The sequence below is a fragment of the Martes martes genome, assembly GCF_963455335.1.
Source record: "Martes martes genome assembly, chromosome: 8".
Taxonomy (NCBI): domain Eukaryota; kingdom Metazoa; phylum Chordata; class Mammalia; order Carnivora; family Mustelidae; genus Martes; species Martes martes.
Genome location: NC_137895.1, coordinates 757,575 through 825,326, shown reverse-complemented (window position 1 = coordinate 825,326; position 67,752 = coordinate 757,575). Strand labels below are relative to the sequence as shown.

At 60.5% G+C, this 67,752-nt stretch overlaps 3 protein-coding genes and 1 long non-coding RNA gene across 8 annotated transcripts in view; 3 read left to right on the top strand and 1 right to left on the bottom strand.

The window, feature by feature from the left end:
• Positions 1–24,248, top strand: part of ZBED4 (zinc finger BED-type containing 4) — a gene marked incomplete at its 3' end in the record, with an annotated part of 29,693 nt that extends 5,445 nt beyond the window's left edge. The window contains exons 2-3 of the mRNA XM_080811844.1: positions 19,605–23,443; positions 24,098–24,248. Coding sequence (XP_080667970.1) covers positions 19,944–23,443; positions 24,098–24,248 — 3,651 coding nt within the window. The 5' untranslated portion in view covers positions 19,605–19,943. The remainder of the gene's footprint in view (positions 1–19,604; positions 23,444–24,097) is intronic.
• A 14,053-nt stretch (positions 24,249–38,301) lies between these two features.
• On the bottom strand, positions 38,302–46,043 carry ALG12 (ALG12 alpha-1,6-mannosyltransferase). 2 transcript variants are annotated; one of them, XM_080810999.1, is made up of 10 exons: positions 45,966–46,043; positions 43,568–43,792; positions 43,364–43,496; positions 42,021–42,194; positions 41,119–41,313; positions 40,614–40,720; positions 40,006–40,229; positions 39,294–39,463; positions 39,085–39,160; positions 38,302–38,954 (listed from the first exon to the last, which is right to left on the bottom strand). In XM_080810999.1, exons 2-10 carry the CDS (start codon positions 43,733–43,735, stop codon positions 38,723–38,725), a joined length of 1,479 nt encoding a protein of 492 aa, XP_080667125.1. In that variant the 5' UTR covers positions 43,736–43,792; positions 45,966–46,043; the 3' UTR covers positions 38,302–38,722. The 2 variants fall into 2 exon arrangements, with proteins under 2 accessions (XP_080667125.1, XP_080667126.1); XM_080811000.1 differs by having other exon boundaries at positions 40,614–40,717.
• Positions 46,044–46,141: 98 nt separating this feature from the next.
• Positions 46,142–54,770, top strand: CRELD2 (cysteine rich with EGF like domains 2). 4 transcript variants are annotated; one of them, XM_080811001.1, is made up of 11 exons: positions 46,142–46,619; positions 47,174–47,256; positions 47,419–47,475; positions 47,748–47,858; positions 48,407–48,498; positions 49,317–49,493; positions 50,562–50,657; positions 51,487–51,570; positions 52,812–52,907; positions 53,465–53,611; positions 54,483–54,770. In XM_080811001.1, exons 1-11 carry the CDS (start codon positions 46,284–46,286, stop codon positions 54,530–54,532), a joined length of 1,329 nt encoding a protein of 442 aa, XP_080667127.1. In that variant the 5' UTR covers positions 46,142–46,283; the 3' UTR covers positions 54,533–54,770. The 4 variants fall into 4 exon arrangements, with proteins under 4 accessions (XP_080667127.1, XP_080667129.1, XP_080667130.1 ...); XM_080811003.1 differs by lacking the exon at positions 47,419–47,475; XM_080811004.1 differs by lacking the exon at positions 46,142–46,619 and having other exon boundaries at positions 46,673–47,256.
• A 7,458-nt stretch (positions 54,771–62,228) lies between these two features.
• LOC308348214 lies at positions 62,229–66,736 on the top strand. The gene is made up of 3 exons (XR_013967320.1): positions 62,229–62,341; positions 65,653–65,982; positions 66,439–66,736. It is a non-coding gene; the product is annotated as an uncharacterized lncRNA (long non-coding RNA).
• The last annotated feature ends 1,016 nt before the right edge of the window (positions 66,737–67,752 follow it).

Genomic DNA, 67,752 nt, shown 5'->3' with positions numbered 1-67,752 from the left:
ACTCACGACCCCGAGATCGGGAGTCGCAGCTCCGTTGACTGAGCCCGCCAGGCGACCCGAAGGTGCTTTCGCTTTTAAGTGCCTTTTGTTCTTAACACACGTCACATTGAATACGTGTCGTGTTTAAGAACAAGCCTCTCCATGCGTGTTTTGTCTGTGGTCGTGTCGCCCGTTTGCTCCACCGTTAGGGTGTTTGTTTCAGATTTGCAATTTTTAAATTTTATTTTTATGTTCAAAATCGTTACATGGCTCAGAAGTCAAAATCATAGGAAAGATAAGATCAGAGATTTCACGTCCCTGTATAGGCAGGCAGCCGTTTTGTTTCTGGTTTTCTGGCAGAAATCTGGGTCTCCTCTCTCGTCTGTCATAGAAGGTAGCGAGTACCGTTTGTGCGGTGCGTGGGTCGCTTCTCGATCCCCACACCTGTGACGGCAGCAGCCCCTCCTGACGGTGTGCGTGGTTTCCCAGCTCCGACCGGGGGTGCTCTGGTGGTGATGGGGGCGCATGCTGTTTCACACCGGACGAGCGCGGTCCTGGGGCTCTGGTCGCAGCGGTGGGATTGCAGGGGCCGGGGATGTGATGGTGGGAGGTGTCTCCGGGGCCCGGCCGCTCCCCGCTACGTGTGTCGTCCCCGGCGGGGGTGTTTCCCAGCTCTGCGTCTTCGCCGGTCTGACCCAGTGAGATCTAATTCTTGGGGTAGTGCTCCTTTAATATGCTTCAATTTGGGTGTGGAAAGTGGAAAAATAAACTTTACTGAGTCGTTTACTGATCGTTTACCGTGCTCGGTAGCCGGAGTGTTTGAGGTCATGAAGGCGACGGCTGAGGCAGCAAGTCACCGGGGGTGAGCCGCACCGGCGTCGGCAGAAGGTGGTTTCTTTCGTTCTTCCGATGAAAACACAACAGGAGATTCTCCAAGTCAGAACATTTCCTCGCATTTGACTTTCTCTAGCCTGGGGAAAGGAACCTCTGATTGGCTGCCTTTTACTTTTCGGTATTTTTGTGTTTACAAGGAAAGGTAGAATAAATTCAAGAGACTTTGTTTGGGGTGCCTTCTGTCTGTCTGTCCTCCTCTCCCTCCCATCTCTCGTCATGACCTGGGCTTGACGCGCCCACGGTCAGAATGACGTTATTTCCTTCGTTGCCCCGGTGTCCGGGTAGCCCTCGGGCTGCAGAGAGCTGGGGCCGCCTGCTGTCCTGGGGGACCCAGGCTGTGCGTGGCAGTGACGACATTGATCTGGGAGGATTCTGTGTTTCGCGTTGTCATTGATTACCCTATTTCTGTTTGCTGGAGAAGGGAGTCCGGAGAATCTAGAGTTCCAGATGCCATCCAGATAAATCCCCTCCTGAGTTTTGGGGTAGGCGGCAAAAAACGTGTTCTCCTTTATACATGTAAAATTATCAAAACTGCCACAGGAACGTAATCCTTTTGTGGTTTAAAAACCAAAGATAACGTGCTTCTTTTACCTCTGACTTACGCTGAAATAGTAGGAAAACGTGATTTTCTTTAGCGGTAAACTGCCGGGTCAAATGACGGTCGTTTTTCTGAATCAGCAGTTCCCTGGTGTTTATCGTCATGAAGTAACGGGAGCAGAATCAGCCCAGCAGTAGAGACACACGACGCACGAGAAAGTGAGAGTCTGTCCTGACTTTTGCAGTCGGGTTTTATATGCGCTTCCGGACGTGTGTGTGAGTGGGTGCCCGCCTACACCCAGGGCCTCCCGGGCCGCCGTGAGGGGCACGACCCCCCCTGCTCAGGTGGGACACGTGCCTCGTGGGGGCACTCACGTGGCAGCTGCTGAGGAATGCGTAGATGATTTCCAGCTGTTAACTCTATATTTTTTTAAAAAGATTGTATTTATTTGTTTGTTTATTTTAGAGACAGAGTACGCGCGTGAGCGGGGTGAGGGGTGGAGGGAGAAGCACAAGCAGATCGCACACCCAGCGCGGAGCCCGGCGCGGGGCTCGGCGCGGGGCTCAGTCCCCTGACCCTGAGATCATGACCTGAGCCGGAATCCAGAGTGGGCCAGCTGGGCCACCTGACCTACTGAGCCACCCAGGCGCCCCTCACCTCTTCTGTGAAGCGTTACATGCATGCGGAGAAGTGCACGAGTCCGTGAATCACGTGACCAGTCAAGAGATGGAAAATTGTCCCTGTGTCCCCATCCACCCAACCCTAAAGCTAATAATTTTCACGGCTCGTGCCTCTGTCCTCCGTACCCGGGGTCCTGCAGCCTGTGCTCTTTGGTGCCTCCTGCTCACCCGTGTCTGCTGGGTGTGACAGCAGTGGCTTTATCACGGATCTGTCGCGGCGTGTGTCTGCTGTCGGCAGCCAGCTCTGGGCCGGTACGGATCCTGCCGTGAATGCCTTTGAACTTGTCCTTTGCTGCGTGACCCTGTGAGCGGTGGGGACGATACCAGTTTTACCAGGTGCTAGCAAGCCTTTCCAGTGTGCCGGCCATACTTGCCTGTCGCGAGCGTCCCCAGCACTTGGCATTATCAGAGAGTGTGTGTGTGTGTGTGTGTGTGTGTGTGTGTGGCCGTTGTCCAAGTTGTACATCGTTGTGGCTTTAATTCGTATTTCCTTCATTTCTAAGTTTCTTAATTTTAGTGTGGCCCGATTGCCCGTCTTCCCTCAACAGTTCTGTTTTGCTCTAAGTCGAGGTCAAAAGGATATTTTCCCCTATTATATTCCTCGTTGTTTTGCCTTTAGTGTGCCCACCCATGTGGTGTGATTTGGGGGATGGTGTGGACTCAGGGTCAAGTGTTGTCTTTTCCGCAGAGCAGTCTACCTGTCCTGGCACCGTTTATCTAAACCCTCCCTTCCCCGCTGCTGTGCCACGTTTCCAGCATAAGAAATCGGGTGAGCGCAGACACGGCACACCGGTCAGCTCCCAGCCTTGCCCGTCTGCGTCGGCCTCTTGGCCCCTGGAACCAATGCCGCGATGCCCCCGATGTAGTTTCATAAGGTGGTTTTTGTTTTTTAAGATTTTACTTACTTATTTGACAGAGAGAGAGCACGTGCAGGGGGAGGGGCAGAGGGAGAAGCAGGCTCCCCTCTGAGCAGGGAGCCCGATGCGGGGCTCGACCCCAGGACCACAGGACTGTGCCTGAGCCGAGGGCGGACGCAAGTGACTGACCACCCGGCCGCTCTGTTTTTCGTGGGTTTTTTTTCCATTTTAGTCACTTTTTTATTAATTCTTTTTATTAACATATAATGTGTTATTTGCCCCAGGGGCGCAGTCTGTGAATCGTCAGGCTTACACAGTTCATAGCGCCCACCAGAGCCCATACCCTCCCCAGTGTCCATCACCAGCCGCCCCATCCCTGCCCCCCACCCCCAGCAACCCTCAGTTGTTTTGTCAGATTAAGAGTCTCTTATCATTGGGGCGCCTGGGTGGCTCAGTGGGTTAAGCCGCTGCCTTCGGCTCAGGTCATGATCTCAGGGTCCTGGGATCGAGTCCCATATCGGGCTCTCTGCTCAGCAGGGAGCCTGCTTCCCTCTCTCTCTCTCTTTGCCTGCCTATCTGCCTACTTGTGATCTCTCTCTGTCAAATAAATAAATAAATAAATCTTTAAAAAAAAAAAAAAAAAAAAAGAGTCTCTTATCATTTTGTTTTTTTTTTAAAACGTTTTTGATTTCAAAGTCTAGCACGGACACAGAAACCGGCTGAACTCAGTATACAGCTTGAGCGGCTATTGTAAGGTGGACATTTTTGTGACCGTCGCTTGGGTCAAGAAAGAAACTTTGGCCGGCCGCAGAGTCCTCCCTTGTATGCCGTGTCTGTCCTGTGTCCCTCCCTTCGTCCTCCTGACAGAGGAGCTGCTGATGCCGGTGAGGGCAGCCCCTTCCCTTCATGCTCTGGGCTCACTGGCGCTCGGAGGAGCGGGTAAGTTTCACGCGTCCCTGCGGAGGCCGCCCGGCCCCACGCCCGGGGAGGTGTTCGTGGCTGGACTGGGGTTTCTCCCAGTCTAGACGTTGCCGGCGGCTGTCCTCCAGCAGAGTCCGATCTATCCTTGGTTTCCTGTAAGTCGGGCCCTGGGCGTAGAGGTCTGACGAGATTCAGGTTTTGGACCTCTGGCAAGACTCCCTCACAGGGACGTTGTGCTGCTCCATGAGGAGGCACCTAATGTGTGGTCTCTCTCTCGCTCTGTTTTGAAAGTAAGCTCCATGCCCAGCGCGGAGCCCAGTACGGGACTTGAACTCACCACCCTGAGATCAAGACGTGAGCTGAGATCGAGAGTAGGACAGCTCACCGACGGAGACACCCGGGCGCCCTTGGTGTCTCTCTTTTTTGACGTTGGCCAAGCCAACGGTGCATAGACGTACGTGCATTAATTCATAACAGGTTACAAAGGGGTGATGTTCTGGCTGAGTTACTGGTGCCTGGTTTGTGAGCTGAACTTCCAGTGAGAGGAACCTGTTACTATTCGGTGATCTAGTTCTGTGCTCCATGTAGGACACCCGTCAGTTTTCAGAATAATGAATCCGTTTTCTATCATCCTCCAAAAGTGGACCCATGGAGGGTTTTACTTAGCTATTGTGAACTCAGATTTGAACGTAGCGGACGAAATGCTCATGTTAACACGATATCGTTAGCATTAACCAGGTCAGATGGTATGTGTCGTTCATGGTCCTTACTCATGCGGAGATGGTCTCGCGTTTGGGCATCGGGAGCCTTTATAATCTCCCAGGCAGCGCTCTGACACGATTCTCGCTCGCTCTCACGGGCTCCTTGCACTCTGGTGTGCCCAGACGCTCCAGGCTGGTCATTGCAGTCTTCGCACTGCAGACCTGGGATGAGCCGTTCTGTCCAGAAGCCCTGGTCTGTGCCGATGGGAAATGCTGTTCCAGATCCACAGTCTGTGTGTTGGGGACGCGCACGGCTCTTGGGTCCATTGTTGTTTCTCATCTGTGCGGTGGACAGAGCTGGTCACAGACGGAAGCAGGTTTACTTGACTGTTTCTGTCTTGAGCACCAGCTCCCTTCTCCGCCAGGAACCCGGTTCTCCAGGACAGAGAAGAGGAGAATATCGGACCGTCACCAGGTGCTCGTCTGCTGTACGCGTCGCCGCACGTGTCGCTGTCTCAGACTGACCAGCGGGAGCGCTGTGCCCGTGTGGTCCCTGTTTGTGTGGGCGCTGCTCTCTGCCTCCCGTCCTCCGTCGTGTGTGCAGAGCCCAGCGTCTCTCCCAGGAACCCTCGTCGGTCTTAGCGCTGCAGGTAAACCCACAGAGCGCTCGCACCGGCCCCTGTCAGCGTCTCTGGACCTTTGCTTGAGGTCTCTTCTCTCCTAGGCTTCTCAGGAAGGACTCACGGAGAAATATTACCCGAATATTGGCGTGGTGATGATCGTTTTTATGTGTCCTTTGTACTTGAAAGTCCGCTTGACTGTAGCAAAATCCTCAGGTCACAGTCTTTTTTTTTCAAATGCCTTAAATCTTAACTTTCTTGTCTGCCGGCGTAGCTGTCAAATCAGGCTACTTCTACCTTTTTCCCGTGTAAGTGACTGTTTTTTGCCTGAATGGCGTTCTTTTCAGTGTTGTTAGGTGTGGATGTCTCGTTCACACGGTGTTCTCTATCGACGTGGAGCTCCACGAGTTTTATTTCAGGAAAGGTTTTTGAGTTTTCGGGTTCTGTTCCCTGGCCCGTGTCCCTCCGTTTCTGCGGGCCGGACCGGGCTCTGTGTGTGCGCGTTGGATCTTGTTTCCTTTCCTTTCAGTTCGCTTCTCTAGGGTCTTTTTTGTTCCTGCATTTCTTTTTCATTAAAACAATATTCCTTTCCGCTTCTGTTTCTCTTAAGTAAAATCATTTGTGGACTTTATTTGTTCTTACGGTGCTTTTCGTTTAGTCTTTTCTTGACATGGTATCTTACTTTCATTTCCCAAACTTCCTTAGGACCCATAACCTCATTTCAGTATTCTTCTAGCCTGACTTAGGTTGTCCTTTTGTATTATTTTGAATATCTTTAGCTTCTTTTGAAATAAGTTGCAGTTTTCGTACGGTTTAATTTTTTTTCTAAGATTTTATTTATTTATTTGACAGTGAGACAGAGACACAGCGAGGGGGAACACAAGCAGGGGAGTGAGAGAGGGACACGCAGGCTTCCCGCCAGGCAGGGAGCCCGATGCGGGGCTCGATCCCAGGACCCTGAGACCATGACCTGAGCTGAAGGCAGACATTTAACCACTGAGTCCCCCCGGGCGCCCCACGTACGGTTTAATTTGCGGTTGCGTTTTCCTGGCGTGCGTTCGTCACCTGTTGGAGATGCTGTGCTCTTCAGTATTTTTCTCGTTCGTCTTTCTGGGAGACTTGGCTTGCATTCTCTCCGTTGCCTGTTGTATTCATTTTCTGGTGCTGCTTCAACAAATTACCACAAACCGCGTGGCTGAAAACAGCAAATTTGGAGCTCAAGTCTGAGACGGGTCACACTGGGCCGAAATCAAGGTGTTGTTGGCAGGCGGCCTTTCTGTGTGGAGGACGCGTGTGTCCCTCGGCCAGTGGCCCCTTCCTGAGTCTTCAAAGCCAGTAGCATCACATCGTGTGGGCCCTTTTTTAAAGGTTTTAGTTATTTATATGAGAGAGTGTGTGCACACGCATGAGCAGCGAAGGGGCAGAGGGAGAAGCAGATCCCCCCCTCAAGTGTGGAGCCCAACGTGGGGCTCAATCCCAGGACCCTGAGATCATGACCTGAGCCCAAGTTGGATGCATAACTGATTGTCCCCCAACATGGCCCGTCTTCTGAAGGTGTCAGTCCCTGTCTCTCTTCTGCCTCTTCCACCATGAAGACCCTTTTGATCACGCTGGATCCCCCGCAAATAAGCCAGGATAATCTTGCTGAATTCTACATGCAGCCTGATTAATAATTCCTCCGTACCGCGTCACCCAGTGCGCTCACAGATGGAGGGTTAGGACGTGGACTTCTGAGGGGCCTGTTACTCTGTCTGTTGGATTTTTTTTATAAATGTTTATTTTATTTTATTTCTTTAAAGATTTCATTTATTTATTTGTCAGAGCGAAAAAAAAACAGGCAGAGCGAGAAGCAGACTCCCTGCTGAGCCTCGTGCGGGACCCGATCCCAGGACTCCGGGATCATGACGTGAGCCGAAAGCAGACGCTTGACCGACTGAGCCGCCCAGGCGTCCCTCTGTCTGTCTGATTTGTTTTTATATAATACTAATTTATTGTTTGGGGTTTTTTTAAAAATATAAGGAGGTGTGACTTAACCTTTTCCGACCTTGTGGTGCTTCCTCCCCTGTGTTAGGACCTCCTTTGTGTACCTGGTGACCTCTAGTTCTTCCTTGCTGTTTTTGTCTGGCTTTGGGATAGAGGTGATGTGGCCTCTTAGACCGAGCTGGAACGTATCCCATCCTCTTCTGTTCTCGTGGAGGTCGTCGTGTATTGATAGTATCTTCTGTAAATGTTTGAAAAAATTCACCAGTAAAGCCGTGTGGGCCTACGACTTTCTTGCAGGAAGACTTTAAATCACTAATTCAATTTTTGTACTTGTTATAGGTCCATTCTCTTTCCTAATTCTTCTCAAGTCACTCTTGGTAACTTACTACTTTCTAGGAATTTCTCCGTTGTACCTGAGCTGTTGGCCTTGTTGGTCTGAGGTTGTCCGTAGCTCTCGTACTCCACGGACTTTGGGAGGAATCAGTGGTAACGTTCCCACATTTTCAGAGATTTTGTCTTATATTCCTGGTTATTCTAGCTAAGGATTTGTCAGTTTTCTCAATCTTTTAAAAGAATTGACTTGTGGTTTTGCTGACATTCTGTTTCACTTTTCTGTTTTTCATTTCATTCATGCCCATTCTGATCTTTATTATGGCCTATTTTCTTGCCTTTTTTCCTAGTCTTTTTAAAGGTGAATGCTTACATTATCTCTTTTTTTTTTTTGCACACATGATATGATTTCAGGTTTTTTAAAGGATTTGTTTAAGTCCCAGTTAGGTGATATACAGCGTAACGTGGTTTCAAGTACAACCGAGGGTGTCATCTCTTCTGTATGATTGTAGATTTCTGGAAGTTATTGAGGCTTGTTTTGTGGGCTCTGCCTGCATGTGAAGAGAGTGTGTATTCTGTGGTTTTGGGGTGGGATGTTTTGCAGAAGTGCTTGCATTATTGATCCGACATTCTGCTTTTCTAACACAGGTATCGAAAGCTAGAAATTTCTCTCTGAGCATGTCAGCATCTTATAAATTTGGGTGTGTTACATTACTTTCATTTAGATGAAAATACTTTTTTCTTAAGATTTTACTTACTTGGCGATAGAGAGTGAGGGAGCACGGGCAGGGGGAGCGGTGGAGGCAGGGGAGAGGCAGGCTGACGCTGAGCAGGGAGCCCGACGCGGGGCCCCGTCCCAGGACCCCGGGGTCACGATCCGAGCCGAAGGCAGACGCCTCACTACTGAGCCCCCCGGGCGCCATGCAGATGGAAATACTTTCTACTTTCCCTTGTAATTTCTTCCTGACATGGGGATTATTTAGAAATGGACTTTTATTTCCAAATATTGATCGATTTCTCAGATTCCCTCTGTTACTGATTCGTGATCAACCGCACTGTGGGTGGAGTGCAGGCTTGTGTGGCCTCAGCCCTTTCAGATGCAGGGACGCCTGTTGCCTGGCCTCGGGCAGACCGCCGCGCAGGCCAGGGGAGTGTGGGCCGGCGCCACGGCTGTTGGGCCCTGCGGGGGATGACCTTCCGCAGTGCGGCTGGCTTCCCACCCACCTTCTGCAGGTTTGCGGGTTCTCCTGCCCCATCCCGAACCCTCTAGTGAGCGTTCCCCTTGGACTTCCACATTTCACGTCGTGATTTCTGTTCGGTTCTCTTTTGTAATTTTTCTGTCTATATTGGTATTTGTTTGGTGAGATGTTATTTATTGTTTTATATGTTGTCTTTATACACTGTTTCCTTTAATTCAGTCAACACATTTCTTTTTTAAAGATTTGATTTTATTTATTTATTTATTTATTTATTTGACAGAGATCACAAGTGGGCAGAGAGGCAGGCAGGGAGAGAGAGGAGGGAGCAGGCTCCCCGCTGAGCAGAGAGCCCCATGCGGGGCCCGATCCCAGGACCCCGGGATCATGACCTGAGCCAAAGGCAGAGGCCCAACCCACTGAGCCACCCAGGCGCCCCAGTCAACACATTTTTAATGCCTGATTTAAAGTCTTTGTGTATCAAGTGCAACATCTGGGCCCTCTCGGACAGTTTCTTTGGCCTGTCTCCCCCGGGTACGGGTCATGCTTTCCTGCTCTGGTGCGTGCTCTGTAAGGCGCTGGTTTTGTAGAGAACTGGACATCCCTGCTCCTCACTCTCGTGTTCATTGTTGCTGCTGGGGTTTGTTTTGTTTCAGTCCATCTTTTCGGGGCTTCCTGAGTGAATTCTATTTTTTTTTTTAATTTATTTATTTGTTAGAGAGAGAGAGCGAGCGAGCACAGGCAGACAGAGTGGTAGGCAGAGGCAGAGGGAGAAGCAGGCTCCCCGCCGAGCAAGGAGCCCGATGTGGGACTCGATCCCAGGACGCTGGGATCATGACCTGAGCTGAAGGCAGCCGCTTAACCAACTGAGCCACCCAGGCGTCCCATCCTGAGTGAATTCTAGAAAGCCTGTGTTCCTTGTTGTGTTTGGCCCCCCCGTGTTTCACCCTGGGGGGCCGCCGGAGGGGAGCGGTTGGGGTGTCTGTCCAAGTCTTTCCCGGGCATCGCAGGGTTCTGCACATGCAGGCCGCTGCCTCCCCAGGAACCTGTCTGAGCTTTCCAGAGCTCCCTGTAGACCGCGTGTTCCCCAGATCGTCCTCGTAAGCCTGCAGCCCGGCCCTTGGCCGCCCGACCGGTACCGCGCCCAGCAGCCGCGGAAACAGTTGCGATGTCCCAGCCAAATCCCCAGGGAGAGCGTTTTCCTCACCAAGCGGCTCTGTGGCGGGTCCCATCCCCGCCAGCCCCGGGAATGGAGCTTTTCCAGGGACCTGTGACAAAGGCACGATAGGGGCGGGGCTGGCGTGTGGGACTTTGTGTGGGGCCGCTGGTCTCACGCTCCCGGGACGAAGACAGCGGCAGTTCAGTGTCACAAGCTGCTGTTCCTACGGGGCCCAGTGGTTTTCTGAGTCAGGGCTCCCCAGGGTGCCGGGAGCCCTTCCGTCACCCTGCGCCCCGACCAGCCTGACACCGACTACCCGGCAGCGCTCCCGGCTCGCTCGGAGCTGCGGGTTCTGGACGCCCCGGTCCTGGCGTCCCGGGGTCCCCTCTCAACCCGGCCCTCTCCTTGCCACGTTTGATCCCCGAGCTGCTCAGTTTAGTCTGTTCCCACAGTCCCTTTCATGCAGATCTTTGCCCTGGAAGGCAGTTCGGGGCTGGTGGTTCTGCTCCAGCCGCCTCGGACCCCGACACGTCTGCCCTCGGACCCTCCCTCGGACCCCGACGCGCATCTGCTCCCCGCCCGCGGGGAACACCCCAGCTTGAGCGGCGCGGGCCTCAGCGCTCTGCCAACGGCCCTCGGCTGCTTTGGGGTTTCAGTGTATCACATGCCCAGGGCTGCTTTTTCTCCCATACCGGTTGCTTTTCTTCCTTTCTTTCTTTCTTTCTCTCTCTTTCTCTCTCTTTAAGATTTTGTTTATTTGAGATAGAGCAGGGGAAAGGGTAGAGGGAGGAGCAGGCTCCCCGCTGAGCAGGGGACCCAGTGGGAACCTGGGCTGAAGGCAGACGCCCAGCCGACGGAGCCCCCCCCCGGCCCCCCCATACAGATCTAAGACCACATGGGCCTTGTATATATTTTTGGTTTGTTCTCTGTGCTTATGTTTTAGAGTTAAGGAAGTTCCTTGTTGGTTTTGCCTTTGTGCTGGTGTCCTCCTTGAGACTGTGATTTCGCCGTTTTGGGCCTGTGGTGTGTTATCATCAGAAGCAAGTGAACCTGAGTGTATTGGGTTCTTGAAAAAATAGCTACATTTAAGAGGGAAGACTGACCCCAGAAACTCTTGGACACAGTGCTAAACCCAAAAGCCCAAAGACTAGCTTTTATAAACTATTGTCTCTACCCTGAAAGCTTGTTTTTCCTTCTGATATGGGTTAGTATTCTGAAACTACTTTCTGGAAACTGTAGGGTTGAGCAGATGAGTTTACCTTTTAAGGATAGTGGGAGCCAGATTTCTCACTGCGGGAGAGAGAAGTTACAGGTACGGACAAAGGGGGGCTGGAGCGACACTGGGGTATCGGGTTGAGGGTGGAAGTGTCCGTGTGCTCTGTGGTTTTTCTTCACCACGCACGTGCACGTAGGTGTGCCGGTCGGATGAGGGTTTTCATGACCCCCGCTGAGGGGGCCCGGAAGCCCAGGCCCTGGGTGCGATGGGCAGACCCGGCACCTCGGGCCGCCCCCAGCCATCGCTGTTCTGCTGTGCTGGTCCTCTCTGCGTGACCGACCCTCCCCGGGGGCTCGTGCGAGTGCTGCCGGGTAGACCCCCTTGTTAATGCCCGCCTGGGGACCCGTTCTGTGTTTGATTGGTCTGACGGGGTTTTTATTTTGCATTAGTTTCTGCAGGAGTATTTTCACTGAGTACTGGATTCTGGTTTGGCTTTTTCTCCCCCGAGAACTTGGAAGGTATCGTTCTTTTGTCTCTAGTTCACATCGCTTCTCTTGAAAAGTCAGCCATCTGTCTGATCTTTTTTCGTAAAATAACTCTCACGGAAGTATTGTGATAGAGATTAGGAAGTGCACTCCTCACGCAGCCTCAGTGGGCACCAACTCATGGCCATTCGCTCGTCAGGATCCCCCACTCGGTGACCTTGAAGTAGACACCCAAAATCACACTTCACCTGGACGTGTTTCGATAAGTATCTTGCAAAGATGAGATTCTTTTAAAAATTGTGTCCACGATACCTTTATCACAGCTTTAAACTAACAGTAACCGTTCATATGGAACAGAATGCATCCAGGTTTCCCACACTGTGTAAAAAAGTTCATACGTAGTTTGCTAGCCAAGGTCAGGATTCAAGTATAAATTGTTTGTTAAGGAAACTGGGTGGTTTGACCTGAGAATTTCCCATAATCTGGATTTTGCTGATTCCATCATTCTGGGGGTGTTTAATCATGTTTCTTCTGTTCCTTGTAATTTTTAAGTTCTATCCCTTGTTTTCAGCCCTTTTTGTTTTGTTTTAAGATTTTATTTATTTATTTGACAGAGAGAGATCACAAGGAGGCAGAGAGGCAGGCAGAGAGAGAGGAGGAAGCAGGCTCCCCGCTGCGCAGAGAGCCCGACTTGGGGCTCGATCCCAGGACCCTGGGACTATGACCCGAGCCAAAAGCAGAGGCTTAACCCACTGAGCCACCCAGGCGCCCCTTGTTTTCAGCACTTCTTAAATAAAAATCTTGGGCCTGGTAGGGTACTGGAGCCTGTGGTCTGCAGGCGTCCGGGCTGGGAACCACTGTGCCGTCGGGTTGCCTCTTCCCCACGTCTTGTTTGTGGCACCCCCTCCCCAATGCCTGTGTGCCCGGGATGGCTTTCTCCTTCTCTGTGGGGAAAAGAAATCGTAAACTGTCCTCAAAAGATTGTCACGTGGTTTATTTATTGATTTAAAAGACTTGTATATTTATTTGACAGAAAGAGAGCAAGCATGGGAGGGGCAGAGGGAGAGGGAGAAACGAGCAGACTCCACGCGGAGCACAGAGCCTGACATGGGGCCTGAGATCGCGACCAGAAACCAAGACTTGCGTACTCAATCAGCTGAGCCACCCCGGGGCCCTGTCTCGTGCTTTCAGTGACATGATGCTGGTCTGCCTCTTAAAGGATGGCCCAGGGTCAACACTCAGTACGTTTTAGCTCTTACCATCTCCATCATCCCTCAGCGCTGCCCCGAGTGAGCCTTGAGAGAGGGTCAGGGTCCACCTAGAACCAGGTGTTGGCCTGGAAGGGAGAGGAGGGGGTTTCTCCGTCCTCGGAGGGGACAGGGCCCACCTTGCCACCTGCAGAGGACGGAGGACAGCATGGTTCAGGAACGGGGAAGTGAGCGCTGGGGGGTGAGGCGGCGGCCAGCACGGGAGGGCTGTGGGCATGGCCAGTGTCTTTCTGTAGCGGCCTCAAGCCCTTTCTCACACAGATGACTGTGACAACGGCGGTGTCCCGTCCCCTCCATCTGCCTGTCGCCTGGGCTCCAGCACGGTGTTGGCGGGAATGTGGCTGGGGCGCCGGTCTGCGGGGCGCACACTCTGTCTGTCCCTATGCCCGGTGCTGGCGGCCGTCGCTCTTCCCAGGCACGCTCGGAAGGGTCTCCTCTGCTTCGTCGAGCACTTCTGTCACAAGTGGGGGTAGAAGTGTCGCTCCACGGCTTCGTGTGATGGGACCCCGGATTTGCTCCGTTATTCTCTTCATGTTTTACTCTTGGGAATCACCCCCACTTACTCGTGGTATGTTCTCAGTAATTTGCTTTTTTTAAAAAAGTTTGGGGCCGCCTGGGTGGCTCAGTGGGTTAAGCCACTGCCTTCGGCTCGGGTCATGATCCCGGGGTCCTGGGATCGAGCCCTGCATCGGGCTCTCTGCGGGGAGCCTGCTTCCCCCTCTCTCTCTGCCTCTCTGCCTCCTTGGGATCTCTTTCAAATAAATAAATAAATAGAATCTTTTTTTTTAAAGTTTGATTTATTTGAGAGAGAGGGAGATGTGGGGGTGGGGAGCTCGGGGCAGAAGGCGAGGGAGCGAGGGTCCCGGGCAGACTCCCTGCAGAGTGCGGAGCCCGACTCCAGACTCCATGTTATCACCGCCTGAGCCCACATCTGGACTCACGCTCAATGACTGAGCCACCCAGGGGCCTCTTGATTTGCTAAATTTTTAAGAACTTGCCAAGTTTGTTGATGTTTTTCTGTGATCATAGGGATAGGACTCTTCTGGTAGTGTCCTTCTCGTTCTGGTATCGAGGTAGTACTACCAGTAAAGAGCTGGAAGTGTTTCTTTTCTTTTATGGAAGGGTTTGTGTTTCACGGGTTCTTTTTCTCTAACATTTGGTAGAATTCACCAGTGCAGCCAGGTGGACCCGGAAGTTTCTTTTTGGGGAAGGTTTTTTTAATTACAAGTTCAATTTTTTAAATAGATATTTGACTGACTTCTTTGAGTTTCTATAATGTGTGTCTTTCCAGGAATTTGTCTGTTTGATCTAACTAAGTTGCTGAATTTACTGTCATGAAGTGTCGTACGTACTTTCTTATTAGCCTCCTTTGCCGTGAGATCTGGCCCCCCCCCCCGTTCGGTCCTGGTGTTGGTGGTTTCTTTCCTCCCGTGGATCTTTCCAGGAACCAGTGTTTGAGTTCATGGACTTCACATCTTTTCTCTATTGTTGTCTTCTCTCTGTTTACTTTGGGATTAAATTTGCTTTACTCTTCCTGGAGATTTTTTTCCTTTGACCCTTTGCTTAGTACAGAAGGCTTATTTATTTGAATACATTTTGGGTTTTTCCAGAAATTCTGTTGTTGGTTGCTCGTTCACCTCCCTTGTCAGAGACCTTCTTTGATTAATTTTGGTTCTTTCACACCCACAGAAGTTTGCTTCATTGTCCTGCAAACTGCGGGTCTTGACGCATGTTTTCTGTGCACCTGGAAACAGCACACGTTCTGTGTCTGTTGGCTGAACTGTTGGACGAATGTCGGTCAGGCCGTGTGGGGACAGTGTTTCACGTTTCTGTCGGCCGTGCTGCTGTTCTGTCTGCCTGCTCGGTGACACGTGCTGAGCGTCCTGCGACTGTGACCCCATCTCGTCTCCCTTTAGTCGGTGTGTGCGCATCTGGTGACTTGGCCCCTTGTTACTTTACGCGGTGTCCCTGTTGTCCCTGGCGTGTCATCCTCAGTCCGTTCAATGTGACTGTGGCCACTGCAGCCTTCTTTGGTGAGTTATCGGCATGGCGCACCATTTCTATCCTTTGGCTTCTGACCTGTTTGTGTCTTTATGTTTTAAGTTTGTTTCTTGTGGGTGATAGAGTTAGTCTCACTTTTTTATCCAATCTGACAATCCCTGCCTTTTATTTTTTTTAAGATTTTATTTTTATTTATTTGAGAGAGAGAGAGCATGAGAGGGGGAAGGTCGGAGGGAGAGGCAGACTCCCTGCTGAGCTGGAAGCCCGATGGAGGACTCGATCCCAGGACTCCAGGACCATGACCTGAGCCGAAGACAGTTGTTGAACTAACTGAGCCGCCCAGGCGCCCCAATCCCAGCCTCTTAAAAAAGCAGCTTTCAGTGTGTCTAGGGAAAGTCGCACGTTTCTCCTTTACTCTTACTCTCCCGTTGCAGAACACAACACTTCTGGTTACCAAATGTGTGGGTGCTTTTCCCCACTGTGACCAGTTCTCCAGCCCCCGCGGGGTGTCCTCAGCTGAACGCACTTCTCACACCATCTGCCCGGAGCATCCCGTCCCACGGGGAGGGGCGCCGTCCCACAGACTGCCCCCCACTGGAGAGGCAGCCCCCAAGTGGGGCTGGTCCCCGGGTTACCCACAGCCTCTGTCCGACGTGGGTCCAGGTGGGATCCCCAGGAGCCCCTTCTGGAACCTTCTCACCTGCTGGAACAGCTCGCAGAACTCGGGGGAGCGCTGACTCCCGTTCCTCCGCTTGTCGCTTAGCGAAGGGTGTGATGAAGGCTACAGATGCAGCTGGGCCCACAGCTTCTCTCCTGTCTCTGTCCACGGCCGGGGGGGTGCAGGGTGGGTGCTGGGAGGGCCCCGAGCACAAGAGCTTCTGTCCCCCGGAGCTGTGGTGCGTCACCTCCCGGCCCGTGGACGTGCTCCCCAACCTACAGGTTCTCGGAACCCCACACGTTCGGGGTTTTTATGGAGGCTTAATCACATGGGAGTGATCAGGGGTCCACTGACTCCCCAGCCCCCCTCCCCCTCTCTGGAGAATGGGGAGCGGGTGAAAACCCCAGCTTGGGATCACAGCTCAGTCTCTCTGGTGACCCGTCCCCACCCAGGAGCCCACCCAGAGTCGCCTCATCAGAACAGAAGACACTGCAGGCTCCCAGGAGGTTGGCGGGGTTTCAGGAGCCCATGCCAGGACCCGGGGCGGCGGGAGGGTGCGGTGCAGAGACCCAACACGTGTGTTTCTCATATTATCCACACTGGGATTAATTGACATTCAGTAAATCACGCATGTTTAAAGTCCACAGTTTGGTAGATAAATATCTACACCCACATGTTTACATCCTGTTGTCGTAGGTTAATAGCTGCTGTCTTGGGTGTAACCCATATGTGTAGGTCTGCACACAACTGATGTCCGACTGAGCTACAAAGGCGTTTCTCCATTGTTGAAAAGGATAGTCTTTTCAGCAAATGCTGTTAGAGCAGTTAGCTATTCATACACAAAACAATTTAAGTATCTCAAAGATCTAAATATAAAACAAGGTGGTAAAACTAGAAGAGAAAACACAGGAGAAGATCTCTGTGACTTGGATAGGCAAAGATTTTTGAACATAACCACAAAAGCACAATCCATAAAAAACCAAATTGGTAGATTGGACTTTGCTTTTCAAAATACACTGCTAAGAGAAAGACAAGCTTGAGACTGGGGGAAGATACTTAAAAATCACAGACGTGATAAAGGGCTCGCTCCCAGATGCGGGGAGAGCTCTCGGAACTCAGTTCAGGAGCTCAGTTCTTAGGAACCGCCCAGGCTGGCAAGAGCACAGGTGGACGGCTCCCAGAGAGCCCAGACCCGCACGTAAGATGCTTGGCCTCGTCAGCCTGTCAGGAACACACTGGCCGTGTTTGCACATCTTAACACGCTTTCCCTGTCTTGCTGTTGCTTTTGAAGCGTCACATCCCAGGATTTGGACGCTAGCCACGCTGGTGGGTATGAAGTGATCTCTCTCCGCGCTTCCGGCTGTCCTTGCGTGTCCGCATGGGTCTAGCCCAGGCCTTTGTCCGTTTGCAAGCCTGCCTGTTGGTCAGTTGCCACAGCTCTTTGTTTATCCTGGATGTCAGCCCCTCATCAGGTGCAAGATTTGCAGACGTTGTCTCTGCGTCTTTTCACCCAGTGCACAAGTTTTAAATTTTTCAGTTTTTTTCTCTTGCTATTTCCTCTTGTTTTATTTCTGTTGCTGTGTCTTCATAATTACTGATCTTCTCTTTTGTTACGTCTAAACTGCTGTTGACCCCATCCAGGGTATTTTCAAGTACTACATTTTCATTATTAGAAATTTCATCCAGGTCTTTTTTTTTTTTTTTTAAGATTTTATTTATTTATTTCACAGAGAAAGAAAGAGAGAGCAAGAGTGCAAGCAGGGGCGATGGCAGAGAGAGGGAGAAGCAGGCCCCCCCCCCGCGGAGCAGGGAGCCCGACGCGGGGCTCGTTCCCAGGACCCTGAGATCATGACCTGAGCCAAAGGCAGAGGCTTAACCACTGAGCCACCCAGGCGCCCCCATCTTCAGCTTCCTTTAATCACGTTTCCCTTATTTTGATTTTAATTCTAAAATTATATAATTTTGTTGAAATGTCATTCACACACCATAAAATAAACCTTTTTTAAGTATCTTCGTAAGGTCGCTGCTATTGATAGCGGGGTTTTAATCACTCCAAAGGAAGCCTCCGGCCGGCCAGCGGTCATTCCCATGGTGCTCCCCCAGCCCCTGGTTCCCGCACCTCCTCTGTCTCTGGGGATCCGCCTCGCCAGCAATGAACAGTCACACAGTGTGCGATCTTCTGGGTCTGGCTTCTGTCTCAGCTTGGTGGTGTCAAGGTCCGTGTCGTGGCGAGCACGGTCTTGCTGTCGTGGGGATGCTTCCCAGTTTTTAATCCATTCGTGAATCACGTTTCGGTTGTTTCCACTTTTTGTCTGACACCGTTCACGTGCGGGGCTCTGGGTGCGCACACAGTTTCATTTGTCCTCAGTGTCTACACGGAAGTGGGATTGCCGGGTCATAGGGTGACTTCACATACGTTTGGGAAGCTGCCACAGTGGTTTTGGAAGAGGCCCCGCTGTCCCGCCCCCGCTGCTAGGCACAAGGGCACTGTTTTTCCACGTCCTTGTCACCGCTTGCTGTTGTCTGTCTTTCTGAGTCTAGCCATCCTGGTGGGTGTCTCATTGTGGTTCTGATTTATATACGCTTACAGTTCTGTAAGCCTTTTTAAGAAGTCTTTTCCAAATGTGGCTACTCATTTTTATAGTGGTTTTTTTTTTGCTCATTTCTCTTTGTTTTCTGGATTTTATTAAAAAAAAAAAAAACCTTATACATGTAATTGTACGTAGGAGCTCTGTAATTACACCTTCTGTTTTAGAAACGCAGTCACACAGGATTGCTCTGTGCCCTGCGGGGCTGCCGGCGAGCCTCGGCCGTTCTGGGTCTGGAGTCTGCGCACCGCGCTTAGTCCTGCCTCCCCGCTCCCTTGGTGCCTGCTGATACTTCATTTAGAAGCTCTTTTTTTATTCTGAGTATTTGGCTGAACTTTGTGGAGTTCAGGATTTGGGACGCTTTCTGGGAAGCCTGCGTTTGCTCGTGGCGGAGCTAGCTGCTGAGCGCGCCCGGTTTCTCAGGCTGAGCGCACGCCCTGCTTTGCCCGGGAGGCTCCAGGCGAGCCTGTCGTCTCCGCGTCCCCGTCAGTCCTGCCTCCCCGGGCTCGCAGAGGCCTGCGGCTTTGGGACACAGCGGGGCCGGCCTCGCCGCTCTGGCTGCTGGCGCTGACTGGCGGCTCACCTGGCCGGGGCGCCGCTGGTGCAGCCCCGGCTCGGGGCCTCCTCCCCGCCACGCTGTGTGACACACACACCCCCTCACCTCCCATGGAGTCTTTGCTTCTCGTTTTCTTGTCTCCGCCTTGTGGGTTTTTATTTGGGGCTGGCTGAGCCCAAGGGTCAGGAATCTGCCTGTTGTCCTCCCACCTGGCATTCTGGTTTTAGTTGATGAGTAGTTTTAAGGTTTTCTGTGCTGATTGTATTTATAGGAAACCTCTGGCTGCTGTAGGAAAAACCCTGTGAGCCTGTTGTAGGTTTTCTAGACTCTGCTCTCACGCAGAAGCGCACTCTTCTCCTGTCTCTGCTGCCGGCCACGGGGACAGCCTCGTGTTGCTGCCGTACTAGCTTTTCCGTGGGCGGCTTCCTCCCCGCAGCAGGCTCCTGTCATCCGCCCCGTGTCCACTCTGTCCCCGTGTGCCGCCCCCGTCTCCTCGCACACCTGGCTTTGCGGCGCTGCCGGCCGCTCCGCGCGTTTGCTGCCACCAGGCCCGAGCGCCTGTGCAGCGCCACAGACAGACTTGCGCCCTCTGAGCGCTGGGAGTTGCTCTTTGCTTTGTGACGTTCAGTGTCCCGTCCGAAATGACAGGTCGGTTGGGTTTCGTCCCCACTTGGTGTGTTTGTTCTTAGGGCGAAGCATGAGGAGAGCTGCCCCCGGAGGCTCTGAGCCCCCAGCCCTTAATGACTGGGCCCTTGGAACTTAAACTCCTGCCCTTACTTTTTGCTTATTTTGTTGTTTTAGGGTATTTTCCTTGTGTAAGTGGATTGTGAAACGTCAAGGAACCCGTGTTTTCAATTTTAACTACCGTGACGGGACTTTTCCCGTGCATGTCGAGGCCAGTGGACCCGTGACGGAACAGATTTGAAATGGACAATTCAGGTCTGTGCTGACCTTGATTCTGTCTTCTCTTACAGACGATGCGAGAGGGTCGTCGTGCTGCCGAGATGACGGCGGTCCGGTTTCCAGAAGATGCAGGTCTGCGCTGCGTCAGTGCACGTCTGCGTCGAGAAGCAGGTCGCGGCAAGGCTCCTGGCAGGTGGCGGCCCGCGCCCTGAGACGAGCTGGCGAGCTGTCCACGTGCCTGCTCCTTCGGTTGGGTTTACGATCGGCTGCGCTCGTTCGCATTTGAAAGATGGAATTCGTTTTCCAAGGCTGAAGATGGTGTACATCTGGGGGCATAGATGAGCCTTCGGATCAGGTTTTTACCTACCTCCGATAACACGACGACGCGGCCCAAGTAGTTATGGTCAGTTATGGAGAATAACCAGGAAACTCATCCCAAAAGGGATGGTGAATTTGTTTCTGAAAAAATAAATTTTAAAATAGAAGAGGAAGATGGTGTTCGCATCCCTAATCACAGTTTGGAAGGAGTGGCATTTAAGAGTGAGCGGGACAGGCCCGGGGCGGAGGGAGGTGGGGAGCAGACAGAGGCCAGGGAGGCGGGCGGGGGCTGCGAGCCCCCCGGGCAGTGCCTCCCCGCCGACCAGGAGGAGGAGTACGGGGCTCTGTTCTCCCAGTACAGCAGCACACTGTACGACGTGGCCATGGAGGCCGTGACGCAGAGCCTCCTCTCGGGCCGGGGTGCCGGCTCCAGGAAGAAGTCGCCGGCCTGGAAGCATTTCTTCATCTCCCCCCGGGACAGCACGAAAGCCATCTGCACGTACTGCATGAAGGAGTTCAGCCGAGGGAAGAACGAGAAGGACCTGAGCACCAGCTGCCTCATGAGGCACGTGAGGAGGGCGCATCCCACCGTGCTGGGCCAGGAGAACGGCGGTGGCGGGCCGGCCCTGCCCTCCCTGTCGCCCCCGCCCCTGCGGCTGCCGCCCCAGCCCGCCGACACGGGGGACCTGGGCGCCGTGCTCTCACCCCTCAAGCTCGCCTCAAAGCTGGCGTCCAAGGTCCCGTCCCCCGACGATGTGACCGAGGAGCCTGTGGTCGCCTCCGAAGACGTCCCCCCCGACACATCTGCCCCTGACAGGTACGGGCGGGAGGAGGCCCTAGGGGGGCCGCCGCACCTGCCCCCACTGCCGGGCGAGGAGAGCGCGGAGAATGGGCTGGAGAGAAACCCCCCGCTCCCCAAGGGCACGTCCGGGTCCCGCAGGCGGTCGGCTGTGTGGAAGCACTTCTACCTGTCGCCGCTGGACAACTCCAAGGCCGTGTGCATCCACTGCATGAACGAGTTCAGCCGGGGCAAGAACGGGAAGGACCTGGGCACCAGCTGCCTCATCAGGCACATGTGGCGGGCGCACCGCTCCATCGTGCTGCAGGAGAACGGCGGGGGCTCGGGCATCCCGCCCCCGTACGCCGCGCCCCCCACGCTGCTGCCCGCCCTGCCGCCTCCCGACGGAGACCCGAGCTCCGTGTCGTCCTCGCCCGGGAAGCCGGCCCGGGCGTCGCCCTCGGCGTCCTCCTCCCCGGACCGGCTGCCCGAGGAGCTGCAGGTGCGTCTGAGCGCCGGAGACGCGCCGGCGGAGGACACGGCGCCGTCCTCGGACGACGTGGGCGAGGCCTCGCTGGCGTCCTCCCCCGAGAAGCCCCAGGCTGGCGGCCTGAGCCCCGGCCTGCTGGACTGCGGGTCCCAGCAGAACAAGAAGGTCATGAAGAGGCTCAAGTCGGAGGTGTGGCAGCACTTCTCGCTGGCGCCCACGGACAGCCTCAAGGCCGTGTGCAGACACTGCGCCTGCGTCATCAGCCGGGGCCGCAGGGGCGACGTGGGCACCAGCTGTCTGATGCGGCACCTGTACCGCCGGCACGCGGACGTCGTGGGCGCCCCGAAGGGCGCGCTGGGCACCAGCCTGGCCAACTCTCCCTACGCCACGCTGGCCTCCGCGGAAGGCGCCGCCTCCAGATTGACTGACCTGCCCGCCGTGGTCACGAGAAACAATCCGGTCCTCTTCCCCGTGAACAGCAAGAAGACCTCCAAGCTGTGGAACCACTTCTCCATCTGCTCCGCGGACCCCACGAAGGTCGTGTGCCTGCACTGCGGCCGCACCATCAGCCGGGGCAAGAAGCCCACCAACCTGGGCACCAGCTGCCTCCTGCGCCACCTGCAGCGGTTCCACAGCGGCGTGCTCAAGGCCGACGCGCCCCGGGCTGCGCGGGCCTCCTCGCCCGGCCCGCGGGGGCCCCTGAGCGCCCAGCTGCCGGGAGCCGCCGCCTTCGAAGACCCCAACGAGAAGTTCTACGATTCTCATCCCATTGCCAAAAAAATCACGAGTCTCATAGCTGAGATGATTGCACTTGACCTCCAGCCATACTCCTTCGTAGACAACGTTGGCTTTAACAGGCTGCTCGAATACTTGAAACCTCAATACTCTGTGCCCTCCCCGTCCTACTTCTCGAGGACGGCCATCCCAGGGATGTACAATAATGTGAAGCAGATAGTCCTGTCACACCTGAAGGAGGCGGAGAGCGGCGTGATCCACTTCACGTCCGGGATCTGGATGAGCACCCAGACCCGCGAGTACCTGACGCTCACCGCCCACTGGGTCACCTTCGCGTCGTCGGCCCGGCCGTACTGCGAGGACCACCACTGCTCGGCCCTGCTGGACGTGTCGCAGGTGGACTGCGACTACAGCGGCAACAGCATCCGCAAGCAGCTGGAGTGCTGGTGGGAGGCCTGGGTGACGTCCACCGGCCTGCAGGTGGGCATCACGGTCACCGACAACCCAAGCATCGGGAAGACGCTGAGCGAGGGGGAGCGGGCCAGCGTGCAGTGCTTCAGCCACACGGTCAACCTGGTGGTCAGTGAGGCCATCAAGAGCCAGCGCATGGTCCAGAGCCTGCTGAGCACCGCGCGGAAGCTGTGCGAGCGGGTGCAGCGCTCGCCCCGGGCCAAGGAGAAGCTGGCGGAGCTGCAGAGGGAGTACGGGCTGCCGCCGCACCACCTCCTGCAGGACGTCCCGTCCAAGTGGAGCACGTCCTTCCACATGCTCGAGCGGCTCATCGAGCAGAAGCGGGCCGTCAACGAGGTGTCCGTCGAGTGCAGCTTCCGGGAGCTCATCAGCTGCGACCAGTGGGAGGTGATGCAGTCCGTGTGCCACGCGCTGAAGCCTTTCGATGCAGCCAGCCGGGAGATGAGCACGCACGTGTCCACGCTCAGCCAGGTCATCCCCATGATTCACATCCTGAACCGCAAGATCGAGATGCTCTTCGAGGAGACGATGGGCATCGACACCATGCTCAAGTCCCTGAAGGAGGCCATGGTGAGCCGGCTGGCCGCCACCCTGCGCGACCCGAGGTATATCTTGGCCACGCTGCTGGACCCGCGCTACAAGGCCTCCCTGTTCTCGGAGGAGGAGGCGGAGCAGTACACGCGGGACCTGATCAGGGAGCTGGAGGCGCTGAACCCTACCTCAGACGACACGCCCGTCCCCAACGGCTGCGACGCGGGCGCCCCCTCGCAGGGCGCGGTCGGGGAGGAGAACCTGTGGTCTCTCATGGCCAAGATGACGAAGAAGGGCCCCCGGGACAAGGTGAAGGTGCCCGAGGACATGGTGCTGGCCTACCTGGAGGAGGAGGTGCTGGAGCACGGCTGCGACCCCCTCACCTACTGGAACCTGAAGAAGGCGGCCTGGCCGGGCCTGGCCGCGCTGGCCGTGCGGTTCCTGGGCTGCCCACCAAGCATCGTCCCTTCCGAAAGGCTGTTTAACACACCCACGGAGAACGGCAGCTTCGGCCAGTCCAGGCTCATGATGGAACATTTTGAAAAACTCATCTTTTTGAAAGTGAATCTTCCCTTGATATACTTCCAGTATTGAAGCTGGCAGCGGAGCCACCGCCACCGGCCACCGTCGCTGCCCGGGCGCCCGCCGTCTGTCCCGGGGAGGCGGCGCGCCCCGGCGGGCCCCCCCCCCCCCCCCGTCCAGCGTCACTGTAATGCCTACGTGTGCCTTAACTGCCGGTGCCGCGGCCGGGCGTCGCCGCGGGCTTCCCACGGCCCGCGAGGGAGAGCCTGTCTTGCCGCTGCCGATGAAATACGATGATTCGGGTTTCACTCCCAACTGTAACGTGTTTTTTAAAAGTGGGGGCTTAGTAATTTGTTTTACTAGAACGGCAGAGGAGATGTAAACAGTTTTATTCTGTAGGCTTTTTATTCAATTATGTAAAAACCACAAATCAGGTACTGTATTTTAGTTTAAGAATTGCTTTAATTCAACAGAGCAGCTTTTGTGGCTGTTTAATGAAATCTGTAAATAACAGGGGGAGTTGAAGCCATCCCGGCTGAGCAGTTTCTAACTGCAGGCTCTAAAGCATGTCGAGTACAGAATATTCTGGAACATAAGTGTTCGCTGTCACGGAGGTGCGGCGTCGGAAGAGGAAGGTAAACTCAGACGCGTCCCGCCGTGCCGGTTCTGTCGTGACTTGGTAAAGAGAGCGCCCCGGTCTGTGCTTCTGCTGCATTCAGGTTTTACGTGGTCGACCTCGGTCACGAGCCCCGGACACCTGCTGTCGAGCCCATGCACCAGGGGCCCGTGCGCAGCAGTCCTGCCGAGGGCGCCCGACCCTCGGACCTGCTGTCTCGACACCAGGAAGCTATCTTGAAATTTGTGCACTGACCCCACTGACCCCGATTTGATCAAATTATGTATAAAATTGTTTCTAGAAGAGACGGCTCATTAACAGGGAGGAGGTTGTTCCATTGCAGTTGTAAGAGTAGCCTTAGGCGTCTAGATTTTTTATATATAATAGGGAAGATTCAGCCATCGCTGGCGTGTCTCAGAATCCCAAGGACAGCAGAATGAAGCGTCAGTTGTCATTCTTTGAACGATGATCTGTCTTCAGAATTTTTGCTTCAACATCTAGAAAAAAGGGTTCATTTTCTTATTTCAAACCAATTAAATACTCTGGATGAAACAAGTCACTCATTTGCCTGTGACCTTTTAGAAAAGTTGTTTTGTTAAAAAAGGACCTATTATTAATCTGAATTTGCATTGACTATGTTTTAGCGTATTTATAAATGGTGGACGCAGTTTCTGAAATTAAACTTTTTATTTGCAATTTTCTACCGCTGGAGGACACTGGCTTTTTATTCTGAGGATGACAAGAGGGTCGCCCCCACCCCCACCCCGGGAGCCCCTCGCGCAGGCTCCGGAGTTGGGAGTTTCCGTCCCTGCCTCGCCCAGGGGGTGGGGTGGGGGGTGGAGGAGGAGGTGGGATTCTTGCGGCAGCGACCGCGTTTCTGCTCGGGAGCGACGCCGCGAGGCCCCCGGGCCTCAGGTGCACGGTCAGCGCTGGCGGGCGTTGTGAGCTACGGGGGAAGAGTCCACAGGCGGCGCCCGGTGCCTCCGCCGTGGGCCCTGCGCACGCCCTGCCCGGGCCTCCCAGCTCCCGAGCACGGCCTCTGTCCAGACGCCCACGGAGCACCGGCCAGGGACAGGCTAGAGAATCGTGCTGCCGTGGTGCTTCCCAGGGGGGTCGCCGTGAGCGTGTGCGCGGCGACGGCTCCGGGGGGACCTTCCGCAGTCCGGGGCTCGGCCCGCCGTCGGTCTTCCCAGCCAGGATCTCCCCAAGCCACAGGAGGCGAGTGCCCGGTCCACAGCAGGTGGTACGAAGGTCAGGCCCTGGAGCCCATGGCTTTCCCGGAAGGAGCTCTTGGGTCTGTTTTGCGCGTGGAGCCGCGGGGGCCTCCCGTGGGCCGAGGCCAGGACCAGGGCAGGAGCGTCGGGTGCTCACGTGTGTGTGTTTGAGGGAGGGCGGGTCTCCCGGCTCCCAGCAGTGTGGCGAGGACTCTGGGGTGAGCCTGGGTGCGCTCGTTCAGGCCTCCAGGGTCGACGCAGGTCTCCACCTGGGGGAGAGTCCGACCACACGAGGACCGCAAGGTGCGGGCCGGCGGGACTCCCGGCCTGTCGGTGTTGGGGAGGTGCCCCCACCAGAGCGGGGCTCCGGCCCTGCACCCGCTGGGCAGCCCTGGCTGCCGGCTGTGGGGTGAGGACAGGTGGACTGCGCGGCCGTCATGGCTGCGGGGCCGAGTGTGGGCAGCAGGGGCGACCTGCTGGGCGTCCTGGGTTGTCCCCTGAGAGGAGGGAGCACAGGGTGACTACAGGACGCAAGCTGTCGTCCGCTCGGTGACCGAGGGACCCTCCGCCCTCCGGGCCCGGGCCAGCTCCTGGCACAGAGCCGTGGTGAATGTGGACGTGGTCCCCGCTCCTGAGAGCCCAGGGTCTAGACTCGGTCTCTGTGAAGCTTTCCTGGAGCGCAGCCCTGGCCGTCCACGCTTGTCGTCGCGGAGCCGCGCGGGCAGACGCCCGGGCCCACGGAGCACAAGCCGGTGCCGCACGCTGGTTCTTTGCTCCTGAGCCGTCTACTTTTCTGTGTAGCTTTTAGAACCTGTGGCCTTGGGCTGCTGCTGTCCGGTGAGGCATGTGGGCGACAGGCTGCGTGGGAGGTGCGGGAGGGGCGGTGGGGCACGGCCCCTGGGCCCCACGCAATCTGTCCCGCTCTGTGGCCGGTGGGTGGTTCTGGAACCGTGGCCCCGTCCCCCGTCCGCGGGAATGGCAGACCGTCCCGCGGGAAGGAGTGGCCGACGGCGGCGGCGGTGTGCGAGGGGGACGGTGGCCGGCCTGTTGAGGACAGCGGGTCTGCTGTGCGATGTCTCGCCTGCACTCCGTCCAAACCTGACGCGTGAGCTGCCTGGTTCGCGTGCCAGGCGACACTGCGGGGCCAGTGGGCCAACTTCATGCTCGCTCGTAAGAAAGAACCTTTTGTATAAGCTCGGATCTCACCCCGGTGAGTAAATGTATGTGAAACACTGGACGTGATTTAACATTAAAATTCCCTTCCCTTCCCCTTCTGACTCTGTGGCAGCAGCCGGTAGCAGACCGGGCCTCCTCGAGAGCCATCAAGGCCGGAGAAAACGGGAGCGGGCGCCCCAAGATCCAAGGAAGCAGCCCCAGCGAGCGGAGACCCTGTAGGGACTTTGGCTGGTGTGCTGAAGGTGGTGGCCCAAGCCGGACGCAGTGGCCCCGAGCAGAGAGACCCAGCAGTGACGCGGCCAGGAGCCCAGGTGCTGGACAACGGGGGAGCCTCAGGAGGGGCCTTGTGCCAGGCTGCTGCCCCAAGGCAGGTGCCAGCTCCCTGAGGTGCATGTGCCCGGGACGGCAGCTGGGAGCTAAGCAGGCACCCCAAGGGGGAGACACGACCTCGGAGCCTGCCACTGCGGGGGCCCCGGGATCCAGGGCCAGCGGGAGACCAGCCTACACACAGCGGGCTCGGTGGCGTCGGGGCAAGTAAATTTCTTCCAGTGGAAAGATCCAGAGCGTCTGCAGCCTCATGTAGTTCAGTCTGACGCTCAGTAAGAAAACACGAGACACCAAAAAACCAGCTATGACCAAGGACTGCGAGACGGACGGGGGGCATCCGAGGCAGAGCCGAGACGTGGGCTCTGTGACTAATTCGCTCAGGAAGGTTGGTGGGGATTGTGGCCGGAGAGTGGAATTCTGTAAACACAGAACGTTTGACCCGTCGGGGACTCAGTGGGCAGGTCTCGTGTCCGAGGGCGGGTCGCCCGTGGCTCTGCCTGGCCAACCGTGCCGTCCACGGCCACATGCGCCAGCCCCAAGGGGGCCCCGTCCACCAGCCGTGCTGCCAACCGAGGACACGGAATCGGAGACAGAGACACTTTCACGTCCGGAGGGACTCCCGCCGGCCGCTGGCATTCGAACAGGAGCGCGGGGGCGTCGGAAAGGGTCTAAGTGCCGGCGCCCCGTCATGTTCCCGGAAAAGGCGCGTCGAACGGAGCCGGAAGCCACGTGTTCAACGAAGCAAGACTGGAAGTGTCAGCACCAGGCCTTCCCTGTGAGCCCCAAAGGGAGCTCTCCAGGCAGAAGGAAGGAGAGCATTTCTGGTAAAAGTGGGGAAATCAAAATGAAGACTTTCCAACAGGCCCGTCCAGGGGATGAAGTACAGCGTCTCAAAGTGCTCGTCCAGCGCTGCATGCGGCGGGCCTTGCCTGTCCCGTTTCCGCGGCGCTGCGACTTGTGTCCCGGAGGGAGGGCGTGGGCTTCCGTGGGGACTTCCAGGTCAGGAAACGTTCCGCCCATCGTCCTCACGAGCTGTGTTTTCCTTAAACATCGAAGGGGTTCCTTGTGTTTCTCAAGCTACTGACCGTCAGCAACGCTGAGGCCGAGAGGAGGCCGGCGGCGCGAGGGGGGTTTGCCCGGTGCCCCGTGCCCGCCGCAGCCTCATCCACGATCGGGGCGCTGCAGGTCCCGCTGCCCGGCTCTGGCGGGCGCCCGTCTGGGGTCCGGGCTTCTGGGGCTGGAGCTGGCCTGTGCTCCCTCCGTCCCCGCCCGGCCGCTGCAGACCCAGGCATCCCGTCCCCACTCGCGGTGCCCCTGCGGGCCCACGGGCTGCCTGTGGACCCCCTGGCTGCTCACCACCTGCACGGCACCCTGATTCCCAGGATGTCTGAGGAGCCCAAACATGCCTGCCCCTTAGTTTTCCCACTTCCCTTGGTACTTTGTCCTCTGTCGCCAAGTTCCATGGGAGATCCAGACAGTATTTTAATGGACATGGAATTGAATTTATATGTCAACTTGGGGCATATGATGTATTACATGTATATTCCAACCATGTATTGTTTGTTTTATTTTTTCTTTAGTATTTTATTTATTCATTTCACAGACAGAAGTCACAAGTAGGCAGAGAGGCAGGCAGAGAGAGAGGGGGAAGCAGGCTCCCCGCTGAGCCCGACACAGGGCTCGATCCCAGGACCCTGGGATCATGACCTGAGCTGAAGGCAGAGGCTTAACCCAGTGAGCCACCCAGGCCCCCGTATTGTTTGTTTTAATACTGACCTGGGGCTTCTGCTCCCAGGCGGCCAGCCGGTCACCAGCACCAACCCCACAGTGACCCACCCAGCCCCTAGCGCTGGGCCCCCCGTGCCCCCAGGCCACCTCCCCTCGGCCTCTGAGGTTTGCATAAAGCACCTTGTTCAAGCTATATATTTTTTAAGATTTTACTTATTTGACAGAGAAAGCGAGAGAGGGAACACAGCAGGGGAGCGGGAGAGGGGAAGCAGACTCCCTGCAGAGCAGGGAGCCCAACGCGGGGCTCGATCCCAGGACCCCGGGATCATGACCTGAGCCGAAGGCAGACGCTTACACCTGAGCCCGCTGGGCACCCCGTGTGCGGTTGTATGGAAGCCCCGATGTATAAGCTGTTTCATAAAATGCAAACTGGTTTTAAGAATTATTTTATCTTCGGGCACCTGGGTGGCTCAGTGGATTAAACCCTCTGCCTTCAGCTCGGGTCATGCTCCCAGGGTCCTGGGATCGAGCTCCGCATCGGGCTCTCTGCTCAGCGGGGAAGCCTGCTTCCTCCCTCTCTCTCTCTGCCTGCCTCTCTGCCTACTTCTGATCTCGCTCTGTCAAATAAATAAATAAAATCTTTAAAAAAAAAAAAAAAGATGTCACTTACGAGCTGTTACTCTCGCTAGCGTGCACAAATTCTCCCCGATCTGGCCAGCGGGAGCCGCTGGTCTGGCCTGTGTCCTGGCCGCCCCGCTGCTCTGTGAACGTCCTGCTGCCGCGGCTACAGCTACGCCTTCAGGCTCGGCTTCCTCGCCTGCCCCGTGGCGGAGCTGGGCGCTTCCCCCAGGTGCCTGGCCCCTTTCTGGGGCTGCGTGGGAGAGCCCAGGACCAGGCGCGGGCCGTGCTTGTCCCTGCTGGGGTCCGGCTCCTCGTGGGGACGCGCAGGGCGCGGGTACATTAGCATTTCTGTTTGTGTGTCGAATACGCTGTCACCAGGCCTCTCTATCACACGTTTGGAACCCACACGCAGGGCTCAGTCCACTTTTCTCTCTTCCCGTATTCACGGCCCCCTTCTCAGGCCATCTCCGAGTGCCCTCGGCCGTCCCTTACCTGACAGGTGTCTGTCCCCTGCTCCCTGACGCCTCCTACCCGGCTCGGGCTCTGACCCCTCACCGCTGCGCCCTGCTCCCCGACCCCACGGAAACCCTCCTCACTGTGTGGCTGCCACGCCAGGCCGCCGCCCCGAGCATCCCCTTCTCAGGCCGCGGCCTCACACGCTCGCCGGGCCGGCGGCTCCCCACCCCTCGGGGGCAGGTGCTTCTGCTGGGCTGTCCCTGATGGTTTGTGGATCTTTCCGGAAGGGAAGTTGAAGAGCCGCAGGTCACCGTCCCCGTGGTGCCATCGGCCAAGAACCACTGTAACCGTGGGGTCGGTGGTGGGCTTGGCCCGGGCAGCAGGGCCCTCGGGCAGGCCGCACGCAGCGCCCGGGGGAGGGGCTCTGCCGCAGGGACTGAGCCCGGACCCGGTCGTGCCCTTTGGCTTCACGTCCAGCCGCGAGAACGCAGGGTGGAGACCCAGGTCGGGCAGCGGCGGGGCGCCCGGTCCCCCCAGGAGCCCGGAGCCGGCGGCCCGCCCGCAGGCGGCGGACGGCTCCCCCCCACCAGGGAGGTGCGGACGGACGGGCGGGCGGCCGAGGTGTGCGCCCCCCGCCTCCGAAGCCGTTTGCGGGGCGGGCGGAGGAGGCCGACGTTGAAGACGGGCAGTTAGGGGCAGGCGCCCACGCGGGAGAGTCCGGCGTGGCCAGCCGTGCCGGGGGACGCTCAGGCCGACGCGAGAGGCGCCGCGTTTCCACCTCTGGCTCGTCCTGGGCGCGGGGTCCGCGGGTCGCCAAGACGAGGGTCGGGGGCTGCGCCGAGGCGGAGGCTGCGTCCTGCGGGCGCCCTAGGCGGGTCGGGGCGAAACAGAGCGTCTCCGAGCTCGAGGATATGTCGCAAGAGTCTTTGAAAACTGAAAAATAAGGAGAAAGACTGGAAAACAGCAGCGCAGAATAGCCAAAGACTACGGGACAACGGCAAGAGGAGGGACCCCCGTGCGGTGGGAAGAGGGAGCGAGGCGGGCGCGGACGGGGCGGACGCGGCGACGGCCGAGCGCGCCCCCGGCCCAGGAAGCAAACGAAGCAAAACACAACTGACCCCTTTAAATATCGTCTCCAGTTTACAGAAAATCCCATAGAAAGTGTGGGTCCTGAAGAAGCTGGGCGGAAGGGGACCTTACCTGTAAAGAAACAAAGATGAGAACCGCATCTGGCTTTTCAGAAATCGTGCAAGCGCGAAGAACGTGGACCAGACGCTTGAAGTGTGGAGAGAAGAATCCCACGCCGGACTCCACACGCTGTGAAAATATTCTTAAAGATGAAGGAGAAATAGACTTTCTCAGAGAGACACTGAGGGGGGCGCCTGGGGGGCTCCGTCGTTGAGCGTCTGCCTCTGGCTCCGGTCATGACCCCGGGGTCCTGGGGTCGAGCCCCGCATCGGGCTCCCTGCTCGGCGGGGAGCCTGCTTCTCCCTCTGCCCCCCCTCTGCTGTGTGCCCTCCCTCGCTGTGTCTCTCTCTGTCCAGTAAATAAATAAAATCTTTTAAAAAAAAGAAAGAAAGACACCGAGGGAATTCGTGGCCAGCAGACGGGCTTGGAAGAAGGTTCGGGGTTGCTCATTAGAGAAGAGGAGAATAATAGAGGCCGGGAACTCGGGTCTGCAGGGAGTAAGGAAGACCCCTGAGGAAGGAAGGTGACATTTCATTCTCAGTCTAACAGCTAAGTTTGTTCAAAATAATGACATCAACAACGCAGAATTACGTCCGCTTACATACATACGAGACACACAGGCTTATGGAGCACATACATAAGAGAAGTGAGTGCCGGCAATGACACCAGGTACAGGAGGGAAGAACCAGGGTTACTTCATTACAAGGTGCTCACGTTCCCCACGAAGTGGTGTAGCATCATTTGAAAATACACTTGGATTAGCTGTAAATATGTATTGTAAACTCTAGGGCAATCACTTACCAAAAAAAGTAAAAATGAAGTAGAACAAATATGCCAAAAAGGAGAGAAAATGGAATCATAGAAAATGCTCAGTTAAAGACTAACAGAGTAGATCAAAAAACAAGACCCAACAACATGTTGCCTACAAGAAACCCACTTTGTTTTTTTGTTTTTTTGTTTTTAAGTTTTATTTATGTAAATAATCCCTTCACCCAAAATGGGGCTTGAATTCACAACTCCAAGATCAAGAGTTGCATGCTCTACTGACTGAGCCAGCCAGGCGTCCCAAGAAACCCACTTTATTTTTTTTAAAGATTTTATTTATTTATGTAACAGAGAGATATAGACAGAGAGAGAACCCAAGGAGACAAAGCAGCAAGCAGAGGGGAGAGAAAGAAGGAGGCTCTCCGCCGAGCTGGGAGCCCGATCCCGGGATCATGACCCAAGCCGAAGGCAGCCGCCCAACCAACTGAGCCACCGAGGTGCCCCCAAACCCACTTTAAATATAAAGACACATATGGATTGGGTGCCTGGGTGGCTCAGTGGGTTAAAGCCTCTGCCTTCGGCTCAGGTCATGATCCCAGGGTCCTGGGATCGAGCCCCGCATCGGGCTCTCCGCTCAGCGGGGAGCCTGCTTCCTCCTCTCTCTCTGCCTGCCTCTCTGCCTGCTTGTGATCTCTGTCAAATAAATAAATAAATAAATCTTAAAAAAAAAAAAAGTGACATCTGTAGACGACTTCGCCCAACAACAGAACACACATTCTTCTCAAGTTTACGTGAACATTCACCAAGATGGACCACATTCTGGGCCATAAAACACCTCAACAAATATAAACTAGTAGAAATCCCACATCTGCTCTCAGACCATGATGGAATTAAACTAGAAATCAGTAACAGAAAGACGACTGGAATATCCCAAAATACAGGGAGATTAAACAGCACACTTTTTGATTCTTCTTGAGAGAGAGAGCGTGCGCGCACACACACAGGTGAGCAGGGTGGGGGTGGGGGGCAGAGGCAGAGGGGGAGAGAGAATCCCAAGCAGACTCCACACCCATTTCAGAGCCCGATGCAGGCTCGATCCCGTGTCCCTGAGATCATGACCTGAGCTGAAATCAAGAGTCAGATGCATAACCAAATGAGCCACTCGGGTGCCCCTAAACAACACACTTCTCAACAATGCATGGGTAAAAGATGAAATCTCAAGAGAAATTTTAAAATAATTGGAACTAAATGAAAATAAAAACACATTATCAAAATTTGTGGGATGCTGTGAAAGTGCTGCTTAGAGGGAAATTTAGTGTTGGATGCATATATCAGAAAGAGGAAAGATCCAAAATAAATACTCCTAAGTTTCCACCTAGGAAAATAGAAGTAGAACAAATTCTGTCCAAAGTAAGCAGAAGAAATAAAAAGAATCAGAGCCGTAATTCATGAAATCAGAAACAGGAAATCCATGGAGAAAGTCAATGAAACCAAAAGCTGGTTCTTTTGAAAGGATTAATGAAATCGATAAGCCTGCAGCCAGGCTAAGAAAACAAAGAGAAAGGACACTGATTACTAATAACAGAAATGAAAGAGGAGACATCACCACAGATCCATGGTTGTTAAAAGGATAATAAAGGTATACTACGAACAACTACGCACACAGACTCGATAACCTAGATAACAATGGACCAAGTTCTTGAAAGACTGTCTGCCAAAAGTCGCACAAGAAGAAACAGACAATGTGAATAGGCCTGTATCTACTGAAGAAATTGAATCAACAATTAATAATTTTCTAAAACAGAAAGTGCCAGGTCCAGATCAGTTTACTGGTGAATTCTACCCAATATTTAAGGAGAAATTAAATAATTCTCTGCAATCTCTTCCAGTAGATAGAAACAGAGGGGATACCTCCTACCTTATTCTGCAAAGCCAGCATTTCCCTGACACCAAAACCAGACAAAGACACTACAGACCAAAATCGCTCATGAACAGAGATGCAGAAATCTTAAAAAAAAAAAAAAAAAGGCAAATCAAACCCAACAATTTTATGAAAAGAATTATATACCACGACCAAATGGGATTTATCCCAGGTATGCAAAGCTGGTTCAACATTTGAAAATCTTTAATCCATCAGATCAACAGGCTAAACAAGAAAAATCATATGATCATGATAGAGAAAAAGCATTTGACAAAATCCAACACCCATTCATGATAAAAGCTCTCAGTAAACTGGCAGAGAGGGGATGTCCTCTCTTACCACTCCTTTTCAACACCGAACTGGAAATGCTAGCTAATGCAATAAGACAAGAAAAGGAAATAAAAGGTACACAGATTGGCAAAGAAAAAATAAAACTCTTTTTTCACAGATCACATGATCATCTAAGTAGAAAGGACAAAATAACTGATAAGAAAAATTGATAAGGAACTAAGCAATTATAGTAAAGTTACAGGAGACATGGTTAATATACAAAAGTCAATTTCTTTCCTACATACCACCAATGAACAAATGGAATTTGAAATTAAAAGCATATCATTATGTTATCACTCAAAGAAGTTAAATATTTAGGCATAAATATATTTTTTAAGATTTTATTTATTTAGGGACGCCTAGGTGGCTCAGTTGGTTAAGCGGCTGCCTTCGGCTCGGGTCATGATCCCAGGGTCCTGGGATCAAGTCCCACATCGGGCTCCTTGCTCAGCGGGGAGCCTGCTTCTCCCTCTGCCTCTGCCTGCCTCTCTGTCTGCCTGTGCTCACTCTCTCTGACAAATAAATAAATAAAATCTTAAAAAAAAAAGATTTTATTTATTTATTAGAGAGAGAGAGAGAGCACAAGCAGGGGGAGTGGCAGAGGGAGAAGCAGGCTCCCTGCTGAGCAGGGAGCCCAATGGAGGGCTTGATCCTGGGACCCTGAAATCATGCCCTGAGCTGAAGTCAGACACTTAACCAACTGAATCACGCAGGTGTCCTTAGGGCATAAGTCTTAATAAAATATATACAAGGCTTCTATAAGGAAAAGAACAAAATCCTTTTTTGTTTTTAAGATTTTATTTATTTATTTGGCAGACAGAGATCACAAGTAGGCAGAGAGAGAGAGAGAGAGAGGAGGAAGCAGGCTCCCAACTGAGCAGAGAGCCCAATGCGGGGCTTGATCCCAGGACCCGGAGACCACAAGCCGAGCCGAAGGCAGAGGCTTTAACCCACTGAGCCACCCAGGCACCCCAGGAAGAGAACAAAATTCTGATGAGCAAAATCAAAGAATTAAATAAATGGGGAGGAATTCTATATTCATGGAAGACTCAATACTGTCAAGATGTGGGTCTTTCCAACTTGATCTGTGGATTCAGTGCAATCTTGATCAAATCTCAGCAAGTTATTTTGTGGATATTGATAAACAATTTTGAAGTTTATACAGATAAGCAAAATAGCCAACAGAATACTGAAGGAGAACCGAGTTGCAAGACTGTCGTTACCTGACTTCAAGACTTACTATAAAGCTAGTTAATCAGGACAATGTGGTATTGGGAAAAGAAAATTTAAATAGATCAATGGAACAAATAGAGAGTCTAGAAATAGACATCCATAAATCCAGTTAACTGATCTTTGAAAAAGGACTAAGGCAACACAATAGAGCAAAGACGGTCTCTTCAACTAATGGGGCTGGAAAAACTGGGCATTCACTTGCAAAAAAAAAAAAGAAAGGAAAAAGAACCTAGGCACAGACCTAACACCCTTCAAAAACATTAACATGAAATAGATCACACGCCTAAATGTAAATTCAAATTATAAAATCCCTAGAAAGTAACATAGGAGAAAACCTAGATGACCTTGAGTGTGGAGATGACTTTTCAGATGCAACACCAAAAGCACAAAAAGAGGGAACTGATAGCTAGACTTTGTTAAAATTAAAATTCTCTGCTCTATGAAAGATCCATGTCACGAAAATAAGACACACCACAGGATGAGACAAAATATGCAAAAGATGCATCTGATAAAGGGCTATTATTATACAAAGAACCCTTAAAACTCAACACTAAGGAAACAATCCCATTGAAAAAGAGTGTTACAGATATTAGCAAACACAGAGACGTACAGACAGCAGGTACGCATCGCATCACGTGCACCCAGCCGATGCACCATGAAAACGAGACACCACCGCGCGTCTGTCAGAACGGCCCAGAGGCAGGACACCGGCAACACCGAGGGCTGGGAGGACGGGGAGCAGCAGGAGCTCTCAGCACGGCTGGCGGGACACAGAGTGGTGCAGCCACCATGGAAGGCGGCTTGGTGGTTTCTCATAAAACTAAACGTACTCTTATTTACAATCCCGCAATCCTGCTCCTTGGTGTTTACACAAAGGAGCTGGAATCTTAGATCCTCACAAAAGCCTGCACAGAGTTACAACGGCTTTTCTCAAAATCGACGAAACTTGAAATGGAGATGTTCCGTTTGTGACTTCAAATCTCTGAGGCAATGATGGCCCTTCAGTAGGCGGACAGCCATGTAGAGAAAGATAAAATAAGGTCCACCCCTCCCACGAACGGAAGTGACCTCACACGGACCCCAAGTCTACACGCGGAAGTGACTGACAGAAAGCAGGGCGGAGCCCGAGCGTGGGAAAAGCTTCCCAAATAGGATGCGGGTCAAGAAAAGAGCAGTAAACACGTGTGCAAATGTGAAACTGAGCAAACTCGTGCCCAGGAAAGTGCTTCATAATCAGTCAGAAGACAAATGACAAACGGAGAAATTACTTGCAGCATATAATGGATGGAAAGGGTAAACACCCCAAAAAGTGAAGAGTGTTTTATAAAGTGAGGGGGAAATGACCCAAGTCCAGTGGAAAACAGACAAGATATGTGAACAGACAACTTACAAAACCAGATGATTCTTCATCCTACGAAGACGTTCACCTTCACTCCACAGAGACCCCACGGCTCCCCCATTAGAGCAGCAAGGGGTGAGTGTTAACGCTCTGCCAGCCCTGGGAAGGGTGACACGGCGATACCCAGCCAAACTGATACACGTTTCCCCGAGAGCTCGCATTCCCACTCGTAGGAATTCACCATAAAGACACACCTCATACAGCATGAAAATACACGTCTGGGGTCACACGTACAGCATGGTGTGAAGTTGCCAAGTCCTGGCAATGGCCCAATGCCACACACACGGGCCTGGCTGAGTGAACCGCGGACACGCACACAGCGGAGTACTGTGTGAGAAGTCTCTGGGTAGAAGGAGGGATTTCTGGGAGAAGGAAAAGGGTGCAAAAGAGCACACAGAAAGGAAGGGAATGAAGTCTACGTGTATCTGCTCGTCTTTACAGAAAGAAAGGATAAACCAGAAAGCAGTGACACTGGCTATAAAATCGTGGAGGAGGCCCGGGAGGGAGTGCTGTCCCTGAGTGCGCCTTTGCGAGCGGTTCAATTTCTGGAAGCGTGGGAGGGGGTGGGGAGTCAGATCCTGAGACCAAATGCTAACAGAAAGATGTGAACCCAGTTACATTTCAAATGAGAAACCAGCACACTAAAGCAGGAGGGCCCCTCCAAGGAATTTGAAGACCCCAGATCTGCCTACAAACCTGCAGTCGCGCAGCCAAGCCAACAAGCAAACACAGGGAAGTTGCTGGAGCTGGGACTCTCACTGTGGAGGGCGGGCACAGATACAGAACAAGCAAACCCACAGAGACCGGGGAGCAGGAAGGGTCGGCCTGGCGCTGTGGTTTCTCACACACGCACCTATGTGTCCACAGGTCTGTGTGCGGGCACGCCCATCCTCCCCAGCTCCACCCACAGAGAGGACCTAAAAACAGACATCCTGAGAGCAATGCGCACATTTCACACCCAGACTTTGGTTTCTACAACCATTCCCCACCGAAGGAATCAAAGCCCCTCACACAGCTGATTTCGGGGCTGGGACAGAGAGGACTAAGAGCCTTGTGCCAGGAAGTAGGGAAGCACTCCAAAACAGCAACGCCGGGGTGTGTCACAACGCACAGCCCGTGTGAACTCGGTGCAGCGTGAACACCATGGTGGTTGGGTGTGACTCAAGACAATCAAGGCCCAGCAGCCATCCAGACGCGCGCTGATAACCGATGACAAATATTTGAATGCTGATGCGTTATACATGAGTGACAAATGCCAATAACACATCAATAATGAACACTGATGACAGATAAAAGGGGAAAGGCGGGGCTGGCTCACAGAGTGTTGGGCACCAGCTGGAAGGTGGGCGTGCTGCCAAGGCCGGCCGCCGTGCAACCATCAGTGGGCACCAAGGCAGGAGAGGTTGGAGGAGGTCCTCCCAGTGGGCGTGTCAGCACACACGCTGCTCGTTGGCTGCCGTGGACGACACAGCAGCTACAAGTAGGACATGCCGTCGCCTCCTTCCTGGGACACACCGGGGCACCCATGGTCAAGGCCGTGCCACAGGCAACACTCTCAAATGGCTCAGAAAATGCAGCCTTTCTTTATGCACATGAGCAGCAGGGGTGCCTGGTGCCTATGCGTGGCACGGGTGCATGGAGTATGTGCGTACATGGGTATGCATGTGGTATCAGCACATGCGTGGTAGGAGTACACGTGATATGTGCATGTGGTGAGTGCACGTGGCGTGTATGCGTGTGGCGCGTGTGTGTGGTGAGTGCACAGGGCCCAAGCACGTATGTGCAATAACACTCATTTCTGTGCACTGTGCTCAGCGCCTGGTGGTGTTGGATACGTTCCGGGTACTTCGTAAATACTTCTTATTCAGTAAAGTGTAAAGATATCAAAAGTATCACTTAAGACAACCTACATGAAGGGGGTCTCTGGCAATATTACTTCTCATGAGATGTCTGATAAAGAAACATTTAAAGTTTTATTCTTGTTCCTCCTTGAATTCCCCAGTTTTGTGTGAGATGGAAATGTCATGCCTGTGCCCGAAAAGGCCTCGTCCTGCAGCTCAAGCAGGGGCGGGGGCAGCAGGCACTGCGGTTCCCTCTGTCCATCTTCACAAAGACTCACAGGATAACCCCCCAAGGGGGCGCTTTCTCGGGTGCGCCAAGAGGCCCAGGGGCAGCAGCCAAAGTGCAGGGCAAGGCCTGCCGTCCCCGCTGCTGTGACCGTGTGTGGTCTTGGGCAGCCATGGAGGAGCGGGGCCTCTTCCCTCAGGCCTCCGTCCAGGGCACGTCCATGGTCCTGTCGTTTCTTGTATGGTCTCCTCTGCAGGGACGCTGATGGAGCTCCAATGTCCTCAGAAGAGCACTGGCCCCTGCTCAGGAAGGCCCACGGAGCCTCTCCAGAAGCACCAGCTTTGTCTGCAGGTTCACGTCCAGGGGGGGCAGCATGGTCAGGTTCAGACTCACGCCGGTGGTGCCCGCGATGCCGGCCAGGACCCGGTGCGTGTCCCTGTAGAGGGCCAGGTGCGCAGGGGCGGCCTCCATGAGGAGGTGCGTGTAGGCCAGCATGTGCCCCGACCCAGGCCTCACGTCCTCCCTCTTGTCGTACCTGCGAGATCAGAGCATGGCTGTACACGAGGCCCCAGGCCGGCTCCCAGCATCCAGGTGCCCCCAGGGAGCCCACGCACCGCCTCCGGGAGGAGCGCCCCCTCTGCAGTCACATCACAGCAGGAACATACCTCCAGCCACTGTTGACCTCCAAAAACCGGGACACACCCGTCTGCGCGGCAGCCACGTCAATGTGCAGAACAACATCTGTGGAAAACCGTGTATTCTCAGTGAGACCTGAGAGCTGCGCGTCCCTGGCCGGAGCTGCAGCCGGCCCCCAAGCATGGCCCCGAGCACCCACCAGTCCCGTGGAAACCCCAGCATGGACCCGAGCGCCCACCTGTGCTGGGAGACACCAACTCGTGCAGTTTCCACATGGCCACGCCACCGGGATAGTTGAAGTGGGACACGTACAGGGCTACGGCCGAGTATGTGGCGTTCACCAGGAGGTGTCCTATCGCAAGGACAGACCCCACCTTATACAGCCAAGACTTCCTGTAACTGTTCAGCCTGGAAGGAGAACAGAGCGTTTCACAGAGACGCTGCGACGGCAGAGACCGTCCACCTTAGCCCCGCAGCCCCGCGGGACCACCCTGCCTAGGCCTGGACCCCCTCTCCAGGGGCCGCTGGTTCTGTGCTGGGCCGGCCCCCCCCTCAGTAATGCCACACCTCCCCCTCCTAGCCCCAGCCCTGGGGAGAGGGCACTCCCCTGCCTTCCCCTTTCTTCTGGCCTGTCCCCTGCCCGGACAAACACTCTCCGCACGGGGACGGCCCCCCCGAGCTCCCCTCCCCCACCGAGAAGTAGGCCCCGGGGACCACCCACCTGCCCGCAGCGTGCCCGGCCGCCCCGCAGCCACGCGTTGAGTGTCCTCCCTGGGCGGCCGAGCCCTGGACGGTTCGCACCGCCGAGTGGACGCAGGCCCGACGGACCTCAGACGGACCAGAGGGCGGCCCCTCCCGACCCCACTGCCCTCCCCGCTCGGACACATCTGTCCCACTGCACACCGTCCCCGCGTGCCAGCGAGCACGTGGCTGGGGGAGGGAGGACTCACAGGCAGGCACAGCCCCTGGCGGCCACCACGTTGAGCAGCGGGAAGGCGTAGATGATGAACCGCAGCTCCTTGTGCGGGAGCAGCGAGTACAGCGCCACGAAGCCCAGCGAGGGCAGCAGCAGCGCCAGCGCCCGCCTGTCCACGGCGCCCAGGGGCACGAAGAGCAGGCTGCAGCCCAGGCCGCGGGGCAGGGCCGAGTAGAAATACCACAGCAGCGGGGAGGTCTCGGGCGGGAGGGTTAAGGAGGCCACACGCCAGCCAGTCCCCTGTCCGCGCGGAGCGGGGCGGCACAGCCGACAGGGGCTCCTGCCTGCAGCTCCTGGCCCCCCCCCCCCCCGGCCTCGCACTGCGCTGCCCCCCGGGCTCCCCGTCGCCCACAGGATGGCCCGTCCCGAGGCGGGGCTGCTGGGGACTCGTCACGCTTTCCTCTGAGCTCGCGTGGACGCTGGACTGTTCCACGACAAACCCTGACGGGGCACCGTTAAAGACGACCCCAAACGCTAAGGCAGCAACCGCATCCAAAAGCGACGCGGTGCTTCCACGGGGAGGAAAGCAGCTCCCGCCGCCTCGCCTGCGCGGCCCGGCCTGCGGACCCCCCTGAAGGATACTCCCCAGTTGGAACTTTTGTTCAGGACCGTGTTGTACCAGAGCACCTTTCCCTCCGGCCACACGAGATGGCGCCAAAAGTAAGAGTCCACGGCGACCGTCAGTCCTGCTGAGACAGAGGAGCCCGTAGGAGCGCACCCGGCCGCCCGAGCGGCTCCGGCTTCCCGGTCACGGGTCAGCGTCCCGCGAGGCGGCCACACTGGCACGGACGGCGCGTGCCAGGCCTCCCGGGAAGCGGCTCGCACCTTGGGACCACGGTGCCCCCGGCCGGCCAGGCGCGGGGCCCGGCCACCGGGGAGAGCCTGGGGACAGAACCCCGCGCAGGGCTGAGGGCCTCCTGGGGGCAGCTCGGGCAGAACCGCCGGGGAGCCGCGTTCAGACTCCGCGACGCTGCTCCAAGTTGAGGCGACTTCCCTTCGTAAAAAGCCGCTCCCCCGAGTCTGTCTCCACCTTCCTACGAGCAGAGCAGCGCGCCCCGTGAGAACGGCTCTGGCGAGTCCCACTCACCCAGGCAGAGGAGCCCGGCCGGCACGGCACAGCGCAGGGCCTTCGCCACGGAGAGCCTCCGGGCGCCGAGGAGCAGCAGCAGCGCGAGGCCCAGCAGCAGGCTCAGCTCGGCTCTGAAGACGAGGACGGCGAAGGCCGAGAGCCGGATGAAACGGGCCCACTTCAGCTGCAGCCAGGCCGTGAGGGCCAGCAGGACTGCAAGACACGGGGGCCAGGGCGGGCCGGTCGGCCTCCGCACTACCAAAGCCCCATGGAACCCTCCAGAAGACAGCAATGCCGCTCAGACCCAGATGTGCTGACACAGGGCTGCAGGCTCCAGCCACGGCCCCGCGCCATCACGCAATCTGGGGCCACTTCCGCGGGCCCGACAGCACCCAGACCCCAGACGCCTGCGTCCCCGCGACCGGCCTCCCAGCTGCTCCAGGCCCCGGCGGCACACGTCCAGCACCAGCCTCGCCTGGCCTCCCTCCCGGGCACGCACCATGTCCTGCTGGCGCCCCGCCTGCCACCCTTCCACCACACCCCACAGGCTCCTCTGCTCAGTTCGGCGCAGACCCCCAGACCCACGCCATCCATAGCCTCTCGTCCCACCGGCTCTCGGCCTCCTCGTGGCTCCCAGGGTGCGGCCGTCCCACGTCCCCGCAGGCAGCTCCTCTCGGCCAAGCGCTCACTGTCCACACGCCAGGGACCCTCCCAGGCAGCCTCCTCTGTGCACCCGCCTCTTGCTAGAAGCCGCACCCCATCCAGCAGGAGACCCTGCTCCTCGTCACAGGCCCGCTAGCTCCGGGGCATTTCCGAGATGCCCAGCGGGGTCCAGCTGTCAGCAGGCAGACACGGCCCAGACGGACGCCCCTGCCCCCGGCCGGCATGCCCCGTGACCGGCGTGGTCGGCAGCCACCTACCCACGGGCAAGGCCAGCACGTTGGGGAGCGTCCGTGTGCAGTAGAACATCAGATGGAACTGTGTGGCCGTCACCCAGCAGAACATGGTGGCCACCGTGGCCCCAAACTGCCGCCTCACTTCCTTCTGTAAAGTCCAGAGTCCGAAGATGACGCCGAGTCCAAGCACAGCCCTGACTGAACAAACATGGCAAGGCGTGTGGTCGGCAGCGATAGGCGCGGGCAAAGGGGACCCGACAGGTTACCGGTGATGGCGAGTTAATGACCAGATGACGGTAAAGCCACCTCGAAAGAGGGGTGTCGACCCTGCTACTGAAAACGGACGGGGCGTGGGGAACGGACGGCCTGGACCCTGGCATCCCAACCCCACAGCTCCGCTGTGACCGCGTGGCCCAGGGCAGGCGAGCCCTGGGGGACACAGCCACTGGGCAGGGTAGGTGTGTCCGTGGGTCAGTGTGACCGGCTCGGCCCCCTGGAAATGTCACGTCACCCCATCTGGGGCTCCTGGGACCCCACAAGGCCAGCCCAGCCTGTCTAGCTGCCCCACGTGACAGCAAGATTTCCAGGGGTCTACGGACGGCCAGCCACAGAGCGCGTCTGCGTTTGCGGGGCAATCTGAAGGAAGTCTGGGTACGGACGTGGCAAAAATGCACCGGAACGGAAACATGGTGGCGGCTGGGTCAACGATGAGGTTGTGGGGTGGCGGGCACAGGATGTTCTGAGCCTGGATTAACAGCTGCCCACACAGGCGCACAGAAGATCCAGAACCATCCGCACAAAGCCCTGTCCACGGCGACCTCCGGGGGCGGGAAGGAGGCCGCGGCCGCCGACGGGAAAGCTCCGCGCGGTGAAGGGCTCCCCTGCAGGGGTGCAGCCCTGTGGGAGACGGCGCGCCCGCCGCACGCCCGCCGCTCCCGCCCGCGGAGTTGGGGCCCGTACCCTCCCGTCATGGTCTCGAGAGCAGAAGCAAGGGGCGCGGCGGGAGCTGTCCCAGCGGACGCCCCGGAAGGGCCCACGCTGCAGCTGCCCTCGAGCTCCGGACCAGCACGGTGAGTGGCCCAGGACGGCCAAGCTTCTGACAGAAGGACCCTCCTGAGGGAGAGAGCCTCTGCCGGGTAGAAATACCACAGCAGCGGGGAGGTCTCGGGCGGGAGGGTTAAGGAGGCCACACGCCAGCCAGTCCCCTGTCCGCGCGGAGCGGGGCGGCACAGCCGACAGGGGCTCCTGCCTGCAGCTCCTGCCCCCCCCCCCCGGCCTCGCACTGCGCTGCCCCCTCCCCCCCGGGCTCCTGGAAATCCCCCGACTGCACCAAGACCCTCCCTTCTGTCATCCGGAGACCCCCTTACCCACGAGCTGAGAGTAAAACTTAGACGCTTCCAGCAGGGACAGTGCGTAGACCGCAGGGCTGGAGAGCACCGCCACGGCCAGCGGCCCAAGGAACGTCCTGGGGACCACTCCGGGGAACTCGAGATGGTCGTACTGCAGGGGGAAGGGGAGGTCAGCGGGCGCCCGCGGCTGCGAGGCTGCGCGCCCTTGGACGCAGGGCTCACCTTGTCCACATCCAGCCGGTGGTAAAGCAGGTCGTGCATGGCCTGCAGGTTGAAGCTCTCCTCCACTTTGGCGTAGGGGCAGGCGAGGAGGTGGGTGGCGGCCACAGCCAGCAGCAGCCCCAGCAGCTGGCGCTGCCTGCCCGCCCCCCACGCCCTCCTCCCAGCCATGGCGCTCGCCCTCCTCCCGGGCCTTCAGCGGTCCTCGGCCGCGCCGCTCCTGGAGCCCTGGGAGAAGATGGAAACACAGGGTCCAGGGTTTCCAAAGTCTCCCGAGTTAACACCTTGGGGAGCTGAGCGGAGGGCGTGTGCGAAGTCTTCAACCTCGGCTGTAACCTCGGTGAATCGAAACACATCGAAAGAGAAAGTTCAAAGAAAAGTCATGCTCGAGTGCCTTTACTGGCTTCACCAGCTACCTCACGCTGAGCTGTGGGAGGATCTTTCCAGGACGCAAGGCTTTTTTTGCAGAACTGAGTGGGTCCTCCCTGCAGCCGGGCCAGGGGCTGGCCCAGCCTCTGGAGGGCCCGGCCCCCACCCTTGAGAGGCTCAAATCTGGCAGGAGAGTAGGACCCTGTGGCCGGGGCAGAGAGACCAGGGACAGGAGGCTGTGGGGTGGGAGGGATGGGTCTGGAGGACGGTGCAGGGGCAGCCACAGGAGGGCAGGAGGCGGGACCCAGAGTTCAGGGCAGCCAGCGGAGCCAGACTGGACGGGAGCTTTGGCCGCCTGCCAGGCTGCACCTGCCCTCACCCTGGGAGCCACGTGGCACCTGCGTGTGGCCCCAGACTGGTCCTGAACGTGAATGCATAGGAGGCAAAAACAGGAGCGTATCCTTGCGGGGTTCAGACAGATGTGTGTGCAGTGGTGACGCCGGGGGCGGGGGGGCGAGACAGTTTTCAACTTGTCAGGAGGGAAGGCGGCAAGCTCTTCTTCAAGTTTCTGGCCACCCCGCCCCTCTTTCTTTTTTACGATTTTATTTATTTATTTGACAGACAGATCACAAGTAGGCAGAGAGGCAGGCGGAGAGAGAGGAAGAAACAGGCTCCCCGTGGAGCAGAGAGCCCGATGCGGGGCTCGATCCCAGGACCCCGAGACGGTGACCTGAGCCGGAGGCAGAGGCTTCACCCGCTGAGCCACCCAGGCGCCCCTTCATAATAAAGTTTCTGGCTTCTCTTAAAACAGGCTTGATTTTATTCGATCAACACCACAAGGGCCGGGAGGCAAAGGAGAGTCACGGCGCTCGCTGCCCTCTGGCCGGAGGAAGATGTACGACGTCTGGGGTCCCCAGAGAGGCACCTGGGGGAGCCACGAGGGAAGGAGTCCCGCTGCGGTGGCGCTGAGGCGGGGCCGGAGCGGAAAGAGGCTTCGCGAACAAGAATCACCCAAACGGCCGCGGCACCGCGCCGGACACAGGTGTTGCCCGCGCGTCCCCCTCCTCCTAGCGCGGAAGCGGCTTGAGGGTGGCACTTCCCCGGCCTCCCCGCTCGCGGGGGAGGAGCCGCTGGCCAGCACCGCGGCCCACGTGAGAGCCGCTGCCCGCCGAGCCGGCTCCCGGGCCCCACCGCGGGGCCGCCGCACCGGACGCGCTCCACGAACCCCGGCAGAATCCGCCAGCTCTTCCCCGCGTCGCCACAGCCGCCCCGGTTTCACCACAAACACCCCGACGCTCCGGCGGCAGCGAAGCCCCGGGCGCCCCAGGACGCGGGCCCTGCGCGCTCAGCTCCCCCGCTGCCCGACGGACACGCGCGGCCCCAGGTCCGCTGAGAACCGGCGCGCCCACCCCGCGCCCACCCCGCGCCCACCGCCCGCGCCCACCGCCCGCGCCCACCCCGCGCCCACCCCGCGCCCACCGCCCGCGCCCACCCCGCGCCCACCGCCCGCGCCCACCCCGCGCCCACCCCGCGCCCACCGCCCGCGCCCACCCCGCGCCCACCCCGCGCCCACCCCGCGCCCACCCCGCGCCCACCCCGCGCCGCCGGCTGCAGGGACGCGCACAGCCGTGGCCAGCGCGGTGTCCCTCTGCCGCCGGGGACCGAGGGCAGAAGCCCAGCCGCGCCGAGGGCGAGCGGAGCGCCCGGGACGGCAGGTGCGCGCCGCGCGGGGCCGCAGAGGGGCGCGGGGGCCGCAGGCGCGCACGGGCCGGCTCTCGGCGGAGGAGGGACCGGCGGGCGCCCTCCTGTCCCGCCGGCTCGCGGGCGAAGGGCCGTACCGCAGGGGGACAGCCCCGGGCGGGGCACACGAGCGGCAGCTCCTGACCAGGGACGTCCACGGCCCACGCAGGCCGCGGCTCTCCCCTCTCCGAGCCCGGCTCCCGCGCCTCCCCGCCGCCCTCCCCGACAGCCCGGGTCGCGCCGTCGCCCGCCACCAGCCCCGACAGCCCCGGCCGCGGGAGCGCGCGCTGACCTCGCCTGTCCGCCGCGTGGTCCCTCGAAGCGCGGCCCCTCGAAGCGCGGCCCCCGGGACGTCTCGCGGCCGGAAGCCGGCGGGCGGAAGCCGGGGACGGACGCGAGGCCCTTGCCCAAACCTGACATGGCCCCGAAGCCTGGTCGCCGCCGCGGCGGACGCGCTCCCTGCCCGGAGTAAAGATGGCCGCCGCGGGCGGAGCCCGCGCGTGCGCGGCGGGCTCGGACCGCCACGCCCCCGCCCGCGCCCCCTCCCGGCGGACGCTGACCCGGGGCCTTCCTATTGGTCGCTGCTCGTGGCGAGCCCGGATTGGGCCACATGGGGACGGCCTGGGTCCCAGCGGCCAATAGCGGCGCGAGGGCTGTCGGTGGGCGGGACGCCGCCCGGCGCCGTCAAGTAGCCCCGGGAACGGCCGGCACCGCGGAGCGGGGGGCGGCCGCGGAGGCCGAGCGCTCGGCCGGTTCCCGCTGGACCTGGGCTCTGCCCGCGCGGCCGCGTCCTGCGCGACGCTGCCCGCCTCGGCCCGCCATGCGCTCGCCGGCCCCGGCCGCGCTGGGGCTGCTGCTGCTGCTGCTGCCGCCGCCGCCTGCTGAGGCCGGCAAGAAGGCGACGCCCTGCAGGCGCTGCCGGGAGCTGGTGGACAAGTTCAACCAGGTGGGCCGCTCGCCCCTGGGGTCCGCGGGCGCGGGGGCCGGCCTGGGGGGCGGCGGGGCTGGGGGCGCCCCGCGACGGGCCGGGCTCACCGACCCAGGGTAAGCCTGCCGGGGACCGGGATCAGGAACCCGGGGTCGCCCCGCGATGGACCGGGGTCACCCCACCAGGGACCGGGGTCACGGAGCCAGGGTCGCCCCGCGATGGACCGGGGTCACCCCACCAGGGACCGGGGTCACGGAGCCAGGGTCGCCCCGCGATGGACCGGGGTCACCCCACCAGGGACCGGGGTCACGGAGCCAGGGTCGCCCCGCGATGGACCAGGGTCACTCCACCATGGACTGGAGCCACGAACCCAGGCTTGCCCTGCGGTGAACCGGTGTCACTCCGGGAATGGACTCCAGGTCACCCTGGTGATGGACCTGGGCTCACTTGGCAGTGAATGGGGTCACCCCACAGTGGACTCAAGTCACCCCCATGGGGGACTAGGGTTGCTCCCTCAGCAGATGTGGGTCGGGGCAGCAGCACTGAGCCCTGTGCCCGTGCGCTCTCCTCAGGGAATGGTGGACACTGCGAAGAAGAACTTTGGAGGTGGGAACACGGCCTGGGAGGAGAAGTCGCTGTCCAAGTATGAATTCAGGTGGGTGCCCTGGCAGCCCAGCTGTGGCACTGGACGTGTCCCCACGAATGCCGTCACCCACATCGATGATGGACACACGGAAGGTCCCTGTGCGGTCACCTGTGCGCTGGCCCCTCACGGGCCTTTTGCTCCCACACTTGTCCCCGTATCCACTTTCCACAGGGCAGACAGGGTGGTCTTTCCATGGTGTACGCGGCAGCGGGAGCGGCATCCCGCCACGTAAAGTATCGCCGGCTTCCCCTGCCAGTCCGGTCTGTCTGGCCCCGTTGCACCCCACGACAGGGTCTCCCCTGCCACCCTGACCACCGCCCTCTGAGTTTAGTTCTCCCCATGGTACCGACTACACTTGTCCCCAGCTGACGTGTTCCCCACCAAAGTGCCGCCATCGTTCCTGCCTGACACCAAGCGGGGCCTTAGGACGTCCCCGTGGGTCAGCCGCCGACTGCCTGGGCTTCCCTCGTCACCTTGCGGTGCTGGCGGGCTCGTTGCAGTGAGGTCCGCCTGCTGGAGATCACCGAGGGCCTGTGCGGCAGCAGCGACTTCGAGTGCCACAGTCTGCTGGAGGAGCACGAGGAGCGCCTGGAGGCCTGGTGGCTGCGGCTGTGAGTGCCCCTGCGCCCCCCACCCCCGGCTCCCACATCCCCACCCCGTCCCCCCCACCCCCCACCCTCTCTCCTCCACCCCCACCCTGCCTCCCCCACCCCCAGCCCCATATGCCCCACCCTCTCTCCTCCCAAGCACCGGCTCCACGCCCCCCACCCTCTCCCCCACAACCCTGTCTCCCTGCACCTCCCACCCTGTTGTCCCCTCCCGTCCCCACACCCCTGTGCCCCCACCATCCCCCACCCAGCCCTGTACCCCATACCCCCAGACGCACACCCCTGTCCCCCCCGCCTCCTCCCAGGCCACAGCTCCGGCCCCACTGGTTTCCCCCGCGTGTCCACTGAAGCTAGCTTTCGTGACTTTTTATTTTTAGTTTATAAATTTGAAATAACTTTGGACTTAAAAGCGTCGGCACATGCTTATCTGGTCACACCCAGACCGCTGTGTCCCTAACGCCGCGACGCTCAGGAGCAAATGTCGTGAATCGTGTTTTGTTTTGGAGAAATCCGTCACGTGAGCTTTGATGGACGCGTTTTTAATTCCTCAGGAAGAAGGACTTTCCTGACTTGTTCGAGTGGTTTTGTGTGAAAACGCTGAAGGTTTGCTGTTCACCAGGAACGTACGGGCCAGACTGCGTCGGTAGGTTGTTGTCGGGAATCGCGAGTGTCCTGCGTTGTTCCCAGTGTCCGTGTGGGGATTCCCAGGGGGGCAGAGCCGTGGCTGGGACCTGGGGCCGTCAGCGCCCACCGAGCCCTAGGGCGCCTGGTCACTGCCCCGTTCACGCCATGGGGACGACCTCCTCGGGGCCAGACGGCCCTGAGTGCCTGAGGCGGAGCGGGCGCCTCACTCCGGGGCCTGCGGGCCTTCAGTGGGGCCGCTGTGGGTCGGTGTCCACCTGCCTGCGCGGGGCCCTCCAAGGGCACGGAGGCAGCTCTGGTTTCGTGTCCCCCGCCTGGCTCTGCCCACTCTGACCCGGCTGTGGGAGCCCGGGGGGGCGGCTCGGGCGTCCGTCGGGTGGGATGCGTCGCGTCCGCTCTCCCTGGGGAGCCAGGCTCTTCCGCGAAGAGACGCTCTTTGAACCAAAGTCACGGGCCGCTGTCCGGCCTCACTCGTCACTGTGGGTGCCCGGCGGGACAGAGCAGACGTGTCTGAGTCCGACCCCGTCCTGGGCCGTGGCCACCAGCGGGCTGTCCTCACAGACACCCTCTGGGCATCCACGTCCCCGTTGTCCCCGTCATCCCCGTGTTCCAGGGAAGGCTCCCGAGCACGTGCAGACCCCGCGTGTCCGCTCCCCCAGCCCTGGCCGCGTGGCTCGTGCGGTCGTGGGGGGAGCCGGCTGGAGGGAGCGAGGACAGAGTTTACAGGGGGATGGAACAGGCGAGGTCGTGAGGGCAGGCGAGCGGGGTGCCGCCTTCTCCCGGGGCACACTCGGACCGGTGCGTTCGCGTCACCCCCAGCGTGCCAGGGCGGCTCCCAGAGGCCGTGCAGCGGGAACGGGCGCTGCAGCGGGGACGGCAGCAGGCAGGGCGACGGGTCGTGCCAGTGCCACCTCGGCTACCAGGGCGCCACGTGCTCCGACTGCGTGGACGGCTACTTCAGCTCCCTGAGGAACGCGACACACAGCGTCTGCACAGGTACGGGGGCGGCGCCGGCCTCCAGCCCGCGGGCCTCGGGGCACACCGCAGCGGTTGTCTCCTGGAGCTACGGGCACGGATGGGGGCCCGTTGGCTCTCGCCTGCACCCCCGGAGCTAGGAGGCCCCTGGGGACCCCGCAGAAGGCTGCAGCAGCGCGAGCAGGCCCTGGACGGTCTCGCTTGCTGTCTCTGAACGATCCCAGGAGGGGAGAGCCAGGCCCCTGGTCCCACATTCTCTGGAGAAGGACTGGGCAGGTGGATGGTGCGGGGCCAGCGGTCACGTCCCATCCACGCTAGCCTTGCTTCTGAGTGACCCGGCGCCTGCGGTGTCCCAGCAGAGGCCTACTCGTGCCCTGCGGCCACCTGGACAGGGTGACCCGCCTGCACGGTGCGGGCTGCCGAGGCCCAGGCCCTGCGCAAGAGGGCAGAGCGGCGGCACGAATGAGAACCAGCACCCCTGAGACCACCGGGTGGGACCTCCTGGCCTCCAGGCTCCCCCTCGGTCGGGCCCCCCACAGGCCCGCGGGGTCGGATGTGTCTGTTGTGACCGACCGCACTGAGCGCCGGGCGGACGCCGGCCGTGCCTCCCGACGTCGGTCCGCGGCCCCCTTGGGTGGTGCGTGCGGCGTGCGAATGGAGCGCCGGGAAGGCCGTGCCCTCTCTGGTCCTGGCGCCCGGGCCCTCAGCTGGCCCGGGACGCGGGTGCTGTGCGGCGCGCCCTGGGGCTGGCGGCCGCCTGGCAGGCGTGGGCTCCGGGGTTTGGGCCACTGCCTTCCTCGGGGCATGAGCCATTTCCCTGGGGTCCCTGTCCACCAGAACGTGACCGTGAGGGGGCCCTGAAAGTGGAGTGTTTCGCTCGTCAAGCTCGGGAATGCTGTGGGTCACGAGTGTAGATTTTACAGTTGTCCGACGAGTCTCGCTTTACTGGTGTTTTTTCTTACTTGTATTTGGTTTTTGTTTTCATCCTCGTGAAGGTAAATTCTTACTTGCTGAAATGACCTTTCTGTCCTGTTTTTTACTGAAAATGGCATTCCCACACATGACGGATGTCCCACCTCTGCTTCCCAGCTTGTGACGAGTCGTGTAAGACGTGCACCGGCCCGAGCAACAGGGACTGCGGCCAGTGCGCCGTGGGCTGGGCGCAGGAGGACGGCGCCTGCGTGGGTGAGGCCGGGCGGGACCCCCAGGGTGGCCTGGCCCCCTCCCCTCCTCTCCGCCTCCTTCTTCTCCCCCCTTCCTCCCTTGTCACTTCTCCCCTTGCTGGCGTCCTGCTCTCCTTCCTCCTCTCTTCCCCAGGTACAGGCAGGGAAACTGAGGCACAGACCTACTTTTGGTCTGGAGAGCCATTCAGGGGCGCTCAACAGACACTGTCTGCGTGGTCTAGTCGCTCCGCCGTGGCCAGGAGACACGCCTTCCTGATACGCACACACACAGCGTGCACAGTTCAGGCCCTGGGCCTCGGCTGCCCCCGTCCCTGCCATCCCCACGTGCCCGGCCTGGTGTGCGCATGTGTCCCTGCCGCACCCTTGCCTCTGAGCCCCAGCCTGCCTGTGAGCTCTGGCTTCCACCCGGCCCTGCAGCAGCCCTGGGGAGGCCCTGGCAGCGGCCAAGGGGCCCTTCCTGAGGCCCAGGTGCCGGCGGGCGGGCTGCCCTTAGGCCAGTCAGGGGTGGCAGACCCGTCCCTAGTGTCCCATCTGGAGTGGGGAGGCGGGTGGCCCAACACCGACCTGCAGTTTCTGCGTGTCCACATGGAGCAGGGGGTGCTCGTGTTAGCGGCTGGTCCCTCGCGGAGGCCCCGCCCCCGGGGGCACAAAGTGTCCCTCGTCACCCCTGCCCCCGGGGAGGGGGGCCTCCGGGAGAACCACGGACACACGTCCTCCACACAGAGGCCCCCCCCGTCCCGCCGGCCGTGGCCGTGGGTTGTGTCTGGTCACCGGCCATGTAACCTCCACGGGGGCCCAGGGACCCTTACGGCTCTGCTCCTGTGTTCCAGATGTGGACGAGTGTGCGGCAGACACGCCTCCCTGCGGCGACCAGCAGTACTGCGAGAACGTCAACGGCTCGTTCGTGTGCGAAGGTGCCTGGGCCCGGGCCCCTGCGGGTGGGCGACCGCTGTGCAGAGTGAAAGGCGGCACCCACGTGGTAGACCCTTGCTGCCGAAAAACCGAAAACTCAGAGAAATTGAAGATAACTTTTAAGACACCAGTTCTGTGGAGCGAAAACTCCGTTAACAGTTCCACGACACCCTGTCCCGCTCCGCAGGCACGGCTGCTTCCGCTGGGCCCCACTGTCGCAGCGGGAATGCCCACGACCCACTGTGTGGGGCCTGCCCTCCCTGTTCCGTGGTTGTCTTCAGTGGTCTGTGTTGCCGGGTATTGAGATCACAGCAGTTTCCCCACAGCTGTGAACTTCGAGTTCCTCGGTCGATGAGGTTTTCACATTCGTGCTCGTTTTCTTTGGATTTGTTTCCAAACTGCTCGGGAAAGAGGATTGTAGGGTCCCAGTTCCCCCGGGAGGTCACGTGGAGGTGCTCTCTGCAGCAGCGCCTGAAGCTGTCTGCTCCCCACCCCAGTGTCTGCTGGTCCCACTCCGCCCCCCCCCGCGACCCCCCCCGGTGTCTGCTGGTCCCACTCCGCCCCCCCCCGCGACCCCCCCCCCGGTGTCTGCTGGTCCCACTCCGCCCCCCCCGTCTGCGACCCCCCCCCGGTGTCTGCTGGTCCCACTCCGCCCCCCCCGTCTGCGACCCCCCCCCGGTGTCTGCTGGTCCCACTCCGCCCCCCCCCCATCTGCGACCCCCCCCCCGGTGTCTGCTGGTCCCACTCCGCCCCCCCCCGTCTGCGACCCCCCCCCTGGTGTCTCCTGGTCCCACTCCGCCCCCCCCGTCTGCGACCCCCCCCGGTGTCTGCTGGTCCCACTCCGCCCCCCCCGTCTGCGACCCCACCCCCGTGTCTGCTGGTCCCACTCCGCCCCCCCGTCTGCGACACCCCCCGGTGTCTGCTGGCCCCGACGCAGCGGTCCCGACCGTGAGGCCTCACTGGGGGGCATCCCGCGTCCCCCGTGCTATTGCTACTGAGCTGCCAGCAGGCCGGTCGGGCAGTGTCCCCGAGCTGGACGTGACTTTGTGTTGCTCCAAGAAGATGGTCAACGGTGTGGGGTCACCGCTCTGGGGGGCGCATCGTTGCTTTGCTGGGAGACGGGGCTGCGATGTCGAGGACGCGCCCTGGGGCCCCCACACGTCGAGGAGGGGATGCGCAGATGCTGCGTGGCACGGCTTCTGGTCCCAGTCTGCTCACCGGAGGCCGATGTCGTCTTTTCTAGAGTGTGACTCCGCCTGTGTGGGCTGCACGGGGAAGGGTCCGGGACTCTGTAAAGAGTGCGTCCCCGGCTACACCAAAGAAAGCGGCCAGTGTGCAGGTCAGCGCCCTTGCGTCTGTGCCGGACCAAGATGGACCGTGGCGGGGGGGCCACGGTGTGGACGGGCCGTGAGGGGCCGGTGGGGGTGGGACACCGGCTCCGGCTCTCCTGCGACTCTGTTTCCCCAGCACGTGACGCAGAGGCAGCGGGTGGGGGACCGACCGTCTGTCCCGCCGGCCCCCAGGTGTGCGTGGTGTGGGTGTGCCCGCCGGCGGGGGCTCTGCTCCAGCCCACGGGCCCTGGCCTCCCCCCACCTCCCACCTCCCACCCCCACGGCCCCCGTGGCTGCACCTCAGGCCTCCACGGTCGGGGCCCGGCTGGAACCCGCCTGGAAAAAGGCGATGAATCCACGGCTGCCCCCGTGGCGTGAGCTCGCTCTGGGCTTCCCCCTTCACGGCCGCCTGCGCGGCCTCTTCGCTCCTCTGGTCCACAGCGCCACCCCTGAGCCTCGTGCTCTGCTCTCCGCATCCCTTCCCGACCGCCGTGCTTGCGGGCGCCCGGTGATGGTGGCGTGTGTACGGGGCGCGGCAGCCGAGCCAGCGGCGCATGTCTTGCAGACGTAGACGAGTGCGCGGGGCCCGAGAAGGCGTGCACGCGCCAGAACGAGAACTGCTACAACACGCCCGGGAGCTTCGTGTGTGTGTGTCCCGAGGGCTTCGAAGACACGGAAGACGCGTGTGTGCAGACGCAGGCCCCGGGCGGCGGTGAGTGGTGGGCGCCGCGCGGCCCGAGGGGGGCGATGGCTGGGGCTCCAGGCAGACGGGAGGGGAAGCGTGCCTGTGGGGAGCCCTGGCCGTGACCGCCCCGTGGGAGGTGGGGCCGGGAAGGAGGGTCCGTGACCCCGGAGTCAGCAGGAGGGCTCTGCGTGGGCTTCCTGAGAGCCCGAGGCCAGCGGCCGCTCCGAGCCTGGAGGACAGGACCGTCCCGTCTCTGCGCATCCGGCGGCCGTCAGGCTGCGTCCCTCCAGTCTCTGCGGGAGGCCTCTGTCCACATGGCCTTCTCGTGGCTTATGTGTCCGTGTCCGAATCTCCCTTCCTACACGGGTGCAGCCCAGTGACCTCCTCTCACCTTGACCGTCCGTAAAGCGCCCCCAGTTCACAGCTTCCAGGGGTGAGGATGGCCCCAGGTTCTGGGGGACGTGGCTCTGCCCACGACCGTCCCCTAGAAGTCGTGGAAGAACGTGGAGCGGAAGGGCCAGTGTCAAAACGATGCTGACAGAGTTTTCCTGAACGAGTAAGACCAGACACAGGCCCCAGAAGCTCCCTGACCCCGAGCCGGGCAGCGAGGGCGAGCGCACAGCCGGGTGCCTCGGAGCCAGCTCTGGACCCACCAGATGTCAGCGGGGAGCGGGGCCCACGCCGCCTCTGCCCCAGCATGGCCCGGGGGGCCTCCCTGCCGGCGCCCTGCAGCAGGGGCCACAGTCCTGTGGGCCCCGGCCGACGGGGTGGGGGGGCGCCTTGGGTCCCTGTCTAAGTCTCCCGCACCCAAGAGGCCTCCTGCCGCGAGGCCACTGCCCTGGCCCCGTGGAAAGCTTTCGTGTGGGGTCCCCCAACAGCTGTGTTCGTTTCCCGGCAGAAGTCGCGGAAGGAGACCCCACGCGGCAGCCCTCGCGGGAAGACTTGTAATGCGCGTCCAGAGCCGGAGGCCGGACCCGCCCTTTAAGTTATTGAGACTGGCGTCCTGGACGTGCGGTCCTCACAGGTCCCCGCTTCTCCGGGGGACACGGAGGGAAGCTGCCGCCTGGGAAGCGGCTCACGCCCACTTGGCCCTTCAAAACGCTGCAGTCCCTGGCGGCCCTGACCCAGAGTTGTATATTTTGATACCGTTGTTTCTAATAAAATTGACCACTGGAGGTCGTCAGGCCCAGGGTGTGCGCGCGTTTGTCTCAATGAAAAGGCAGGAAGGCTCCAGGGCGGGTGTGGCCCTCGCGGTGGCCCGGGCTCTGAGGCCGCACCGCCTGCCTCCCTAGGGCGGCCCCCCCCGCGGGCACGGGAGTCTTGGTCGGGAGAGCGGCTGTCGTGGAAGGACCCCCAGGGCTGGACACAGCCGTCCCGAGCCCCGGGGCCAGTTTCTCAGCGTCAGATGGAGGCTCTGGTGTCACAGGGAGGTCCCCCCGGCCCCCTCCCCCAAAGTGTCCTCAGCCGTCGGAGTGTCCAAACCCCCAGGGCTCGGTCAACCCCCAGTGAGCCTGCTTTTGTGACCTCCCGCACCTCCGCAGCCGTCCACGCGGCTGTCAATCTGGGGGCGGCCGCCTGTCCCCCACTGTCCTGGCACCAAGGGCCACCGTGTCCACGCGCCCCTTGGCTGCACCTGTGCAAGGGGCCTCCCACAGGCAGGACTCCGTGTGGGTCCTTGCTGGGAGGGGTGACCACGTGCTGGCAGGTGGGGCCCGCCCCGGCCCCGTCCTGTGTCCGGTTCTCCCTGGACCCGTGTGCCTCAGCGGGCCTCCCTCACTCTGTCTCTGCCTCTTTGGTGGGGAACAAGGCCAGGCGCCCCAGAACTCCTAGAGGAAACCGAGTCACGTGGGATGGACGAGGGCTGCCACAGCCCAGTTGGGGGGCTGCTCTTGTCCAGGCCAGACCTGTCAGGGAGTCCACGCACACGGTCTGCTTCTGGACGTGGGGTGTGAGGTCTAGGCCACGGGACACTGGGAGCCTTGTGGTGGGAGAGGCTGCCGCTGTAGCTGGGGGCGCTTCCAGGGACCCCCGTGGGCTGGGGGTTCTCAGAGGGAGGGAAGGCAAGCTTGAGAGCGGGGGTGGGCAGAGGCGTAACAGGTTGGTGGGTCGGAGCCCCTCGGGTGGAGGTGCTGGGGGGCAGGGCAAGGAGAGGGAGGCCCAGAAGGGAGGCCCCTAGTGGGGGGCGTGCATTACCCATGGCCCCAAGGAGAAGCCACACCCGGGGACCCAGGCTGCTGCAAATGGGGGGGAAGGGCCCAGCTCGAGCTCAGTAGAGGGCCAGGCCAGAGCCAGTGGTCCCCGCCCTCTTGGTCCAGCACGTGGGACCCAGGCCTGAGTAGCTAAAGTCACAGGCTACGTAGCTGGGGCATGGAACTGACCCCTGCTTTCCAGTTAGAACCCAGAAGGTCACGAGTCCACCTGGTGGGGTCGCCTGGGTGGCACCCCACCCCTAACAGGGCTCTGTGGGCACCAGCACGCCCCTCCCACCACAGGTGACAATGGTAGGGTCCTGGGGGCCCTACCACCCGGCAGTGGGGAGGGGTCAGGCCCTGCTGTTCGGACGTGAGGAGACAGCCCTGCAGCCGGCTCTCCTGCGGTCCTCATGTTAGCCTGCCGAGGTCTTTGGGGTCCCCTTGGGTCTGTACCCTGCCCTTCTGCTGTGCCAAGTACTCACCCCAGACCGCCATGGCACCGACGGGCCCAGGGAGGGACGAAGCCAGGACAGGCACCTCTGTGCTGACAGCAGCTGTGGCCACGGGCCAAGGGTGCCCCATGAACCCCCACTCAGGGCCCCCCAGCAGGGCAGTGGACGGCTCAGGATGACCTGGCTCTTGGAATGGACCAAGTGTGGTCCCACCTCAGGGCCTCCGTCCTGCTGTCCTGCTGGGGGCATCAGGGGCTGTCTCGTCTTGCTCCGTTCCTCCAGCGGGGTCCCACTCGCCTGTCACCTCTCGGAGCATGCCCTGGCCCCTTCCCCAAGGCGCACAGGTCTGGAGCCAATGGGGGAGCGCCCCCGGCTCCGCGTCCTTCCCTGTAAAGGGCACAGTCCCAGTCAAGGGGCGTACGGAGGAGGCGGAGGGTCCCAGCTGGCCCATGGTGTGTCGGGCTTGTCCTGGGACACGATGTGGGCAGGAACGGTGGACCTGGCCCCAGCATCACTTTGCCAGGCCTGGCGTGGGGCTCCGGGTGCAGGCAGCGTCCCGGGGACCATGGTGGTGGGCGCCGGGGCGCGGGGACCAGGGGCCGAGCACTTAGATGTCGGAACCCCTACCGGGCCTCGGGCTCTGCCGGGCTTGGAGGTGATCCTCTGGAATCCCCCGCCTCTGGCGCCGACCCCTGTCCTGCGCCCCCGGTCGGGCCTGGTGGAGGGCCAGCCAGGACGCCCCCGCGGGCCGGGCCCGATGCAGAGGCCGCGGTTGGGCCCGGAGGAGGGGGCGCGGCCGGCAGGTGGCGCCGCAGGACCAGCCCCGGCGGCCGCGCTGCCCGGACCCGCGGACGGGCGGGTGCACTCCCCGGCGACTGCCCAGGAGGGCGGGGCCCCAGGGCAGGACACGCTGTGGCGGGGACCCCCAGCCCCCAGCACTGACAGGATTGTCGTGCTCCCGGAATCAACTCTGCAGGAAGGGGTCACCGAGGAAGCAGGCAGGACACAGCCTCAGCGGCCCCACAGGGAGCCCCAGACCTCACGACCTTGGAGCGACCTGGTCACAGTGCAAAACTGCCTTCGGCTCCCTCTTCCCAGCCTGATGCCGCCCAGGGAGGGGCTCAGGGGCCAGCGTGTCAGCACCCACCCCCACCCCCACCCCCGTTACCACGGAGACGCGGCCGCGCCCCTCAGGCCCCGGGTGCAGATGCTGCCCTCCCCGGTCCCCGGTCCCCAGTAGGGCGGCCTGCCTCTCCCTGGGTCCTCTCCCGCTGGCTGGGCTTCCCACCGACCCTGGTGCACGAGGCCTGGAGGACTGGACGGCGGGGACTCCGTGGGGCCAGGAGGCTCACGTTTCCGAGGCTCTCGGCTCCTGGAGCCCAGGGTCCTCTGGGGACGCAGCACCGCGCGCAGGTCCTGGCGGCTTCCCTCCCGCAGGATGGCTTTCCATACACGCCCTGCCAGGCCAGAAGCTTCAGGAAGTGTGGTGCCCGAGAGCCCCATGGTCACAGCCCACCTCACCCTGACCTTGCGGGACAGCGGGTCACTCGTCTGTGGTGTGATTACACGAGGTCCCACGCCGCAGGCGCAAACACGCTAGAAGCCAGTGGTTCTCCAGGGGTGGCCCAGGACACTTGTCACAGCTGGGTGAGGGGCACCTCTGGTTCTGTTCAACCCCCTCCCCCCCAGCGCACAGGACACCCCCACAGAGAACAACCCTGCGCCCCTGCCAGCAGCAGTGGGGGGATGCTGACCTCAGGCCCCAGCCTCTGTCCCTTGGGCAGCACGCGCCGTGAGCCGCGGGCTGTCCCCGTGAGAGTCGCTGCCCGGGGCTGGGCTGTCCTGGACCCGCCCGTGGGACCAATGAGCAAGTAGCCTTTATCTCTGCTGTCTTGGCCATTCTGTCTGTGCATGGCTGTGCCACCTGGGGCCGATGGCCAGCCGGCCGCTGTCACACAGCCGAGCACTTCTGTCTACCTGTCACATGGTGGGTACGTTCTGGTGGGTGTCGATGTGGGGTGACGATGTGCCCACGTGCCTCTCCCCAGACTCCTTGTCCCTCCTCCCACCTGCACCCCCCCACCGACCAGCCAGCTGGGTCTACTGCCCAAACCCGTAATACCTGAGAGGGCCACCCTCCACCACTGTCCTTGTCCACCTGTGCCTACGCACTCTGCCGGACAGCCCTGAACTGTGACAGAGCTCGTCCCCGTCCTCAGCTGGTCATAGGAACCCCCGTGAGGCCACAGGTGTGAGGGGGTCGCAGAGGTGACACTCACGCGGGTCTGGACCACCTGCGCGAGCAGGGTGCTGCTGATCTCCGGCCTGGCTTGTGCCTCATCCCAACCTCACGACAGGGCATGTCTGAGGAAGCCAGTGCCAGGCAGCTGGCCATGGTCCCACGGCCCGACCAGAGCCACAGCTGTTCTCCCACCCTGGACCCGGGGACCCCCGTGCTGCTTCTCCCACCCACACTTGCTGCAAAGCCTACTTTGCCCCCAGGCCCCCGGAGTCAGCTGAAATGTAGCAGCAGGGACCTCGGGCTGTCCCTGCTGGCCCTGCACCGCCACTGGCCTTCTGTGGCACCAGGACGTCCCGGGGCAGGACTCCCAGGAGCCTGCTCCAGCACTCAGAAGCCCCCAGCGGCCACGCTCGTCCTCTGTGGGGGGGCGGGGGTGGGGGCTGCTGTGTGCCCGGGACCCCCGGATTCTTCCCTGTGGTGCATGTGTCCTACGGAGGCCCCGGGGTACTGGCCACTTCTCCATCACCTGGTCTGATCCACACAGGGTTGTTACTACGGGGGACGGCTGTGCTGTTCTGGGGATGTGGGGCTGGTCCAGGTGACCCCGGGCTGAAGAGTTCCTGTCACCTGGGGAAGGACCACATGTTCTCTGCAAGCGTTTGTACGTGGTCTTTGGTTCTCCTTCCTGGTCAGGATGGGGGAGAACGCAGCCTCGCTTGCTTTCTGGCTGTTCACGGTCCTCCTGGACCCACCCCCTGCCTTCTGCAGTGGTCAGACTGGTGGGGTGTCCCAGTGCCCTCCCTGGCATCCTCTGGTCTTTCAACGTGTCACCACTCAGCCAGGAGGGCACCCTCGGCTGGGGGCAGTTACAGATGCTTCCCCTGGGCTTGTCCATGCTGGTGGCCAAGGGCACGATATCAGCCATCAAGTACGTCCACTTACACTTGTCCTCTCTGGGCTCTGGGAAATGACTGTCGGCTGGGTGAGCAGACCCAAAGTCAGGGCGGGGACCCGGGCTGGAATCGCATCGGTGGGACCCCCCCACTCTAACCGGGGTGTGCGGTCACGCTTTGGGCCTCAGGTTACCAGCGTCAGCTGGAACCCTATGGCCGGCAGTCCTCAAATGCCTGGACATGTCCCCTCCCCTGGGCTCAATTTTGGGCTCATGGGGAGGGGCTGGCATCCGCACGGTGCGGACTCGTCTGCTGTCGCAGCACGCTTCCTGAGCCCCTGGTCCCCTCTCACCCCAGGGTCCTGGGTCTGGAATCCGCTGAAGTCTGAAAACTGGGTAAAGGACCACGACCTTTTATTGGGACCGCCCAGTCACGCGTCCTTGATGTCTTCTCTTTGGACACTCGTCCGGTCTCCAAGAACTCTGTGTTCCGTTCACCACTGCCTCGGCACCTCAGGCCCTTGGCTTGGCTCCAGTCTGGCTGTGTCCACATGGCCCCTCGTGGCCAGATGCCATCCTCCCCGTCACTGTCAGCAGACCTGGCCAGGAGCCTCCACTGACCTCCACACAACACAGGTGCCTCTCCTGGTGGCCCGGCTCCATGGTGTGTCCTCCAGGCCCCCTGTGGAGCCCACCCAGCCTTCCGCTGCGGCCGTGGCCCTTGTGACAGCCTGCCTTTTCCAAGAGCGCCTCCCCAGCCCTGTGACTGCAGCACGTCCTGGGACGGAGCCTCAGACCGGGAAAGGCTCCTGGTCATCGAGCTCCCCTTGGCTGCCTGGGACAAGGTGCTGGGGCCAGAGTCCCCTCTGCCCTGCCCTGGGCCACCAGGTCCCCAACACGTGATGCCACTAGTTAGTTCTAAGAGGGAGGCGAGCAGGTCCTGAGAGGAGAGGCTCCTGTTTTCTGGAGAAGGTGTGGGTGGCTTGTGCGGTCGTCCCCGCGTGCCCATCATCCAGCCGGCACCCTGGTCGGCACCCAGCGGACGTGGCTTTCACCCCGCGGGAGCCGCCTCCTCTGACCACCGAGTCCTCCCGGCCTCCCTGCAACCTGCGGCCCTTCCCCAGAGTGACGGGGGATGTCATCACCCCATACCATCCACGACTGGACTCTGCTCGCCAGCGCAGCCCCCTCCCAGTTCCCCAGGGCGGCAGCTGGGACCCCGCAACACCCACCGTGCGGAGTGGGCCCAGTCCTCCTCTCTCTGCAGCGGCCGACCTGGACCACCCTGGCTCTGTCCGCCCGTGCTTGTTCCCAGAAGGGCAGTGGATCCAGACTGACCCCCTGGGCAGTGTCCACAGGGTGGTGAGAGAGCTGGCTTTCGATCCCGCTTGGAGCAACTGTTCGCTGGGCAAAGCCGTGGCCGCGGCCACCCCTACAGGGACCTAGGGTGGGGACCCACAGCTGACAACGCGCCCTTCCTTCCTGTTCCCTGGCCCTGGCCCGATGCTGCGCCCTGGTCCGCACGCCACGTGGCTGTGTGGAGCCCCTGCCGCACGGCCAGGGCCTGCCCGATCTCCCTCATGCCCCACTACACAGACTCCCCAAAGCCCCTCAGCCGGGGGCCACCCTCTTGGGGTCATCTCCTCCCTAGCTCCCCACTCCCTACCTGCCGGGTCCTGGACTAGGCTGGACTCCTGGGGACCCCACCTTGGGCACTGCTCTCGCTTACACATGGCTCCCCCTGCCTTCCCACACCCCGCTGGGTCTGCCCTCTTGCTCTCCTGCACTGCTGGGCTCACTCGGGCAAGCCTGGGGATGGGGGGCTCCCATCCACTACTTGGTGCGCGACAGTGTAAAACACACGACTGAGGGGTCCCCTGGACATGCAGGTGCGGCTCCCCGCAGCCACACTGATCTTCCCCGAGGTGGGGGCGGGTCAGGGACTCCGGGGAGCGGCACTGGAAACTACCGGCCACTACCGGCCGCAGAGAAGGCTTCAGCCCTGCCTGCGGTTGCGTGGGACCCGCCTCCCGCCTCTGCCCAGACAAGCGGCCATTCAGGCCACAAGCCCCCTCCCAGGCCAGGGGCCCCTCAAAGCCCTTGTTGCTGGGAACATCCCAGACCCCACGCTGGCGCCACACCGTGAGGGGCAAGGAGCCCAACCTGTCCTGGCAAGACTGTGTGGGGTGGGGGACACCCACCTTTCCAGGGACCCCTCCTCCCAGACCCAAGCCTCCGGGTGACCCTGTCGGGCCGGGCAGCCCCCCCCGCCGCAGCCACCACACAGCTGTCGGGGCGCAGGGGCTCCCCCAACACCTGCCATGGGGAAGGGCGGGCTGTCCTCGGGGGGCGGCACTGAAATAAATGGAGGAACGGGCAGGGGGCCGGGGGGGGGCGGGGGGCGTCTGACCGCGGCTGCCGCGCGACCCTGAAATCCCCGGGCGCTCCCAGAGGGGTCCAGGCCGGCGTCCCCCAGGCCGGCGTCCCCCAGGCCTGCCTCCAGGGGTCACCCGCGGACCTCAGGGTCCTTGCTGGCTCGAGGGCGCACGGCCCGCGGCCCCGCCACGGTGCGGGGTGGGAACGGGCCCCCCGGACGGCGCCCGGCCTCTGGGGTCGCCCCCCCAGCCCCTCGGGACACCCCATGGCGCGGAGACAGCGTCGGGGACCTCCACGGCCCCGCTCCGGGCCGCCCAGCCCCCCGCAGCCGGGGACGTCGGCCGCCGCCCCCTGCCGGCCCCGCGGGGGGAACGCGGCGCGGCCCTGCCGGGAAGGGGGCGGCGCCGGAAGCGGCCGCGCGGGGCCCCCCTCCGGGCGGGCGGGTGGGCGGGGTGGGGGCGGGGCGGGGGTCGGCCGGGCCCGCCCCTCCCCGGAGCGCGGGGGACGCGGTGCTGACGCTGCCGGGAAAGCCCGAGGCTTCCGGGACGTGGGCGCGGCGCGGGCGCGGGCGGCCGCGACCTTCTGGGAAGCGCCCGGCGACAGGTGGCCGCGGGCGGGACGCGCTCCTCGTGACGTCATGGCGGGGGGGCTCCCGGAGGGGCCGGCGGGCGGAAGCGGGGCGGGGCGGAAGCGGGGCGGGGCGGGGCGGGGGGCTCCCTGCCGAGAGGCCGGGGTGCGCCCGCCAGGCGCCTGCCTCCTGCCGTGCTGGGGGCCCCCAGGCCTCCCCCGACCCCTGTCCCCCGGGGGCCTCCCCCAGCCCGGGCGCCCCGCCCTTCCCGCCTGGACCCCCGAGTCCCGGCGTCGCCAGCCCCGCCCCGGCGGAGCCCACTCCAGGCCTGAGGCCCCGGAAGGACCGGGGTCCCGCCCCGCTGCCCTCCGTGGCTGGACCCGGAGGTCTGACCCGTCATCCCCAGTGCCCTCGGCTCTTCTCGGGGGCCGCGGTCTGGGGAGGCCTCCTGGGGCCCAGCGCCTCCGCGCTCCCCTGGGAGGCCGGACCCGCTGACCCGGGGAGTCCCGGGCAGGCTGGGGCGCGGGGAGTCTGCTCTCGCTGCTTCCGGCCGGGGTGCCTTTTGAGGTTCCAGACAGCGGTCGGACAGGGCCAACCTCGTCCACCCCCCAGCCTCGTGGCCGCGTGTGGCCCGGAGGCCCAGGCCGGCCCCCATCCACTGCTCTGCGTCGTAGCTGTCAGGGCTGAGGAGGGGCCACCCGCACGGCCAGGCTAAAAGCCGGCTGCGCCTTGAGGAGCGTGCAGGTTGGGGTGACCCCACCATCAGCACATCCCTCCTTAGGGTGAAGGGTGGCTGGGACACGGCCCCCTGCGGGGCTGCCTGGGGAGGGGACCCCGACCTGGGACTCCCCCAGCCTGCTCTCCCAGGTGAGCCGCGCCCCCTGGAGCAGCCGCTCGCGGGACAACACTGGCCCTTGTCTCGCTGCCTGGGTGGCGGCTGGGGTGCCAGACCCTGGTGTCGCTGGCAAGGAATGGCTTCTGCCCCCACCCCCAGTATATTGTCCATTCACCCTCCACCCTGCTATTAATAGCCCCTCCCCAAGCCAGCAGCTATAAATAGCCCCCCAGCCCCTCACACAGGCCCCTCAGACGCCCGCTGCCCGCCGCACAATCACCCACACACGCTAGGACACTGGTCCACTCAGAGCCATGCACGCCCGGGCACGGAGCCCACTCCTGCTCCGCTCCACGGCCGGGCGCACAGAAGGGGGCACACACCGCCACAGCCACTGGCAGCCGACCCAGTCCCCACGCTCTCGTGGGTCCTCGCAGAGCCAGGGCCAGCGGCAGGCACGGGCTGGGGGGGCTCCCCCCCGCCGCCATCCGTCCCTGAGGCCCTGCGGCCTCTGGCCCTTCCTCCTCCTTCCAGGAATACAGGCTCAGTCTGCTCCTCTGGGGCCCTCGGAGGTCCTCGCAGACCCTCGAGCTTCTCCTCTGTGGAGCAGGTACCATAGCACCCACCTGCTGGACATCCTGGGGCAGCACGCCAGCCAGCACTGGGCCCCCCCTAGTCTGGAAGGAGATCTACTTGGAGGGAGGCCCTGGGCCCTACTTCTCTGTCCCAGGAAACCAGTCCCTGTGTGGATGCGGCCCTGGCCCTCTGCTCCAGGCGCTGCTGGGCCAGGCCCTGGGGGTCACAAGCCCAGTACAGCCCCCTCGCTCTGGCTCTGGAGGACCGCGGGGCTGGTCCCGCCTCCCACCTGTCCCATGGCACTGGCCCTACTGAACTCCTGTCTCCTGCTTGCTCTGGGGGCCCGGTCTCAGCTAGCGGTGACCTCTCCCCTGCGGGCCCCTGTGGCTGGTGGTGCCCAGGGCCGGGATGGGGGGCATGGAGCCCGCTGTTATTGTGACAAGTGGAGAAAAGGAACACGACCCTGTTTACGGAAAAGGCGCGTCCGCCGCCACTGGCCAGCAGCCTTCCTGGGGGGACAGAGGCCCTTTGTTGGAAAAGCAGGAAGAGAGGATTTCCAGGACCCGTCGGGCCGCCCGCCGGCCGCCCGCCCCAGCTTCCGCCGCTTCTCAGCAGCTTCTGCCGGCCACCAGCTGCCCGTCTGTCTATCCCCTTGTCTCTGTCCCTCCGTCCCCAAGACCCAGACTTCCAGCTTTGGGGGTAGAGCTGCCCTCAGTGTTCAGTCCCGCAGTGGGGGGGGGTTCATTTGGAGGCTGCTCTCTCCTGCCCCCCGGCCACACAGGGACCAACCCCTGAGACGTGCCCACTGGGCGCCCAGCTTCAGGCAGAGGCGGCGAGCACAGCAGGCCTGGCCCCTGTGGAGTCCCAGCCCCGCGCGGAAGCCCACTAGGGGGGCAGCCCCGCACCGCAAACCTGCGGGGGGCAGGGATCCCAGGGGTGGGCAGGGGTCTCCCTCAGGTCACAGCAACCAGGGCTGCCCCTGAGTGTGGCCTTGGACTGGAGACCCCAGGAGCCCAGAGAATGACGTCATTAGGCATGGGGCAGGGGGATGAGGCTCAGGCTAAGCGCCGGGGTGGGGAGACGTGGTGGCCAACACAGCCCGAGGCCCTCTCCTTCCTCCCTCCTGCCCCACCCCGGGCAGCTGGCGTCTTGGGGTCTGGTTATCGTGTCCCTGCCACCCAGGACCATATCCAGCCCATGGCTCACACGTGGTCAGCAGCTGGACCCACCAACAGCATGGGCAAGGGTGCGTGGGAGGGTGCTCACACGCGCACACGCATCTGCACTCACACACATGCACACACGTGTGCACACATTCTTGGACACACATGTCCCAGCACATACACACAGCCCACAGGCCCCATCATCACTGACCACCTGCACCCCCTTGCCCCCGCTCCCAGCCAGGAGACTCCGCGGCTCACCCACCCACCCCTGCCAGGGACAGTCCCCAGGCTGGCCTGTGTGGGTCGCCCTGCCCCATGCAGCTGTGAAGTGCCACAGGGTGCCTGGCACTGGGGTGGGGGGGACAGCCCCGTGGCAGGGTGATGGTCCCCCCCCGCCCACCCTGACGTTGCATATCCCCACTGCCCAGGGCTTCTGTGACTCGGAGCCCTCCCCCTGCCCCTGCTCCCCACTGCACGTCCTGTTGGGCTCTCAGTTGGGCCAGAGTCGAGTCCGCGGTTCTCCAGTGACCTCGGTCGGCCCTTGGGGTGCATGTGGATCTCGCACTGCAGGCCGAGCTAGGGGTGTCCAGAAAGGCGGGGGGTGCACACGCCGCCCCCTCAGTTTGCCTGGTCCAGCCTCTGTCCGCACAGTGTCCAGCTGTCCGGAGGGGGAAGGCCTCCCTCACAGCTTCTCCAGGCTGGCGGTGGGCCCGTGTTTGGACCCCACCCCAGCTGTGCTGAGGTTTTCTGTTGTTCTTCTCTCGTGCAGCCAATGAAGAAGTGCACTGAGCCCATCCACGCCAGGCCTCGGGCCTGGAGACACACCCTCCTGAGCTCCTGGGCAGCTGGACGCCAGGGACTCCCGTGCCCCAGCACCCGGGGCTGCACCATCAGGAGCGGCCCTGCGAGGCTCAGTGGGGCCGTCCAAAGCTTGTGGGGTAGACAGGGAGACCAGAGTCCCCCACACCCTTGCCCACGGAGCTCAGGTCAGCTCTGGCCCTGGTGCATGGAGGGCTCAACAGAAGACCCCTGGGCCTGGCCCCTGACCTGCCCACCTGAATCTCTGGGCAGCACTGGGTGCCAGAGAGGCCTGGCGGAGGTGAGCGAGGGGCCACGCAGACCCCGGGCACTGGGTGGGGGCAGGGGGCAGCCAGGGCTGGAGGCCGGGGGAGTGGGAGCACGGTGTCCTCACTGGTGTGGGGGGCTTCAGGGGGCAGATCTGGGGAGGATTCGGCTTCTACCCCGTGGGGTGGGAGCCCGGTGGGTTCTGCGCAGAGGGGCCGTGAAGCGCCAGAGGCTGACCAGTCCCCCTGCTGCACAGTGCTGGGGGCTGCTTAGAAACTCCTGGCTGCCGGGAGGGCCCTGCTGGTAGCCTGGTGGGGAGGGGCGAGCCAAGGGCCACTCCAGGGTTCAGGGCGGGGCTGGGGCCGGGGCTCGGGGTGGGTTTGGGGCGAGGCTAAGGGCGGGGCTCGGGCGGGGCTCGGGGCTGGGCGCTCTGTCGGGATGTGTTGCCTGTGGTCCAGGTCCACCACCGAGTCTTGGCTCCCGCTTGCAGGCCTTGGCTCGCTGACGCAGTCATGTCCTCCGTGGGCCGAAAGCCTGCAGCCTGCTGAGGCCCCCTTGGAAGTGCCACCCCGGCCAACCAGATGGTTGTCTCTGTCGGAGAAAACAAGCGGGCAAGGGGCCTCGGTTCGGGTGACTATTTCAGGGATGCCTCCCCCAGAACCCACGGCCAGGGAATCTGTGTGTCTACCTGTCCCTCCGTGCATCTGTCCAGGCATCTGCAGTGCTGCAGACCCATCGCCACTCTGGAAAGTTCTGTTTCATGGTGAATAAATGAATGACCCCTCCTCTCTGTGCGGCCACTGCCCTCCCCCCCAAGACCTGATGTGCACCTGGTTGGGTTCGGCTCTCAGGAAAGAACTCCTTGGTGAACGGATGAATGAATGGACCGGGGGATGAGTGAGGGCCTGAGTGGGCGCCGGAGGGTGAAGGAAGGAGGTGGTGGCGGAGTGCTGGGCCGGCGGATGGGCTGCCCGGCCCCCGTGGGCTCACTGCTGACCAGTGCATCCCGAGCCCCAGCCCTGCTGGCGCTGCCCAGCAAACGGGGGGATGGCCTCGAAGGCTGCTCGCCGAGCTTCTTGAAGCCGCGGCAGCACCGAGGCGTCTGGGTGGCTGAGGCTGCCTCCTGCCAGGGGAGGACACGAGCCACAGCTGTTCCCGGCTTTGGCAGGCCCCACGCCGGGTGGCCACGTGGCTGAGGCGGGGCCCAGGCTGGGATCTGAGGTGTGCAGAGTAGCCCTCGAGGACCCCCGGCCCTGGGCCGTGGGATGAGCCCCCTTGTCACCCCCCGGGGCGCCCTCCCCAGATGGGGAGCGGGCCTCACCCGGGTCTGAGCTGGCTGTCAGCAAGGGGTGAGGCGGCTGGGGGGGCCCTCTGCAGGGGGTGCAGAAGCCCAGGTCAAGGGGTGACCCCGGGGGAACAACCTCGGGAGTTCTGGACGTTTTGCTTGAAAATCGCTTTCCCCAAAACCAGCCTCCAGTATTTGTCGCACAGCCCCTGGCGCCCAGATCAGAACCCCTGAAGTGGCAGCTCCCCCCCGGGGGCTGGTGAGCGGGTGGGGACCGTGTGGCTGGGGGGGTGCATGGCCCACAGCCCACGGGCTCTCAGGCCCCGAGGGCCCCAGGGTTTTCTCCACGAATGATGGTCCCTGCCCCAGCGTATCCCTCTGGCGACTCCTCCCTGATGCAAGCCTTCATCCCTGGGGGGTCTGACCTTGGCCATCCGTCCACCTGTGGCCATGCTGGGGCACGGCTGAGAACGGCTCAGCTCCCCCCGGTCAGGGCCAGCCACCCCAGCGAGACGGCCG

What these genes read in the sequence shown, in the direction of transcription:
- ALG12 (XM_080810999.1), bottom strand. Translation starts at nt 43,735, where the DNA reads ATGGCTGGGAGGAGGGCGTGGGGGGCGGGCAGGCAGCGCCAGCTGCTG. An exon ending in CGTGCTGGCCTTGCCCGTGG is followed by an intron (nt 41,314 to 42,020) that starts GTAGGTGGCTGC and finishes CGTGTCTTGCAG; the next exon opens with TCCTGCTGGCCCTCACGGCC. An exon ending in GCCAGGGGCTGTGCCTGCCT is followed by an intron (nt 39,464 to 40,005) that starts GTGAGTCCTCCC and finishes TTCTCCTTCCAG; the next exon opens with GCTGAACAGTTACAGGAAGT.
- CRELD2 (XM_080811004.1), top strand. Translation starts at nt 46,820, where the DNA reads ATGGACCGGGGTCACCCCACCAGGGACCGGGGTCACGGAGCCAGGGTC. An exon ending in CGGGAGCGGCATCCCGCCAC is followed by an intron (nt 47,476 to 47,747) that starts GTAAAGTATCGC and finishes GGCTCGTTGCAG; the next exon opens with TGAGGTCCGCCTGCTGGAGA. An exon ending in GACACACAGCGTCTGCACAG is followed by an intron (nt 49,494 to 50,561) that starts GTACGGGGGCGG and finishes TCTGCTTCCCAG; the next exon opens with CTTGTGACGAGTCGTGTAAG.